At 45.6% G+C, this 71,444-nt stretch overlaps 3 protein-coding genes across 4 annotated transcripts in view; 1 reads left to right on the plus strand and 2 right to left on the minus strand.

Moving 5' to 3' along the window:
- LOC122180486 (Alstrom syndrome protein 1-like) overlaps positions 1 to 5,993 on the minus strand; it is a 10,387-nt gene extending 4,394 nt beyond the window's left edge. Inside the window, exons 1-5 of one of the 2 annotated variants that reach the window (XM_042872155.1) lie at positions 5,855 to 5,993; positions 4,714 to 4,971; positions 3,416 to 3,660; positions 2,638 to 2,821; positions 2,378 to 2,441 (exon numbers count right to left, since the gene is read on the minus strand). In XM_042872155.1, the coding sequence (XP_042728089.1) occupies positions 2,378 to 2,441; positions 2,638 to 2,821; positions 3,416 to 3,660; positions 4,714 to 4,971; positions 5,855 to 5,879 (776 nt within the window). In that variant the 5' untranslated portion in view covers positions 5,880 to 5,993. The remainder of the gene's footprint in view (positions 1 to 2,377; positions 2,442 to 2,637; positions 2,822 to 3,415; positions 3,661 to 4,713; positions 4,972 to 5,854) is intronic. The other variant, XM_042872156.1, reaches the window with a different exon arrangement.
- A 3,353-nt stretch (positions 5,994 to 9,346) lies between these two features.
- LOC122179892 (Alstrom syndrome protein 1-like) lies at positions 9,347 to 47,598 on the minus strand. The gene is made up of 13 exons (XM_042871123.1): positions 47,511 to 47,598; positions 43,871 to 44,005; positions 42,744 to 42,939; positions 34,993 to 35,110; positions 31,639 to 33,784; positions 28,527 to 28,686; positions 25,371 to 26,915; positions 24,354 to 24,484; positions 17,442 to 18,540; positions 15,380 to 15,487; positions 13,910 to 14,080; positions 9,411 to 10,564; positions 9,347 to 9,352 (listed from the first exon to the last, which is right to left on the minus strand). The coding sequence occupies exons 1-13, from the start codon at positions 47,562 to 47,564 to the stop codon at positions 9,347 to 9,349; spliced, it is 7,023 nt and encodes a 2,340-aa protein (XP_042727057.1). The 5' UTR covers positions 47,565 to 47,598.
- Positions 47,599 to 70,677: 23,079 nt separating this feature from the next.
- The window catches only part of EGR4 (early growth response 4), a 2,581-nt gene continuing 1,814 nt past the window's right edge, over positions 70,678 to 71,444 (plus strand). The window contains exon 1 of the mRNA XM_042871712.1: positions 70,678 to 71,232. Within this exon, the coding sequence (XP_042727646.1) occupies positions 71,094 to 71,232 (139 nt within the window). The 5' untranslated portion in view covers positions 70,678 to 71,093. The remainder of the gene's footprint in view (positions 71,233 to 71,444) is intronic.

Genomic DNA, 71,444 nt, shown 5'->3' on the forward strand with positions numbered 1-71,444 from the left:
ACAAGTAGCACCCTCCTAAAAACACTGTTTGTAACACTGGAATGGCCATACAGCTGATCTGATCGGGTAGTTTTAATATCAGTGCAGAATAGCCTCATTGCTGTGAGACTGAGTAGCACACTTATCCATTGACAGCAACATCTCTGTGACAAGTGTAACTTGAATTAAGTTGTTCAGGCATCTTATCTGCCTTGTCTAAGTCAATGCTTTATCTTCTCCCCTGCTGAAGTACTCCCACAGCAGAGACAAACAGCAAGGGATGCTCTGGAATCAAAATAAGGGTGGCTGGTGCTCATTGCAGTGCTACAGTAGGCTGTTTTTACATGCTGCCACCTAAAGGAGGGACCTGAGAGCTATAATGGAACAGCAGTGCTGACATTGCCTCCCTCTCATCTTCCTTTAAGATCATAGGGCTCAATTCATGACAGTGGTTGCCAAGGACCAGAAAGCTTCAAAAGAAGATTACGGCCTATTGGAGGTGGATCTGAACCACGTTCAAAAAATTCCAGTCTCATTATACCTAAAGATAGATGCTAGAACAGTCCCCTTACAAAATAATGACTTGATAATCAGCAAATAGGAGAAGGAAAAAGACAGACCTTGCTACAATACTGCTGAGGTAACCTCTGAAAGCCTGCTTCATTCTTACGTCAATATGGTAACAACTTGCCATAATTACTGCTCACTTTGAATATTTTAAACACATCCGTGCCTTCCACTCTTATCTGAAAGTGCCTTCACACATTTCATTTTGAAGACTGCAAATGAAATGAGCCCACCATCCAGGAGAGAGCAGGGGGATCTCTGACAGCCCTGTAGGTCCCAACAGCAGAAAAACAGGTAATTTTTCAGACTGGCACGAGCAGTGATGGAGGCAAACGTGTCAGCTGGCACTGAGCTGCTTTTTAGGCAGTATGACTTGAGTGCCACTTCCATGTTTCAAAGGACAGAATAGAAGCCAGCAGGAAAACAAACTAACAGGAAGGTGTCAGACAAAACCACTAAATACATGGAATTGAGAAAGCAGGGAATCAAATTCAAATACTGACCAGAAAACATGAAGTGAATCACATTTGGATGCTTACTTTCCACCTCTGACATCTGTCTGTAGGGCAGCAGAGGGTGACAGGTCTATGTAAGTGCTACTGAAGGGGGGATTTGGAGTTTCACTTTACTACTACATCACCCCTCTCTAAAGCTTTCACCATCCCAAGACTCTCCTGAGTGAAAGATCAAGGTTTACCACTCACTGATTCATCCCCCCATAAAGATATTTAAAGCAAGAAGCAGACAAGTTGGCATTATGGGTCAATTCATTGAAAATTGTTTTCTTTAGCTCTAGCTAATTTACCATGAGAAATTCCATTTATTCCCTTGCAGAGAAAAAGCAAAAGCTTCTGTACTCATTACAGGTAGGGATTTCAGAAGAATGGAATAAATTGTTTCTCAGATCCAACTGAGAGCTGGAGTATGACAGCAGTAAGAACAAAAAAAATGCCACCAAGTGTGACTTGCCTGAATCAGTCTCCATAGAAATCCTGCTGATTTAGGTGTTACAAAACCAGGGTTTCTGAAAATAGCTGAGTTCAGATGTATCAACCACAAGGTCCAAGTGACCTGAACCCAAACCCTTCCATTTCAACTAAAGCATGGAGCTGTGTTCCTGAAGGAGCTGGCATACTTACCATTTTTTGTCACCTCTCTATCAATGCCCTAAAAATACTGTTCAATGTCAAAGGCCATTCAAGTAAAACACCTTTTTTTCTTCCACCATATACAAAACAGGGTCTGTTTTATATATTGTGCATTCCAATGGATGGTTTGTTGAATCACTGTGTCATTTAGGTTGGAAAGGACCTCTGGAGGTCATTCAGTCCAATCTCCTGCTCAAAGCAGGACCAACTTCCAGGCTAGATTGAGTTGCTCAGGCCTCATCCTGTCACAACCTCTATTTCCAAGGATTGAGATTTTCCCATCTCTGTGAATCCCTGGTCCAGCATTACACCACCCTCTTTGAGAGAAACATATTCACTCATCTCTCCCCTTAATGGAACACATTACTACTGTTGCTTATCCCACCACCACGTTTAAAACTACACACTCCAGCACCCTACATTTCATCTCCTTTTGGGATCGAGCACTTGGAAAGTTGTAGTGGTTGGACCCCAGATACTGCTACAGAATACTCAGGTTAAAAAATATATATATTTCAAAGTAGTTTTACTTCTAGGATTTTATAAATAGGTGTTTTCTGACTCTGATAAAGTGCCTTTTTCTTGAACTGTAAAAGCTGAGTCACCCCCAAGCCATCCCCCCACCCTCTTTTCTTCCTCAGATGCAATTCATCCCTCTTTCCTCCTCATTTACTCAACCTTACCGTTTAGATCTTTGAACCATCTCACTCTTTGGAATTGCTCTTCTCTTTTCTTTAATCAGATAACCTAAATGGATAAGAAAACAGTGTGGAAGTCTGCTTACCACAAAGAAAACTGTTGTATCAACCTTATTCCTATATGGACTTCCTGGCTTTTTATACATAACATAAACGTAACGCTGTTATTAAAAGCACACACATCCCTTAGAACAGGGAAATAAATTAATCCCTATAGGACACCAGGAGAAGAAACACAGAGGTACCTCTGTCAGCCAGCACATGACTTGCATTCCTGTAGCCCTTCCTTTTCTCTGGAGGATTAAAAAGCTCTTCTGGTTCAGACTGCAGCACGCTCTGCATTCTCCTCTCCTCCATTAAAAGCTTCAGGTGCTTCACGCGCTCACCGGAGCGGGAGATGAAATCAGGGCGATGCACTGCAAGAGCCTCCTAGGATGGGAGGAGGAAACAAAATCTGAAGTGGCCACACAGCCTCCCTATAATCAGAATAATCAAAACAGCAGAACAGGAATAGATGCAACTGAATTTAAAGGAACCTCCCAAGTGCACCTGAACAGAAACTATCAATCTAATTTCACTTGTTGCAGATAATTGTTACAGAAATCTTTATGCACGCTAAATACCTGTGGAAAAATACAGATATATAGTGGTGACACTTGATTTGATCTGCAGTGTACACTATGTATGTACATGCATGAATATACATGCATACACTGCTTGCAATGCATGAGTTAAAGCCTATTTTTACTACACACTATGTACATCATACTATTATTTCTGCATGGCAGCAAGAATGACTTGACATCACCTCTCCTACATTCCCTCCACACTGCTCAATTCAAACAGATCATTATACTGTGCAAAGCCAGGCTGCCACAAGCAAACGAGGCTGATGAGCTCTTTTTGCTTGGGTTCTAGTAAATACAAAGCAGTCAGGAAAAAGAAGGAAGAAGAGGAATAAAAAGTGCTTCCACAAGATTCAACATTAGTGCTGAAGTCACAGGGACCCCAGCATGCCTTTACCTGCAGCGTAAGCTTCACCAGTGGCTGGATGGGCCTGGTCTCAGCATCTCTTTCTGGAGCTGCAAGCTGAGTCACTTTGCTGCACTGCTGCTCTTGAAAGTTCTTCTCTCTCAGAGGCTCTCTCCAGGGCTTCGTGGTGGTGAAGGGTTCAAACCAAGATGAACCAGGACCAGGGATGGAATTGGAACAGTTTTCTTTCCTAGATTCAAACCTCAAATCCTCTGCTTGGACAAACCATGAAATCCCTGTTGAAGAAACCACAGAAGACAATGAAGATAAGCAAACAATACACATGCCCCTTTTCCATCCCCATCTGTAGCCTTTCATGCCCAAGACCTCAGCTAACACAATCCATGCCTAACACTGCAGTAAACACTCACTTCAGTTACTGCATTGATTTCAGTGTGACTTGGTGTCAGACGACTTTGGTGGTTTCAAAGAATTCCTTTGCCAAGCATCAGTAAATCAGCAAGCCTTTATGAAATAACCCTTCAGGAAATGTACAAAATGGCTTCCTACATTCATGCTCCTCTCTTTTTAGAAGGAATGCTTTACTTATCAGCAACTACACGTTTTTAAAGAGCCTATGTGCTGTCCTAAACCTTATGGCTTTTAATAGTTATTTTTCAAGAGCAAATAGTGTACATCTTGCAAATGTTGAATATGTATACAAGACTCAATTACTCACAGTTAACATATATAATGGGATTAGAATACATCAGCTAGTACCCTGAGCAAATATTCTAAATTAAACTGGTATGATAGAGAATCATTTGTCCCTACAACAATGATGATGACTAAGGAACATATTTTGAAATATTTCATCATGGCACTGTGAAGATTGACAGGAAATATTAAAAAACAGGAAACTACTCAACCAGCCCCAGAAAACTCACATTTCTAGTTGGAAGAGGGACACAAGTCCAGTTGAAGCATTACATACAAATTACAGCATCCAGTTACTCAGATCTTAACAGAACCTTCTATAATTTGAAAATCAAAATTAAGCATCTCTGTAATTCCTAACTTATTCATCTTTCCTTGCCTCCTTCATTGCTTTTTTGTCACCTTTATTGGTAAGGTCACTTCCAACAGCTTGGTTGAAAATGGCATCATAATAAACTCTCAGGAAGTTCACTTGGCATAGCAAGCTTCTCTGTTTAATATCCACTCATTAAAAGCAGAATAAAAACTGACAGTGACTAATTTGTGCTCCAGCTAATCCTCCTCACACATCTTGAGGATTGCTGTTACGACGTAGAGCTTTTCCACTCTGCATTTGGTCATTTTGGACTGACCTTGTTGTGGTAAATGCAGTCTGCTCCTTTTTGTCCTTTTCTCCATGAAAAAACTGCCTGGCTGTCCCTTCTGCTTACCCTTGCTTCCTGCTGCCTGGTGATCTGTGACCATACCATCTGACTCTCCAAAAATACCATCGACACGATGCCAGGGATCCCGCGGCCGTTGATTTGACTGGATGGATCTTGGGGTAGGGAAAGTCACACCAACATCTCGAGTGTTTTTCTTCGTTGCACCATTCACAATCTCCAAGTCTCCTGTAGTTCAAAGTGAAGCAGTAATACCTTACTCTAAAGCAGCTACAAGTACTTCAGCAGCAACACCACAGCGCAGAGGGCGGCCTTCAATTCCTACTTTGAAGCTCAAGGGTCGCCTTCTTTACCTCCTTTCAAAAGGCAAAATCTTTTATATTTCCACTTTAAGTTTAGTGCAAGTCTACAGTTACTTAAGATTGTTACTATATGTAATAACCCAGGTATAATTGAAGAGGTGTGAACTTAGTCCCTCAGGCAAAACACTGAGTGTGTATACATACACACACACACACATAGGGGTGTGGGAGCCAAACCAACTGTACTCCTTGCTGGGGACCTGAGCACAGGTCTGAAAAACCAACTTCCAACCTGTTGCTGAAAGACACAGTGGCAGGAATAAATACAGCTTTACATTCAGGCCAAGAGAACTGCAGTTTTATCTAGACCTGATCAGGATGAGCTTAAATTTGAAATAGGATATAACATCCAAAATATTACTGAGAGGAATATGAAATCCTGCAGTTGCAAGCCTTCTGAAATAGCATATGCCCACAAAATACATTCTGTGAGCAACAGATGCCTTGCAGAGAAAACAACGTATTAAAAAAAAAAAATAGAATTAGTCCACCTTTACAATTTAAATGGATAAGTTTAGGTTAACAAAGCATAACAGTGAGAGAGAGAGAGCTGGCTACTAGTAAAGCAGGCCAAAGGGCTCATTTTAATTAGAACATAACATCTTTCTCTAAGTGTTTGAAGTGAATTTAAAGAATGCTGCACGCTCATCCCCACCACAGGAAACTTAAACCAGATGTTGGCAAAGGGTTTCCAAAGAGACAAAAAGAAGCCAGCACACAAACTATGAGTTTGGAACCCAACAACTCACCTGCTTGGATACCTTTGTTTAACATCCGTGCACATCGCTTGTTGCTGAGAGCTGAGCTTGGTCCCCAGGAACCACTGCTTGTCAAAGCTTGATCCAATGCCTTCTAGAGGGGGAGAAAGAACAAACATGGAAGAGAGCAAACTCCTGAAAACAGAATTGAAATGAACAGAATGTGGGGTTTAAACAGCAAGGAAGTTGTCATCGCTCTTTATTTACTGTACCTTGAGACTAGTATTATTGGGGTTGGAGCTTCATGATCCTTGAGGTCCCTTCCAACCCTGGCCATTCTGTGATTATTAACAAGGTTTAACACAGGCTGATCAGTGTCACTTATTGCTGTGCCACATAACAGCCAGCCTTCGTCTCATCCTCGTGCACCAATATACTTCCAGAACCCTGTTCTAGTACAAAGAGTGGCACAGTGCCTGTAGGCAAGAGCTTGCTCGTGATCGCACTCTGTACAGTGCTGGGCATCCTCCAGTTCTCTCACCCAAAGCTCAAGGATAAGTGTGGCAAATCAAGACAACCCCTTTGCTACAGCAAGATCTGTTGGCTGTACTTTCAGGACAGATCACAAAGTGCAAAGTATTTCTGCTGTGGGAAGAGGGAGAAGAACCATCTGAACTGAATCCTATATTCCCACCCTCTCATACCAAAAGCCTTTAAAGGTTGTGGGACTGCTGCAGGGACAAGATGTCTTAGAAAAGTAACATGCTGCTTTGCAAATTCACTGTGAACTCCAGTTCTGCAACACTGGAGTGACAGAGCCAAATCCTTTCAAAGCACGAGAAGTTCTCTCACCCTTATAATCCTCAGCACACCAGTTCTCCAGGCAGAGAAAACTGAGCCCAAGGAAAGCAAGAGGCATGGGGTTCACAGTAAGAGCACGGCTTAAGCACAATGCTAGTTTCAAGTCTTCAGCATTCATACAAACAGGAGATTCAGAAGGAAGTTTTTCACCCAGAGGGTGGTGAAGCACTGGAACAGGTTGCCCAAGGAGGCTGTGGATGCCCCATCCCTGCAGGCATTCCAGGCCAGGCTGGATGTGGCTCTGGGCAGCCTGGTCTGCTGGTTGGTGACCCTGCACACAGCAGGGGGTTGGAACTGGATGAGCACTGTGCTCCTTTGCAACCCAGGCCATTCTATGAGTCTATATGATTCCAGCCACAAAGACAGTAAGCAGCAGGACTTTGTTACAATAAATTAGCTTCCATTTTACGATGTAATGTTACAGACATGTCAGATGGATTGCACTCTGCATTGCATCTGCTCTACGAGCTTCTTCGTTTATATAAAGCACAGAGAACGCTAATGCTTTATTAACAGCAATTAACTGATAGAGTTTCCCCAGGCTTCAAGCCCAGCGGCGCGGCACAGACCAATCTCTGCAACTTGGCTGAATTTCATTTTTAATTATGAAACAGATCTTCCTTTTTCTTTTTTTTGCTTGCTCCTAGCAATTAGTATCCTATTAGCAACTCATAGCGCCAGCCACAATGGAAATGAACAGAGGCTTTTTAATTACCTTTTTATTGATCCTCTGCTATCATCCCTTCAATGCAACACAGTTTCAACGTTTAAAGGAGGCAATTTTTACTCTCCCACATGCTGACAAGGGCTGTTTTTTAGTTTCATAAAACTATTAGAGCTCTGATAGAGCACACCAGACAGACACAGGAGATACACATCTCCTTTCAGAGAACGGATTTCAATGTGCTCTCAAAAGGGGAAGACACTGTGAAGTTAAAAATGAGATAACCCATTTACATGCACATGCATATCAGCCTGCAGAAATAAATGTAAGCAGCAATTTGGTACTGAATACTGACGTGCATGTTGCTATTTGGACTAGAAAACTCAGTGCAGTGCTTTCAAAGCCCTTCAGCAGTTATATAGCACAACCTTTAGCTTTGTACCTGCTACCAGATGGCAGCTCGAAGACTGTTTTAGAAATAAACAGAAACTGGAAGAGAGAAAAACCTTCTGGGATGGGTTCAGCATCTATAAATAAATATAAAAAAAAAAAGCTGCAGTTGAGTTTGCCAGAAGCAGAGCTGACAATAGGCGCCCAAAAAAACAGAGCACTTGTCTGAAAGATTTGTACAGTAGTGTCTCTGGGAATAGGGCTCCTGCTATAAATAAGTTATCTGAACCACAGATACATGAAACCAAAAATCATCTTGATTTCTGCAGCGTATCATTGAATCTACCTACACTTGGATTTTAAAACAAAGTTTGCGTTTGGCCATTGATTTTGTCTCATCTTTACTTGAGGTGGGTCACATCTCTTCACACACCACATCATCAGATCATAGAGACACAGAATGGCCTGGGTTGAAAAGGAGCACAATGAACATCTGGTTTCAACTCCCTGCTATGTGCAGGGTCACCAACCAGCAGCCCAGGCTGCCCAGAGCCACATCCAGCCTGGCCTTGAATGCCTGCAGGCATGATAAAAGATACTGCTTTCAGAATCAATGCAACCTTAAGCTCACTGTTCCCAGTCCTTTAATTCTCATTTAGGAATGACTGGAACCTGTTATCTCACGGGTGATTTTAGCAGCCAAAGATTAGAGGCTGCTTTTAAGGTCCAACCAGGCACTGAATGATTAGTCTTAACACACGCAATGGAATAAAATCATATTTGAAACAATTCTTAGCCTTGAAAAATCCCATTTTCCCTCAGATGTCTATTCAATACCTCAACACAAGAGTTTTAGCTGTTGGTATACAGGAAAACTATATTTTTCCAGGAAATACATTACTAACAGAGGCATTATCACTTTCTTCTGTCAAAATGTGAAGCAAGCTATTTCCTAGTCTCAGTATCAACATCCATTACAGAACACCAACACTTATTAATGCAATCATCAAATCCATAACAAGGGAGCGTATAAAGAGGAGGGGAAAGGGCTGTTTATGAGGTGGCTGGTGATAGGACAAGGGGGAATGGCTTCAAACTGAGACAGGGGAGGTTTAGGTTGGATATTAGGAGGAAGTTTTTCACACAGAGGATGGTAATGCACTGGAACAGGTTGCCCAAGGAGGCTGTGGATGCCCCATCCCTGCAGGCATTCAAGGCCAGGCTGGATGTGGCTCTGGGCAGCCTGGTCTGCTGGTTGGTGACCCTGCACACAGCAGGGGGTTGGAACTGGATGAGCATTGTGCTCATTTTCAACCCAGGCCATTCTATGAAGGTCCCCTTTCAGGAGAATTCATTTCCTCTAAGGGGCCACAGAAAAACTCAACCAAAGTCGTCTTTCCTCAGCTCTGAAACAGTTTTATGGCTGAGTTTTTGTCTAAAATGCTCAGGGCAAAGGCTTTCTTTTGATATGCTTAAACTGCCAAATGTTTTAGTGAGAAATATTGGTGATAGGTGGACAGATGGACTGGATGACCTTAGAGGTCTTTTCTCTCCCTGGTGATTCCATAATTCTACCATACAAGCAACATTTTACAGGAAATTTTAAGTGATTCTCCAAACAACAAACCTTATTCCTGTGCAGTTTAAGAGCAGTTGTGAAGATGAGTCAAAATTGTCTTTTAGTGTACATACCTGGGTCTGTTTCCTGTGTCTCTCAGAAGTAACCTCTGCATGTTCTACACCCCTCGCTCTGCTGCCTTCCTCCTCCCACTTTTCAGAGCGGCTTTTCTGGTGGTGGATGGTACGATAAAGCTGGGAGAGTCTTGGTGACAGCTGCACTCTTCTGTGCCCAAAAGCCCTGACCAGTCTGGCAGTGTCAATGGTGGAAACAGAACTGCTCACCTCAGTCTGAGTTGTAGTTTCTATGTCCGTTTGTGTTACTGCATCTGACTCTGAGATGGTGGAACTGATTGTGGTGCAGAGTTCTTTACTAAGCCTTCTCTCTGAGCAAGTGTCACTAGAAGTGTCCAAATACTGGTGTTCTGAAATTTCATTAGTGTGGCAGGTAACTTTCTCTCCTGACCTATTTTTTTTAAGCTCAACAAAGCTTCTTGCACGACAGCTGATACGTGGCCTCCCTTTAACACGTGCTGCATGGGGCTCCAAGTTACTTTCAGGCACGCTCTTCTCCAGCACTCTTGTTTTCTCCTGCTCTTTTACCTCTCTTGGTTTTTCAGAAGCATTCCTTTCTGATTTTGCTGGTGGCAGTGTGTACCTGATGGGGTTCTGAAGGACCCTGGCTAATCGATCGAGGCGTTCAACAAGGCTCAGCTCACCTTTACGCCGAAAATCCTGCTGCTGGTACCTCTTCTGGCGCTCCAAAAACTGAACCCAGAGCTCATCTAAGCTACCAGCAGAATGGGTTCTCTGTCTCACGGGCAGGTCTTTAACTACATTCTCACAAAGGTGACTCGTTTGACTACGAGCTGCCATTTGTTCTGCTTCTCTCCCACCCCGCTGAAGCAACTCCTCTCTTGGGGTTTCATTACTCAAAGATGTATCGATGTTTAGATCCTCGTTCTTGCTGTGATCTGCTTCTGCAACGAGTGGGAAGAATTCACGGTCGCCATCTTTCTTCCGGTGGGCAGACAAAACACGTCTCTGTCGATGTGCCTTCCTCCAATTCTGAAGGACAGTGCTGGAGGAAATTCCAGTGTGTCCCACATCAGAAGAGTCCTCCGAGAGCTCGCTGTGGGATAAGAGGGGCACTGGATGGTGGAGGTAGAACTGTGCAGACTTGAAGACTGACTGAGCGGTGTTCACTGACTTTAAATGATGACTTCCTTCTAGAAGAGAAGAAAACCCCTTAATTTTGGTCCTTTGCAGGGCAGCAAAGGGCAATTCTTAAACAGGGTCATTCTCATCCTAACACTCCCATTCTCAACTAACTTTTCTATCATTTGCAGTAAGGAATCCAAGAGAATGCTGAACTTACTTACCCAGATCAAAATTTGGTCAAAGCCATCATTTATATTCATGGAAACTCAAGACAATCAACCACAACTCAGCGTGCCTTTCAGATAAATGCCCAGGATGTACAAGTGTTGCCAAAGGCTCTGCTTAAGCATTATTTCTTAAGTAATTCAGAGCAACACAACGTATAAAACAACCAACACCACCTCCTCTACAGCTCTGGAAGCTTCTCTGATAGGATACCAGCATTTAGCTCTGCTTTGCTCTCAAGCTCAGTTAACACATTATAGCTAGCAGTAGTGAATTCCCTCCCCAGAAGATGCTGCTACCTGAAATTACAGAGGACTACATGCAGAAATCCAATTATAAACCCATTTTAAAAGATATACATTAAGCATGCATGCAGTACATACTAGCAGAGAAGTACTCCAAGCCAATTTTAAAGCCATTTGCTATAAACTGTAAAAGCCATGACATTTTAATAACAGGAAAAATGTTTCATGTTATGTCCTTAGCACAACAGACTAAGTTGTATAATGATCCAAAAAGAAAGTAGGAACAATAGCTGCTAGTGCCAGAACAGCTTCTCAAGCCCCTCTGCTTCCTGCAATGTTATTTCATGCCATATGAGCCACGCACAGCTTAAAAATGCATTATAAAGTACTAACAGCTTTAATTCAAAAAGTTAATAGAAAACAGAATAGTCCATTTACTAATGGTAATGCCAGTGATTAGGTAATGGTGAGCTGTCAGCAAATGCATATCAAGCTCCATCACTGGCATAAGTTACCCCCAGTTTACCTTTTCCTTCACTACCATTTCTAACTCTCCCTCCTGCTGCTCTCAAATGTTTGGTTGCTGGTTCCAGCAATCTTCTCTTGTTTTACTCCTCCTGCAATTGTAGCAAAAACACTGAACAGGAACCCAAGTCTTCTTCTATTTTAAGCAAGCTTTGCCACTGAGTCAGCAAGATTCCCAAAGCTGAGCTTCTCCCTGTTCCCCTGAGAAACACACCTGCCTGTCTTACCAAGAATCACAGCCTTTCGTTTTACAAAACCTCAGTTCTATGTGGACAACAGCATGGCCAGACCCAATCTCATGTTCTGGGGTTAAACTGCATTTAAACAGCACAGCATGTGGATGCCCCATCCCTGCAGGCATTCAAGGCCAGGCTGGATGTGGCTCTGGGCAGCCTGGGCTGCTGGTTGCTGACCGTGCACACAGCAGGGGTTGGAACTGGATGAGCATTGTGCTCCTTTGCAACCCAGGCCATTCTGTGATTCCATGTAGCCAACTGATCACAAGAGATCATTTCCTTCCAGTGTAGTTTTCAATACCCATGTGGCTTCAGTAGTTGGTTTTTCCTCCTGTGCTATCTGTGGAGGACAGAGCTAGTGAAGGCTGTTAGGAATGCTTGTTTTAGGTACCAATGCTGAGCTGGTTTCCTTGCTTGCTTTGCTTACATTTGCATTGTTTTAACTTATTGCTTGGAGAGGAGAAGGCTCTGGGGAGACTTCATTGTGGTCCTGCAATATTTGAAAGGAGCGTATAAACAGGAGGAGGTGGGTGGCGATAGGGCAAGGGGGAATGGTTGTAAACTGAGACAGGGGAGGTTTAGGTTGGATATTAGGAGGAAGTTTTTCACTCAGAGGGTGGTGAGGCACTGGAACAGGTTGCCCAAGGAGGCTGTGGATGCCCCATCCCTGCAGGCATTCAAGGCCAGGCTGGATGTGGCTCTGGGCAGCCTGGGCTGCTGGTTGGTGACCCTGCACACAGCAGGGGTTGGAACTGGATGAGCACTGTGCTCCTTTGCAACCCAGGCCATGCTGTGATTCTATGATCCTCTTGACTAATGAGGTTAGACTTGGGAATACTATGCAGATTTTTTGCTATTTCTGTAGTTTTAACAACAAAACAGAAGGAATGCAAACATCCAAAAAATAAAACCAAGTTCATACAGATAAACTTTTTTAAAAAACAAATACATAACTTGCATAAATTTAAGCTCTAGACAAGCACTGTGGGTAGAGGTAATCTTTTATTAGACCTGCTAAAAATATAGTTGAAAGAGTCTGAAGATGTTAAAAATGCAGGTTTTCCTTCAGAAAGCCTTCTGAAGCTTCCAGCTGTACTGTTTTAACAAAAGACCATTTCTACTTACAGCTCTTTTATTTACTTGTGTTTTGAGAATATCACTGCTACAGAAAAATCAAGTTAATTTTATATTAATAGCTGTGTTCCCCTCTCATTTCTATCCAGGCTGTTCAGACATTTATTGCTATTCCAACACAGTATTTTGTTTCCTGCTGCAGAAACTCATTTGGAAAGCTCCCTTCTATCCACACACTGTCCCTCCATTTCTACCACCATGACCCAAATGAATCATTTTCTCTTTTTGGGCTCCCCAGAAATAATGTGTGGGACTGCCTATAAGATTAAGAACTCTGTCATTCAGAATCCATTATGCCATCCATCATTAACAGCCATAATTACACTGCCTTCTAGCAACCTGCTCACTCTGTTTAATTCAGCAAGTGCTGCTGCAAGCACTGGACTGTGCACAATAAGCACCTTCCCTTATAACTCACAGCTTTATCTAGAAGAGATGGCAATGAATATGCCATTTTCTTTTTACAGTTCTTTCTGTTCAGGAAGGATACAATTCACAAACTCAACCAAAAAAAAAAAAAAACCCTCATCCCAACTCATTCATGGCAAAATTCAAAAACCACTGGATGAGATTCAGTAGAGAAGCGTTCATCAGGATTAATTTTAATTATTATCATGAGACACCACACAAAATTGTCATTTAGCTCAGTGTAATTTCATTTTGTCAGCGTTCCAGCAGTGCAAGCTTGCCTTAAAGTAGGCTGCTAGAGTATCAAAACTGACCTTCATCCCTCAGGAGCACCATTCAACAAGGTTAATGGAGGAAAAGAAGAAAGAGACAGTCAAATCCAATTAAAACTGAGTAAAACACAATTGTTACAGAGAAACACTGCGATCTTGTGATGTCACAAAGTATCTGTGAGAAGGAACAAACCTCCTATCCAATATACAGATACACTCCATGGGCTCTTATTTACCAAGGAATTTCTGTTGTGCATCCTTTCCACACTTAGCACTTTAAAGAGTGCCAGCATAAGACCAAAAAAATCACATAGCTTATATGTTCTTATTTATTTTATATGTGTGAGAAGGCATGTTAGAAAAGCTACCTGGAGCACCTTCCTGTGCTGTCATTTGCTCTTCAGCCCAGGCAAGCTTGGGCTTGGCTCTCTTACAGCAGACTCCCTCTTTATGTTTGATAGCTGTAGTGTCTGGAGGCTTATCATCCTGTACACCAAGCACATCTGCTGGAAGCCCCGAGGGAAGAGCATCATTTGATCCTGCAGAAAAAAAAGAGAGCAATAATTACAAGTAAAAAGAGGAAACAGGAAAAATAGAGACAAATCTTACAGCAAAGTTGTCTGAAAGAAATCCCGTTACACAAGTATGAGTGCAACATCTTCAGAAATCAGCCATCGTGATACCTAGAGAGCAGTTCTAATAAAGCAGTGGGTGCTGCAACGTTGTTTTCCATGAATTTTGGCGACAGGGCTCTTCTGTGAAACACAGGTAAGTTTTACCTACCCCACTAATGGGAAGGAAAGAACACAGGAAAATTTTAGCATCAGACAAGTTGCTAGGAAGGCAGATGAAGGACTTCAGACTCCTGCTCAAACTCAAATTCCACACATCTTCACTGACTGATGTAAATGTGCATTTTCTGAGCTTTGAATAGCAAAGGACTACAAGACCAGAGTCTTGCATAACCTCTAAACAAGAATTCAAGACAACAGCAGCAGAGTTCTCTTAGTACTGCTGTCTCCTAACGTTGGAAACCTAAGATGGCCCCTAACTGATTTATCATTCTTGTCAACACCACCTGCTTACAAACAGCAGACTTCACTCAATTTCCTTCAGCTGCTACTCAGAGCTGAGAATCCAAGCTGCAGCAGGGAGCTTCAAAACAACTCCATATTTATTTTAATTCCTCTGTACACTTTCTAGAACCTTGCACCATCTCATACGCGTGTTGGATTTTTATAGCTAGCATCTCACATTCTGCAAAACAACAGACTCACATCACGTTTGTTTCTCTCCTTTTAACCATATTACAACAGCAACACTACAGAGGGGTAATGAGCAGAGACATAATCACAAGCATAACCTGTGGCTACAACAGCTAATCTGTGCACCTACCATCGCTGCTGCACCAACCTCTTTCCCTGAAGGGCATCAGATAGGAGCTGGACAGCTTTGTAATATTAATTTTGGCTACAAATGGTTTTGTATATCAAAAAGGTCTGCCTGAAAACAATGCAAGTCCTGTAAGCCTTAAGCAATGTGGTTGTTACATATACAGGACTAAGAAACAAGAGGTAAAGCAGAAATTGATTAATCCCAGCTGATCCTTTTTGTCACAAGTGCTTTTTACAGGGAGATGTGTGGATGGGGGAAAGAGACGAGTGCTTATTTTAAATCACAATTACAAATTACTTTGTTTATAGAAGCAGTTTCTACAGTGAAATCTCCTAACGTGGAGGACAGAAATTCAGTCCTGAGAAAGCTGTTGCTGGAAATAAACCCCAGCCATCGCATTTAGGAAACCTAAGGTAAGTAAGTGCTTGAGTAAAAGCTCTCACCGCTCTTTTCTGATCCAAGTGAAGAAATTTTGGCTCCTGTTTTTTGATAAGGAACATAATACATCTCGGTACTTCCAGAAGGTTTATATGGCAGCAGTAATGGCTGACCTGCTGGGGTGGAAAGCAAAGCAATTAACAGAAGTCAGGATTCCATTCTTGAATGCGACTGATGATAAAAGCTACAAAAAGGAACGGAATCGTTCACAGCAGTAAATCTGGAGAAACAGCTCATTCTTCAGGAAAGCAAACTGATAAAAGACTGACTGCCAATTAGACTGGCAAAGTAGCTTACTTGCAACTCATATGCCCACACAGCCTCCACTGACCCATGCTTAATGAAATAATTTTAAGTGAATATGGGTATCTGGCTCTCAAGACAAGAAATACGGCGTGTCATCAGAACATCAGCAAATGTTTGGACTATAATATTAGCTGACTTCTGACAGAGAAGAAAATGAGTGATGAAATAGCTGACACATTTGTGTATTCTGTTGTAATTAAGTAATTAGTTCTCAACTCGTTATTTTAAACACCTTGAGTACAGAGACAGAAAGAAAGCCTGGATTACAGAAAAAAATACATCTACATGTATCAGTACTACAAAACAGCAACATGGAAAGAACACTGGAACATCCATATTCAACTCTGTGAAAGGGTAGATAACAGCAGGACAAGGGGAAATGGTTTGAAGTTGAAGGAGGGAAGATTTAGGTTGGAAGTGAGGGGGAAGCTCTTGACAGAGAGAGTGGTGAGGTGCTGGAACAGCTGCCCAGAGAGGCTGTGATGCCCCGTCCATCCCTGGAGGTGTTCAAGGCCAGGTTGTTTGGGGCCCTGGGCAGCCTGGGCTGCTATGAAATGTGGAGGTTGAAGCCCTGCATGTGGTGGGGGGTTGGAGCTTGATGATCCTTGAGGTCCCTTGAACCCAAGCCATTCAATGATAATATGATTCACATTCCTCCAGCAACAGACTTTAAAATCCCTGCACATTCTCTTTTGTTCTATGCATCTTATTCCAGAATAGCAATGCTCACCCTTCCCTCTTTGCTTCCATACTACTTTGATTAGAGAATCTATCAGTAATCAGACACAGCCCTTGGTAAGCTGTAAGCACTGACCCATATCAGTCATCTAAAACTGTAAAACCATACAACTTTCCTGACCCATGCCCACCTCCAACAGATTCAGTTTCAAATTAAGTTGAACTGAACCACAACCGTATGGATACAGCTCCCTACAAGCAAGAATGCAAACTTCAAGGGTTCGTTTCATATGAACTTCAAATATCAACATTAGAATCATCTCCAGACTGTGACTTCCACAAAAAGTTTGGGTTTTTTGTTCTGTTTGTATGGTTGGTTTTTAGTACCCATCAATACTTCGCAGTTGAACAGATGCAAAACAACACAGGAATACATGACACTGATTTGCTCACCACCCTGCCTTGGGAAAGAGGAAGTCCTGTTAAGAGATGAAGTTGTATTTTGGGGAAATTCTTTTGCTTTCTGGATTGAAGACTGATGGGCAGAACTTTCAGGGTCTTGTGAATTAACATAGATCTCTGCCGAGAAGGTTGTTTTTCCAGGGCTTTCTGTGATCTGAGTGGTAGCATCAGAAGTGCTTTTCCTGCTTTTTGCAGGATCTGTGCAGTTGCAGATATTCTTCAGACTACAACCACCTGAATTCACAGCCTGCAGTTTCTCACTGCCATGCAAAGGCAGCTCCTGCCCTGCAGTGCTTGGAACAGAGGAAAACGCCAGGCAGGGCTCTGCTGAAGGCACTGGGAAAGATGAGCATCTCTGATCTTCTGGAATAAGCTTAGCAGTGGGTAATTTAGGAACAGCTTCTAATAAAGTTTTTGGAGATTTTAAAGGCACTGGTTGAGAATTCACTTCAAGTTTGTCCCCCAGTCTCATCTCATTTTCAGTATTCAAGTCCCTGTGTGGCTCTGAGTTATTACATTTTGGGGAAAGAGTGATGTGGACGCAAGACAGTACTTTCTTAACTGGTGATGAAGGAGACATGGTGGATAAAATCTCATCTGGAGATGAATGCTGAGACGCACCAATTTGCTCTCCACCAACTTCTTCCTGAATGAGAGGCACTGCATCAGAAGGACTTTTCTCTTCTTCCAACAGCTTCCCACGGTCCTTTGGCAAATCAGTCTGTGTGGCTGGATCAGAACCTTCAAAGCTCTCACATAATTGGACATGGCTGGTAGGGCTGCTTTTCTCCTGTTGGTAAGAGCTTATAGAATGGGGCTCATGAAGGCCCTTCATCCCTTGACTGAATTTTCTATCGCAGTCAAGCCCCAGAAGTCTGGCGCCATGCCTGCCCAATTCAGTCACATCTTGAGACAGAGCGTCAAGATTTTTTGCACTGGGAGTCTGTCTCTCATCAGCATAGACGGCTACAGACTCCCGATCTGACAAACAGTCTGTTTCTTGATAAGCTCCATCTCTGTTACCGTCAGGAGAGACATCACGAATCGTGTCTTTGTCAGCAGGAAATGCAATTTCATCAGATGGTGAGCCAGCCAGAGCCGGACTTGAAGGAGGACAGATCTCAGATCTCTCCCAGTGCTTTTTGCCATGGCTCTGTTCCTCAGCAGTGGCTGAATCCGTCTCCAAAGGCATTATCTCATCAAGATCATCTCCACTAAAAAAGCCATCGAGTACCACGGAAGTCAACGGTGATGGAAAACGCCTTCGGGATGAAAAGGTGATGGATGTAATTTGCTTTGACATCTCTTCAGAGCACTTTGGAAAAGACAGCTTCTTCTGTGCTGGTGAAGGGACTTTTTCTGTCTGTGCATCAGAAGCAGCCGTAAAGCTCCTCACACGTGTGTCCTGCTGCTTCTGCAGTGGCAGATGAAGGCCAACACAGCCAGAATGGCTACTTGCAACCTGCCTGCAGGTAGGAGGTTCTGCAGTACTTAAGGAGTTAAGCTGGGTATTCTTCAGTAAACAACAGTCTGAAAGTTCAGCTCTATACAATGGCACAAAGTGTTGTAAGCTTGGCTTTAAAATCTCCTTAGTCCCCAAGGCTTGTGTGTGGCTGTCAGAATGAAATCTCTTGTCACTTGAAGCTCTGGAATGCTCTTTGTCTGCTTCCTGATTACAGCTATACAGAGAAGCAGCTTCTGAAATGTAACTCCGTGTACCCTGAAAAACACAGAAGATCTCATACAGGTTACATGGACAACTTCCTGCCCTCACCAAAGTCAGAATCTCAGAATTCAAAGAAAGAATAGAGCTACCAGTCATCAAAAGTCTGTACTACAAATAAGCACACACTTTTCTCTTGAATTTATTTCTTAATGCAACTAAGAAAATTGTTTTATTTTGCTTTGGAGTGCTAGCAAATTGGAAAACAGTTATTTTTGTTTACCAGTGAGCGATGCTGAGAAGTATCTACAGCCTCATTAGCCTGACAGAGACAGAACCTTTCAGTTTTACAACCTATAAAGCTGAGTTCTAGCTGTCACCTGTGTTGTTTTTTTATTGTGTCAAAGCATTCTACTTCTGGGCCTGCTTCATACACAGCTGACTTAGCATAAGCCCAGTTCACAAAATACCAGGAATAATGAATGCATATTTGTTCACTACGTTCAAATGGATTTAGAGACACACACGTATTTCCATAATCATCTTTCTTAATTAAAATAACGTATCAATTAGCTGCATGTTCACGGAAACATTTAGGTTAGAAGAGCCTGGAGGCCTCCAGTCCAATCTCCTGCTTTAAATAAAACTACCTTCAGCACTGGAACAGCATGCTGAGGGATTTATCATTCAGATTTCACAAATCTCTAAGGGGAGAGGTTTTATACACAACTCTACCTGCAGTCTTTACATTCCTGATGGAAGGCAACCTTCCATAGCTCCATGGAACACGTATGGAATGCAGTAACCCACATGCTTGCTTCCAGCCACAAGTAGTCAAACCTTAACCAAACACATGATGCTTAATGCTGGCAACCTCCAAGAAATCAGTTTGCAGACACATGCTAACAAACTCGGGTTTGGAGTAGAGCCCGACTCCATGCAATCAAAGCACTGTGCTGTGACATTTGAAGGTGACAGGAATAGTCCTGGATGTGACATTTTGCTATGCCCTACCACAATACAAAACAGTAATTTGTATAAAGGTTTTCTCTCAAATGGTTCAACTCCAGCATTCATGAACTGGAACTGAAGTGAAAGGAATTCTGTTACATGGGAACAAGAGGGAAGAAAAGAAAGGTGCTGTTTAGAAAGCACGAGAATGTTTAATTAGAAAAGCTTTAATTCTGCCTAATTGCTATTTCTCTTTTCCTGTAAAACAAGCATGCTAATTTCCCTTTCAGACAAGAACTGCAATAAGTCTTTTTATTTTTTCCATCACCACTCACAGCTGACAATTAAAATATGATTTAAAATAATCAGATCCTTCATTTGCTCTTCAAGGAAAGCGATGACTTGTAAAACCTCTCCCAGTTTCAGGTGCAAATTGTTTTCATGCTCCCATCAGAACAGACACATTTGCCACAAATATATATTGCCTGCTCATGGTCACGCAAGAAGCTGAAGCTAATAATTTACTTTTGTTCTAACTTCTTCCCTTGTTTTCTTGCCCAATTTCACTAAGCATCTGCAGCACAATCTCCAGTCCTCATTGCTTTGTATTCTCCTCCACCTCAAAGCTCATTGCCACCAACAGAACAGCCCCAACAGCAATAATTTATTGCAGCTAGTAAACCAAATCAAAGCAACGTAGGCTATAGTTTCACAGGAGAATCAGATTTAAAAAACAAACAAACAAACAACCATACCCTCCTTTTGGTATGCTTCTCACATGGTACTATTGCCTCCCAGCTACCTGTTGATGAGGCACACAGTTGTGTTGTGCTGCTGGCACTGCAGCTAATGGGAGAATTCCCAGCGTGTGCTTCTTGGTTATAGCCTCTGCTCTCAAAGGAAATGCTGCTGCTTTCTGGCATCTCAAAATGAAATCTGATTTCTCTGCATCTTCTTCAGATAAAGCATTACATATCCCAAACAGAGAGAGAAGGTATGAAGGGCTCAGCAGGTGGCTGTAAGGCCTTGAGAAACAACACAGAGACGTGTCCAAAGACATTGATGAAGTCTGAACATAATCTCAACATCATTACAAAGAGTGGTTACTAACAAAGAACGTTCATCACCTGCAGAGACCAGTAAGGTGGACAAACAAAACACGGCCCTCTCTCTGTGGCTGGTTCACATCTCTCACTGCCTGACTTCCTGCACCTTCTTCTCCCCATGGATCAAACAGGATGTAAGAATGGACACAGAATCCTAGAGTGGCCTGGGTTGAAAAGGAGCACAATGCTCATCCAGTTCCAACCCCCTGCTGTGTGCAGGGTCACCAACCAGCAGCCCAGGCTGCCCAGAGCCACATCCAGCCTGGCCTTGAATGCCTCCAGGCATGTGGGGCATCCACAGCCTCCTTGGGCAACCTGGAACAGTGCATCACCACCTTCTGGGTGAAAAACTTCCTCCTAATATCCAACTTAAACCTCCCCTGTCTCAGTTTGAAGCCATTCCCCCTTGTCCTGTCACCATCCACCCTCGTAAACAGAACAGGACAAAAGCAGCTCCAAAACGCTGGCAAAAGCAGAAGTTCACTTTCACAGCTAATAAATTACTGTCAACAGTGATCAAAAACCACATCAGACTTTGTCCTGAAGCAAACTAATGCAACTACTCACCTGACTTGCTATCTCTGCTCAGGTACAGGGAGGGCATGCCCAATGAGGGGCAGCAACAAGACAACAGGAACAGCCATTTTTGGAAGCAGCTGTAGCAGTTCCAGAGGGACCATTTCACTGCACACTGAGACTCCCCTCACCTAAAGAAATCTGACCTAAACCACATAACCTGAAAGAAATCTGACAGCCTATAGTTTAGGGGGAATTTCTTAAGTGTGGACACCATTTTATCAACTTATTGCTATCTGCACTTCCTTAATTTTACTGTCATTCAAAATTATAGGATTTTCACTGAGGTGCAGCCAGCCAATCTGAGCTAAGTGTACTGCCAGTGAGATGGTCCAGATGGGCTTATTTTAATTAAATATATACGTATATTTTTCCCCCCTATTGATTGGAACATCTGCTGAAACTGCAGAGTGTATTTCATTAATAAATTGCAACACAGATCATAGCATCCTAGAATGGCCTGGGTTGCAAAGGACCACAATGCTCATCTCATTCCAACCCCCTGCTGTGTGCAGGGTCACCAACCAGCAGCCCAGGCTGCCCAGAGCCACATCCAGCCTGGCCTTGAATGCCTCCAGGGATGAGGCATCCATTATTCTTCCAGAGCAGTGCATTTCTGTGGCTTTATCTATACTAAGCAAGTATTTTAGCTTATTTGAGCCCATGTATTTCTTGCAGCTGACAATGAGTAACCATAGAAGCACGCAAGGACAAAGATCAGCTGTGTGTCAGGGCAGGAGAGCTCCCTGGACAATCTCTTCCCTAAAACACATACCAGTTCAACTGCCTGAACGCAGCAACTCCTACTACCAAAAGTGACAGAAGTTGTGATAAACTCATCTACCCAAGCCTTTCACATGTTTTATTGTGCTCCTTATGTGTCATCTTTCCAAAAAAGATTTGTTTGGCATATGATCCACAAGAGAACGCGGCGCAAATTTACAGCTACAACTCAGTGAACTTCCTGGAAAAAAAAAGGAGGAATGGAAAAATACAGTGGAAGAATACAGCACCCAAGGGGAGAACACTTAGGTAGATCAAGGTACAGCCATATCAATACAGGTGGAGTTAAAAGATCCTAAATTTAGAGGGAGAAAACAGTGTTAAGTGTGTTAAAGGTTCACCCCAAAGCCCTCGGTCCAAACTGAGGGCCCCAAACGTACACAAAAGGCACAGGAAGGTTACACAGGCAGGACAATAGTCCTGAACAGAATGCTGCTTGTGAGTTTTTGGGTTGTTTCATCTGCCTACAGAAATAGAAATTATTCATCTAACATCATAGGCAGCTCCCTGCCTCCCTCCATCACAATGCTGTAAAGCTAAGCTTATAGAAAGTGCCATCAGAATATCCTGTGTGCCACAAGGCCCATCTCCAGACAGCCTAAAATGCAACTCTTCTTAGGCCCCTTCACATAACATTTGCAGTGAGTGCATCCTCATGCTTTTGCTCCTATGCTACTCTCCCAAAGCAGCCCAATGCACTGCACTTCCCCTCTCCTGGAGCAGCCAGTTACAAATCAACACTAAAATGGAGTCAGTACAAAACTTAGGAAAAAAGCCTGGTGTCAGAAGTTCCATGTTTGCCATCCATCCCTCAGCATCCCTCCAAAGTTTTAGTGGTCAATATAAAGGCATAACAGCATGAGTATTTCTCACCTAGTGTACAATGGGCAAGCTATAAAATCCATAGGACTCCTCCCCAGCGCAGGGTTTGTCAGTTTTACAGAAGAGAAAGCAAAGCAAACAATTCAGATTTTGAGTTACAGCCGTGAGAACTGCTTGCTATCCAAAATGCATCTTCAAAAGCAAATGCTGTTCTCGTGCTCCTGTTTGGGGGCAGCATTCGGTGCATGTTTGGAGCCTGCCTGCATGCATATGTCCCAATCACCTCCCTGAAACACTCAGCTCAGCCAGGACTTGAGAAATCACAGTGCTTTCTTTCTAGAGCATCTGTTATCTAACACATCAGAAGTGACAAACAGCAGACACTCAATACCCCAAAAGTACGATGGAACAATGTTTGAAGAACTCTCCCAAGCTGTCCTGCTCTTTCCTTGCACTTTATTTTTACAAGCAAGCTTCACAAGTTTCTTGCTAGAAACAATAAAACATCCTGGTGGTATATTATGCGAATTGTCGCCTGTAAAAATGAGAAGCAGAGCCTAAACTTTCTGAAAGGAACACTCATCGTAAGCCTGTATCAGAAGCACTAAATAAAGATGATGATCTGACAAAGGAATTGTTCATGTGAATGCTAGGAACAGGTTGCCTTTCAGAACCTTTCAAGTTTAGGAGAAGGAAAGTATCCTTTTATATTCCTTGTTTTGTTCGAGTCAACGCATTGTCAGCTTCACTCTGAATTCAGCAGGTGTTCTGCAGAACAGCATCCACTGAATTTACAGCAGATTATTTGGTCAGCAATCAAACTGGCTGCATTTTTTCCAGCTAAATAGTTTTCTTTCCAACAATCTATTTTTTCAGTGATACTGTTTTGCTCGGAGGAAAAAATCCGCTCGGATCTAATCTAGCATGGCAAAAAAAGAGCTACCTTCATTCTGCAAATTCAGAACTACTTTGGATTTCAAATTAAAGCTATTGTAAAACATTCCCAAGATCAAAGCAGAAAGCGTTGTGGTCGACCTAAAGTAATTTCTTGGAGGCTTGGTTCGCAAAAAACAAGATTCATTTTGTCTTGCTCTGAATTTGGTTAAAACAATGCACAGCCAACGTGGAGGCAGACAAGCAGAACTGCCCCAACCTTCTTTTTAATTATCCAGCCTCTCTTCCACTAACTCAGGGTTCTCTACCCTGAATAACATGAATAGATCATCCACCCCCTACTCATTTCATACAGTGTTTCACAGTCAGGGTAGCAAAGCACTGCAACAGATTGCTCAGAGAGGTGCCCCATCCCTGGAGACATTCAAGGTCAGGCTGGATGGGGCTCTGAGCACCTGATGGAGCTGGAGACATCCCTGTTCCCTGCAGGGGAGTTGGACTAGATGGCTTTTAAAGGTCCCATCCAACTCTAACCAATTCTAACCTAAAACCCAGACAGGAACTCAATGACCCAGGCCCAAAGAAGAAACAAACTCACCCACTCTCAATAGTTTGCATCTCTCTCCCTGCCTATCCATCTCTAAAAACGTTGCAAGAACACAATTCACCACTGTAAGCTGAAAGACTTCACCACTTAAAACACTTTTCTCCAGAGCAGCTGGTTTGTTTCCCTCCTACCTTGGCTTGTCCAGATCTCTTGGCACTCAGCAGCAGTTCTGCCTTTATTTCCTCTATCCTTTGTCGGTCCTCTTCATTCAAGTCCAACGCAGCTTCCTCAGATCGGCTGGCCAGCTTTAGTTTCACCCATGCTACACACAAAAATATCAGAACAGAAGGCAGATTGCTTTTCTTTTTATAATTTAACATCAAAAGCATGCTATACACTTCTAGTAGCCATGACAAAGGATATGAAGACCAGTATCAAACAGCTGTTTGAATATACAAAGCACACAGACAGACTAACCAAGAATATGATTTGAAAATGGAGCTTTTGAGGATTTATTTGTAAAGATGGCTCAAGGAACTACTGCCTGCTTGTGAGATGCTTACAGTCCTTGGCTCAAATCAACACTCTCTTACACAATCCCTTCCCAGTCACTTAACCTAGCACATTTCTAATGGCTGCGTGGATAAAACCACAGTATCAACACTGGCAAGAGAAGGTATTCAAATTAGTCGAGTAAAATGCTGTCCCATTCTATTATCACAGAGTCATAGAATGGCCAGGGTTGAAAAGGAACACGATGATCATCCAGTTCCAACCCACTGCTATGTGCAGGGTCACCAACCAGCAGACCAGGCTGCCCTGGAATGCCTGCAGGGATGGGGCATCCACAGCCTCCTTGGGCAACCTGTTCCAGTGCCTCACCACCCTCTGTGTGAAAAACTTCCTCCTAATATCCAACCTAAACCTTCCCTGTCTCAATTTACAGCCATTCCCCCTTGTCTTTCATAGGAAGACTAAAAGACATTGATCATTAAGCTTTGCCCCACTAAAGCTTCTCATCAACAACATAATGCAATATAAAGACCTTTCAAGCCAGTGGAACAGACTCAAATAACCTCAGAGGTTCTCCTATGATCATATTCCTTCATTTCAAAGGCATTTGAAAGCAATCTCTTAAACATATACCTAAACTGAAGGGTTCCCATTCTGATATAACATTTGCTAAAACACAGCTGAGCTGTTGTTACCTCGTGCTTTCCTCTCCTCTTCATCATCACTCCTCAGAATTGGTGTTGCAGGCACTAGAGATGATCCATTTCTCAGAAGGCTTTTAACGCGGGCAGACAGAGAGTCTGCACTGCTACTGCCATCGCTCTCTTGCACGCCTCCTGCCCTGCTTCCAGCTGCACTTGTTTTTGACAACATGCTCTGGAAGCCTCCTGGGACATTGGTGGTGCTGCATGAAGTCTCTGAAGGATTCCCCAGCAGGTTTTTGACACGGGCAACCAGTGAGTCCCCACTGCTACTGCCATCACTCTCTTGCACGCCTTCTGCTTTGCTTCCAGCTGCACTTGTTTTTGACATCATGCTTTGGAAGCCTCCTGAGATATCAGCAGTGCTGCCTACAGGCATCAAAGGACTCCCCAGAAGGTTTTTCACACGGGCAGCTAAAGAATCTCCACTGCTACTGCCACTGCTTTGTTGTATGCCTCCTGCCGTGCTTACAGCAACATTAGCTTTAGATAACTCGTTCTGGAAGCTTCCTGGCACATTGATGACACTTCCTCGAGGCTCTGATGGAGAGGGATTCTCCAACTCTGAAGGTCTTTCAGTGCTGAGCTCACTATTTGCACTGCTTCGTGCAACAGCCACAACAGCAGGTTGGTTTCTGTCTGTAGTTACACTGCTACAGCCTTCTGGCTCAGACCTTCCTACAGATTTTCCTGTCCTAAACTCTTCGGTCATCTCCACCACACCTTCACAACTACACAAACTGGCATCAAAAGAACATTCCCATTTTAAATCATCTTTGCAAGAATCCAGAGGCTTTGGTATCGATCCCTCTTGGATACTGCTTTGCTTCATACTCTCAGCCCATGACACGACCTTCTGAAACTGAGGGACGCTGTCTTTCACTAAGTCAGAATCCTTGGTGCCATCCTCCTTTTCAATCTGCACTGGAGAAGACTCAGTTTCTCTAGAAGATGCATTGGAAAAGACAGGGTCAGGCCAGCTGCCAGCTATGCTCTCTGCCTCTGCCAGAAGTTTACGTATTTCTTGCAATGCACGAGATCCAATCACAGAATCACTTTCTTGACCCTCATTTTTCTCACTCCCTGCACTTGAAGTTTGTGATCCTCTCTCCTTTTCATCTTTAACTCCAGCCAAAGAACTGACAGTCCATCTCTGTGAGCTTCCATTCACATCTTTCCATTCCTTTTTAGCTAGCAGATCCTGAACACTTTTTGCAACAAGCACGGGGCTCTCTCTGTTAGAATGGCAATCAAGTGAAACAGTCTGCAGGTGCTGGCTTGGCTCAGCTAGTTTGGAGACAGCTAAACATTCTGTCTCCACTTGCATGGAATGAGGAGCAGTTACCTCTACTTTGTGGCACGACACAGTGCACTGACTCATGGGTTTTTCTCCAAAAGGTAATGAGAAGCGGGGAGAGAGTTCTCTGGGTGAGAAAGTATCAGAACCAGTTTCCGAATTCATTGGAAGAGAAATGCTGACAGTGGAAGTGCCAGAGTTGAAACTCGTCTGTGTAACATCAACCGCTGCCAGCAACTCGCCTACAAAGAAACAGAAGATTGTTTTAAGTTGGAAGCTCTGGGATACAGGCACATCAGTAAAGACTCCTTTTTCTTGTACTAAAGAGCTTGTAGAGGGAAGGAAGAATTACAGATATTGGGACAACACTTCCATGAGAACAGTCTACAGAAAGCAAGCCGTTGGACCACAATAAAATCAAAGAGACAACAGAACTGGAGTTCAGTAACTTGCTTTTAAATAAATGGTGACCATATATTATAAATGTTCTTAGCTAAGTGACATCACGATGTCCTTATGTCTAAATGAACACTTGGATTATGAAAGAATCCCTGCAAGATATAAAAGCAATGTGGGACAGCATTTCCACAATGCTACATAGTGCAGGTAAATTTGTTTATTACAGCTGGTTAAAAAGAAGCAGACAGGATGAACATTTAGCATTCGGATATGTAATACCTAATTGCTCTAGAAATGAACTTAAGTGCAGTGTTCTTAACAGTACAGTGAACAGCCAGCTGCCAACAGCTGCCTGCTCCTTTTAAGCACTACTTTGTTTCACATCCCAGTCACTGACATCTTCAAGTACATTAAGTCGCCCAGTCAACTCTGCCCCTGAACCTATTGTCAGGTTGTTTCAGTCACCAAATCTCTGCTTAAAGGTGGAAATAATAACAGAAAATAAGCAAGCCCAACAGCCTTAAGAAAGATGCATTTAATCACTGCTGATCAGAAAGATGGGTCTGCACAGGGTATTCGGAAAGTCTGTTTAAAGACAGGCTTTTGTTGTAAAGAGGCTGCAGATCTTTTATTCCCCAGTGAATTGAAGGGGCAAATGCCAAACAATATGCCAAGGACTGCATTTTAAGTACTTGCAATACACATTTTAATAACATACTGTGTGGGCATGCTACAGAAGAACATCTTAACCTTAGCTTTTCTTCATATAGAAACAAGTCAACACTTCAGGTTGTATCCATATACTTCTTTGATGTTGAGATGGACTGATCAGTTCTATGTCTATAACTTCCTGTCACACTGAGAGAGCCCAGGAAGTCTCAAGAACAAAAAGAAATCAAGACTCGTTGCTCTCACAGGAACAAAAGGTCTGGTCACACAATCTTTACTAAGCATTTGCTTTATAAGAATTCTTGAGAAAAAAAATAATAAATGTAAACTGCCACTGCTCTGGCTAGAAGATGTCACAAACACCGAATTTCTTAGCAAAAAAGCACGTTTCCAAAGGTTTTAATCCTTATTTTTCCAATGCCAAAAATCTCACACCTCTGCTGGCTGAAGATCAAATAATGTGAATGAAACTGAAGCATCATAGAATGGCCTGGGTTGAAAAGGACCACGATGATCATCCAGTTCCAACCCACTGCTATGTGCAGGGTCACCAACCAGCTGCCCAGAGCCACATCCAGCCTGGCCTTGAATGCCTGCAGGGATGGGGCATCCACAGCCTCCTTGGGCAACCTGTTCCAGTGCCTCAGCACCCTCTGTGTGAAAGGAGAAGGAATGCATATCAAATCATAGGAGAAGAAACAGACTTGACACTGCCAGGCCAAGAACAATCTCAGAGCTATGTGCTGACTAAGATTTGCCCATCACAAGGCCTTCCTTACCCATACCTTGTGGCTGCTGAACGGTCCTTGTCAGTGTGTCAGTGGAGCCCTTCAGTGTCCTGAGATCTGAAGGGGAAAATTCAACTTCCCTCATTGGTCCTCGGGGTACAAAAGGAGTCAGTATGGTCCCAGGCGACTGGTCGATGCCAAGGTTGCGAAGGTAGATCTGGCAAAAGGAAACACACTGCATTCTTAAGAACGTCAATCAATTCTGAAGCTGCACAAGTTTTTCCCATCCTCAGAATAGTTTGGTTGGAAGGGATCTTCAAAGACTGAGTTCAACTGCCTGACTGCTTCCAGAAAACCAAAAGCAGAAATCAGGCACCACTCACCTTTCCAGGAAGCTCATTCCAGTGTTTGACCACCCTCACCTTAAGAAATGCTTCTTAGTATCAAGTACAGACCTCGATAATCTTAGTGCTGCTTGTGCTATTCCCACATGTCCTGTCATTGGTACCCAGACTGACTGGCACCTTCCTTCACTTCCCCTCCCAGGTCCAGCACTGCAGCCTCTCATTTCCCAGTGTCTGTATCCAGCACTGCTCCTTCCCATGTGCATCACATACTGTTTGCCCTCATTGAATTTCACGTAAGAGCATGGAACAACCATCAACAAATCAGATCCCTCTGCAATGCCTCTTCCCCTCCAGGGAGTCAAGAGCACCTCTCAGTTTAGTACTGGCAGGCAACTTGCTGAGGATGCACTTCACTCCAGCATCCAGGATCACTGATAAAAGCACTGAATGGCATTGGCCCTAGAACTGAGACCTTGGGAACACCACTAGCCAGATGTGGCCTCATTCCCTGTAAGACTTTGACCTCTGCCATTCAGTCAGTTCATCACCAAGTATTGCACGAACCTCTTCATCTCACAGCTGGACAATCTGTTCAGAAGGACACTGTGAGGGTCAGCATCAAAGGCTTTACTTAGATCCAGACATTACATGCACTCTCTTCTTTCACCCACCAAGCAAGCAACCTTTTCATGGAAGAACAAATCACCAAGGCAGGACCTTCCCCTCACAAACCCATGCTGACTACACCTGATAATACCTTTGTTCTTTAAATGCCTTTCTATGCCCCCAGGACAATCTTCTCCATAACTTTTCCTGGCAGAGGTTACACTAAGAGGTCTGCAGTTTCCTGCCCCACACACAGTCCTTCAACTCAGAAATCAGAGCAGACCAAAAAATCCACCTTTACTACCAAAAACTGAGGCCAAGACAACATTAAATGCCTCCACCTCTTCCTCATTCTTACTCCTCAGGAGAACATCCTCAAGCAGATGTTTCTCTTAGACCTTCTCTTGCCATTACATACTTTCAAAAGTTTTTTTGCATTGTTGTCTGACACCACTTTGACCAGTGGGGAGTCAATCTGGGCTTTGGCTTTTCTCGTTTCCTCCCTGCAGATGCTGCAGCTCTGTGCCCTCCCTGTGAAGCCTGACCTTGCCCTCAAGTAATTTCTTCTCCTGCTGCAGCTCCAAGGAATTCCCTGTTCAGCCAGACCTGCTTTCTGCCCCATTGGCTTGACTTGCAGTGGAGTGGAACTGCAGGCTCCTGGGCTTTTCAAAGGTGGCTCTTGAAAGGCAGCCAGCACTCATGTACCTCTAATCTCAATACAGCAGACTATAGATCTCCACCAACTATTTCCTATGATTATTTTTTTTTTAAACTAAACACACATATATAAGCTTATAATGGGTGACCTAATCTCTTTTACTTTGTCAGTGGTTTATGAGAACAGAATTCCTCACAATTAGGGCTGGAGAACATGCCTCATTATATTCATTAAAAATGGAGGTAACAGATAATCATTATATTTCATCAGTACTACTTCAAATATCCTTATCACAATATTTGTAGTTATTTCAATGCATGTTTTCTGAGACAACTCAGAGAAGAGTGCTTCTACAACACAGTTCCTAAGACCTAATGATTACAGGAGTCATCTTCTGAGAGGAGCAGCCACTTACTCAGAAGATAATTACATGTTTATCATTAATATAAATCTGCATTTGATTTTCTCCAACATTCAACAGCTATTAGAAGTTCACATGGCTGCCACAATCTGCCCTCCGTTCTCACCAAATATCCTCAAAAGGGGAAAGGGAAAAGGAAATCTGCATCAGGCACATAAGATAGAACGGAGAAAAGGCATGCAGAAGCTTTGAATACCTTTCAAGAGCAGCATGAAAGAATCAGGAATTTATGTCTTAGGTACTGGAACAAAGTGAACAAGCAAGAGTATTTATAGGAAAAAGGCAATTTAATTTGCCAACGAGCTCCGTGTTGGTTTTGCTATTATTGCAGATCTGTGGGCGTGTGAAGTTCAGCTCCCTCTTGTGCAGCCTAACATTTCCTTAGTCAGCATTTGAGTCTCAGCTTCGTGTTTGGATAATTATATCCTGATCATATGAAAGAAGCTGGAAGATTAGAAAAGGCTGATCAATGCTCTGCTAAAAGAGCTGTAAGCATCTTACTTACAAGTCTTTGTATCAAGCAGATTTCACCTGCCACTAATGCTGTGCCCTGTTCTTTTCTTGGTTCTTTTATTTGCCACCACCGTTAGCCACCCATCTGTATGTTCTTGCATCCTGTTACTATACCATCATTTATACCTTGAGGAAAAAGTACATACATACACACACGTATCCTCTTTCCTATGCCTGACCCTTTCTTTTCCTATATTCAATGCTACCTAAAAGTTATTTTGTTCAACTGAACTACAATCATGGGTGAGGTTCATCAGTAATGCAAACCAGTACAGAACCCATTTAATTTAGTGATGTAGACCATAAAAGAACAGTGGGAAAAAAACTGAGATGACTCTGACACTAAAAAAAATTAGAATTTGAAAAAGGATCCTTGAAGATTTATTAGGCATACATAAAAGATATCAACTGGTATTTTTGAAAGACTGACTATTGCTTTACAGGCTCCCTACGACTGAGCATCAGAAACTAGATATACAAGTAAAAGCCTCAACTCAGCCAACCCATCCTGCAGCACCAGGATTACCTACTGTCCCATTTACTCTAAGGCAGCTGAGTGTATTCAGATCTCTTCTTACTCAAAGATAAATAGGACTTACAAGTTCTTCTCAGATATTAACTTACGGGGATCCTTTCTTCAATATTAAGCTCTCCTTTCTCTGGAGTCTCCAGAACAGCGGTCGCTCCGACAGAGATGAAGTTGTCATCTTCTGCACTGGTGAAGAAGTGCTTGGAAACCACTGAAGAACACCTTGGGGAGCCCGAGGCCCCATGGCTGCTTTCCCCAGAACGAGCAGGAAGATTCAGACTATCTGGGGAAATATCACCACAGTTGTCCACGCCGACGTGACCAATATCTAAGTTACGAGGCAGTTTTGGATTTTCAAGACCATCCCATTTTTCCTGGTCACCAGTTGGAGAGTTTCCATCCTCTTTGATGAGGTGAGCAACTCTTTCACTGGAAATGCAAGCATCCGGATATGAAGTTTGCTCCACACTGCTACCTTTATCAACAGACCCAGAAGCAATCTCAGCTGTAAGCTGGTGTATCAAGGAGCCTCCTAATTTATTTTCAGGCACTCCTGAAACGTTACTTTTTCCTTCTAGAGGCTGCATTGCTTCTGTATTAACTGGTTGAACACCATCAGTCTGGGAGTTGTTTCTACTTGCAACATTTACTGAGTTGTCAGACTGAGACCTAGGAAGAGGGTGGACAGGCTCTGAGATTTTATCATGAAAATGAATATTTTCCAGGGAATGCGTCCCTCCAGAAGGAGCAGTAATATAATCTTCAGGGTTTCTGCTGCTATTTTGCATTGACAAAATATTGTTTGCAGAACTGGCAATTGCACTGTAGGCTTTCTTCCTATGTGAAATTACACCCTGGTCACTTAAAGCCAGCACATCAGGCATATTCTCTGGCTGGCTCAGATTCCAAGTGCCCACCTTCTCCATGAAATTAAGGGATGGGAGTGACTGAATTCTTCCAGTGTGAGGATATCTCAGTTTTAAGGAGTCCAAGTGCTTGTTGTTTTCTTTTTGGGCACACTGGAGAGAACGTTGCTTCTCAACAGATGTAGGTGTACTGGTAGATGACTTCCCAGAATTGTCTTCATTTAGGCATAAAGGAGAGGCTTCAACATCTGATTTGATCACACGAGCACCCACTTCTGCCCTGACATTTCTGTTTAACAGTATCCCTGGAGTAGACTGATAGCTTGGATGGGAGAAGTGTCTAAAGAACGAGCCATCATCTACAATGCAATTAAGCGAAGGGGAAATGTCTGTAACTTTATGTCCCCTTTCTATGGAAACATCTGAAATAGTTAATTCAGCCTTGTGAACTCCAGGCTCCACTTCCACGTGGGCATTCTCACTGCAGGAAGGAGGAGATTCCATGCTGGTCACGACTGGTTGTTTGGGGGCTCTATCACTGGTGCTTGGCACAATGGGGCTCAACTCCTCCTCTCTCAAACCTTGCTTCTCCTCACGATCCAGGAAAGCTCCCTGGACTTCATTAGGAACAGCTACAAACTTCATGCTTCCAAAGTCACTCAAATCCACTCGGCGCCCCCTGGACTCTCCAGCAATTTCTGAAGTCTTTGCAGAAAACACATCCTGTGTACCTGAACTTTTACCACTGTCTTTCTTCAAATCATCAGATAACGTCTGAGAAGAACCAAGCTCAGGAACTTTCTCTTTTTCCAGCCTCTCTGGATGTCTCAGGCACCCTTCTGACTCACTCTCAGCCATTTTTACCTTTTCCATTTGCATCTCTCTTTCACCTTCTCCTGAATTCTTTGTCAAAGCTGTTTTACAAGAGGAGTTTTCAGAAGATGAGAACTCATCACGCCTCAGTAACTCTTTTTCTTTCTCTGAAAGCTCAAAAACTGGAGCCAGCACATTGTTGTCACAAGTGAAACAGTCATCTTCTGTAGAAGTACCACAGGTCTGCTTTACAAGTGAAGCTTCCATTTGGTTCACTGCTTTGTCACCCATCTGGGAGATCGATGCCCTCTCATTAATATCATTTTTGCAGTCTTCACTCGCCTCCTTGTTCATAAGTGGTTCAGAAGAACGAGAGGTTTGCTGAGACAAATAGCTGGCATCACTAGGTTCTGCCTGCTGGAATGAAAGGGGATGCTGGGACAAGGAGCAGCAGCCGCTGGGAGCATCAGAGGGCGTTTCAACATCTGTCAGCCAGGCAGCTTCTGGGATGTGCAAAGGATCTGAATGCTGCTCGGAAGCACCAGAAACATCAGGAACTCCTCTACAAGAAAGGGGCACAGTAAGAACATTTCTGGTGATGTTTTTCCATTTCAACAGCTTTAGTGTAAGAGGCTAAAAGAGGACTTAATCCAATTAGGGTTTAGTAACATGCAGATAAATGCAACCTCTACAAAGGGGAGAGTCCAAATAATATCAGAGAGCTCTACTGACTGCAAAATAAAAATCAGAAAACGAAATTAGTTTTGACTTAGTACATCATTCTTTCTAGTCAGTTTAAGACTGGAGGATTTTGCTTGTTTGTATGTCACAAATTACAATGCATATTAGTTAAATAACTGCAAAACAGACAAAGTCCAAAGAAAATAGAAAAGTTGCTCACATACTTCCAAAAGCATACAAAAACATATATATTGTATGTGATATGTACTAAGGAACACTGTTAGGCAACCAGTTCATTGGGCAACACTGTTGGTAGGTGAACAGTTGGACTAGGTGGTCTCAGAGGTCTTTTCCAGCCTTAATGATTCTGTGACATTGTGATACGTATGTTTATACATAGACTTTTTCCCTCTTCAATAAGAGGGTGAAGATTTCTTGCCTTCTTCACATGAGAGTCATTTGCCTCACGTTCATATGAAGGCTTTGAGAAAGACTTCATGGAAATTGCTAGTGCAGTAATTTGTACTTTTCATTAAACAAATGAAGTTTTTAAATCACACATTAATACACACAAAGCACATATAGAATAAATCACCTCGATCCAACCCCTTTGGCACAGGCAGAGACACCTCCCATTAGATGAGCTTGCTCAAAGTCCCAGCCAGCCTGGCCTTACGTACTTCCAGGCAGAAGGTATAAAGTACATGCGTGCCTGTAAATGCACTCATTATTATTTGAAATACAAGTTGGATCAGATTTTTATCCCCAGAATTCAATACATTTTATTTCAGAATCTAAAGAGATGTCAGGGAGGGCAGAGTTCCTCATTTGCTCATTTTTTTCAGGTACACTGGAATGAAGAGTTCACGAGGTCTGTTCAGGTTTCCTCTTGTTCAAACTCTTCTGTAGGCAAAATAAAGCAAAGAATTCTAACAAAGGCTTCTGTCTACTAAAAGGAAAATAAAAAAGAAACCACTTTGTCCTATTTCTGTGACTGTAAAATGGTAATTATGAAAGGAAGGACAAGTTATGGCCAGCCAGGAAAAAAAATGCTGTATTCTGCCATGGCACCAGGTAACTTGATCCTACCTTAAATGAATGAAATCCCTTTCTGATTGCTGGAAAAGCGTCTCATCCAAAATCCTTTGGCCTGGTGTTGAATACATCAGCAATGGAAGACAGGGAGAGAATTGACTGTCCTGCATACCTGTTAAAAATAACACCACCACAGTAATAAAAGTTTATAAGGCAATCCCTCTTTAAACTGACATGGCAACTAACACAGCTTTCAAACCCAGATGGATGCCAACCACACAAATGGTCGTAACCCCACCAATCACTCTACTGAAGCATTATTTCCTTATGTGCTGAATTCAGGTGTCTTACCTACACAGCTCAGGTTCCTTCTCACCAATCTCAAAGCACTGCTTGACAGTGACATCCCTAACTTACCCTCTTATCCTCAGATTTATCTTTGTGCCCACCTGTGTCCTTTTCCAGTCATCAGTCAGCACCTCCCCTAGTGATTTCCATGCATACTTGGAGGACATCTGCAGGGCTTCCACCCAGATCACCATTCATTGCAACAATAAAACACTGTTGTCTTCTCCAGTCACCATAAGTTTTGATTACAGCAAAGGCTGTACAGTTTCCCTTAGAGTTTAAAGATGCAAGTAATAGCAAAATTTAGTCACCACCACGATATTATTACCACTGTTTACTACTGTAGGAGGAAGTTTGAGTTTCTATTGTTGAGTTTCTATTGATTTTCTTTGAGCTACCTGGCACATCTAACCTTTCTAATTCCATGCTTACAAAAACAAAGGGAAATGCTTTATACCACAAAAGGAAAACCAACTACAAACTTGCATCTGATAGACAGAAATGACTACACAGTTACTTACAATACTGCTGTAAGCAAACACATGCTTTTAAGCTAAAAAGCAACTTGTCATCAAGATCCTCAATTTCAGCATCAGAGTTCTCACTGATTTCAATTAGGTTCTTCAGTTTTCAAGCATTACAAACAAACTATACTCTGCATCACTGACAGAAGCATAATCACATCAGATATAAGCCATTACACACAAAGAATCAACTTCAACCATACGTCAGCTTTACCCTGAGGCTTTCCACACAGTGTATTACATCACCTGATGAGTGTTATCCAACCACAAGATGACCTTTCTGATTCACTTGTAATTTAATACTTCCAATTAACGTCTTTAATTACTTTAGAATATTACATAGCAAGAGCACAACTAACAGAGCAGAAATAATTCTGCATCGCCCAGCAATGCCCTACTTCCCATCCCATCAGCAGACAGAATAATAATAGATGCTACCCAGTTTCAAAGACTCCCTTCTACCTCAGCAGCTGGCTGCACCACATGGCAGGCCTAATGTCTCCTAAAGGAAGCCAACCTTAAACCTTAGCATCTATAGTACAGATGGCACAAGCATGCTGCAGCAGCTCAAGCAGGGAGTCTGTTTTCCCAGCATTCAGTGCCTCTCCAAAGCTCAACTCTCCCCACTGCTTCGTTAGGTAAATGCACTGCATTACTCACCACTCCACTGCACTTTCGTCTTAAATATTTGCAATACCAAACAGATAGGAAGAGTAAGATAGGCTGTCTGCTTTTTTCAGAAGTTTTGAGGAACACAGTGGTAACATTTATTAAAAAGCAGCACTGCTTCTGAGCAACTTGACAAAAGAAAGCGTTCAGAAGAGGCTCTGATGTAGACTGGTAAGCATCAGTGCAAAACAGGGTGAAAAAATTACAGCGTGCATGGAAATGGTACAAAAAGTAGTTAGAAAGAAAGAACAAAAAAAGGAGAAGAAAACACTGACAGCAGCAGCGTAGGAGAAGCAGGATCCAAGGGCAAAAGGGAGCAAGGTCAGGGATGTCTCATTTACAGCAGCGTCAGGCTGCTATCAGGAGCGTGGCCACATTTGCAGCACTGATCTGTACTTGTGATTTCATGGTTTGAATCATGATTTAAAAACCAAGGAACAGGAGACTGATTTAATCCACTGTCATTTGTAACATTTCAGGCTTAGAGAAAACAGAGGCTTGCTTTCAGTGGTTGATACTGGCTTAGAATCAAATACATTCGGCACAGTAGATTTCTCATTCCCAAACACTAACTGGGAACAGACAAAGTTTACAGTGTTATTTAATCAAACATTTGTTCTGTTCACTATATATTTATTCAAGTCATTATTTTTCATTTTTATTATACCTGAAAATACTGAAACAACAGGCAAACTGTAGCATTTATTTTAAGAAACGTTAAGCAAGTTGGAAGCCAAACTCCCTTAGCTGTATTACATGCACTTCTTTCCTCCCAAATCTGGTTTTGCATTTAAAATGCTATTACTGAACAAAGGAAATAGTAATTGCAGTTATTGAATTAGACTTGTCATCGCACATCACGATAGACCTCACATTCTCAGAACTGGCAACTTACTTTTACTCACACAACAGAAGCAGCTTTTCTCCATTTTCAGCTTAACTTCTTCACTTTGAATGAAAAAGTGTTTTCAAGCTAAACTGAGAATCAGCAGTGATTAAAGAGAAAGCCTTCTGCACCATGCAGCCTGGGGGTGCTGCCTTGGTAAATGAAGAGACAAAAAGACTACGAGGGAGGGAACTGAAAAATAATTGGGAAAACAAAATGTCAACTGCTGTCAAAAACAGATCCTGCCAAACAATTTTTAATGCATCTACACGTTCTGATAAAATAGATGCGTATGTACACACACAAAGTCACAACATTTGGCTGATAAATCCATGCTTTGAGGATATACTTGATCAAATGTAAGTATTGCTCAGTATTTGCGCTAAGAAATGCAACCTAGAACTCAAAGTGATGAAAAATGATACAGCATTCTCCACACAGTGACATACAGGAATTTCTCACAACACAGGTGTGCATCACAGAATCATAGAGTGGCTTGGGTTGGAAGGGACCTCAAGGATCATGAAGCTCCAACCCCCTGCCACACACAGGGCCACCAACCTCCACATTTCATACCAGCCCAGGCTGCCCAGGGCCCCAAACAACCTGGCCTTCAACACCTCCAGGGATGGACGGGGCATCTCTGGGCAGCTGTTCCAGCACCTCACCACTCTCTCTGTCAAGAACTTCCCCCTCACATCCAACCTAAATTCTCCCCTCCCTCAACTTCAAACCATTTCCCCTTGTCCTGCTGTTATCTGCCTTTTCACAGAGTTGACTCCCCTCCTGTCTGTAGGCTCCCTTTAGGTACTGCAGGCTGCAATGAGGTCACCCTACAGCCTTCTCTTCTCCATGCTGAACTAGCCCAGCTCCCTCAGCCTGTCTTCATAGGGGAGATGCTCCAGCCCTCTGCTCATCTTTGTGGCTCCTCTGGACCCTCTCCAACAGCTCCCTATTTTTCTTGTACTGGGGGCTCCAGACCTGGATGCAGTGCTGCAGATGGGCCTCACAAGAGCAGAGTAGAGAGGGACAATCACCTCCCTGTCCCTGCTGGCCACCCCTTTTCTGATGGAGCCCAGGATCCCATTTGCTTTCCAAGCTGCAAGAGCACACTGCTGGCTCACATTCAGTTTTTCATCCCTCAGGACACCCCAGGTCCTTCTCTGCAGGGCTAAATGTCTTCATATTGTTGTTGTTTTTTTTTTTATTGTGCATCTTGTCCCCTCAGCAGCCATTCTTGGCCCTGTCCTGTTTGCAACCACTCAACTGGCCTCCAGACACCCCTGTGTTCTTACAAAGCAGGCACATGGATGAAGCAGATGTCTGCCAAGCAATGAGCAGCTTGCATCGCTGATGCTGGGCACTCTGGTTCACCTGGCAGCACAGCATGGCAAATCACAGAAATCTTCCTATAACTGAGGCCCAGTTGTCATCACAGGTGCCTGCTAGACCTGTTCAGTGTGTTGAAGGAGGGCAACCTAATCACAATCTTGTATGTAAGTACAGAAGACCAGAACTTTGGTAATTAGGAGCATTTCAGACAACGTATAACAGCAGCTCAACATAAAACCCTGAAGCTATGCAATCTCAGATGACAAATAAGATACTCCTGAATGCATCAACATGTCCCTACATTGCTGGCTCTCTACGGGACGTGCAAGGCAGTTTAGATAGAACATTCATAGATTCAACATTTATATTCAACAGCACAAGTTTTGCTTCAATTCTCTCTTCCTTCCCTCTTCAGCTTCCTTCAGAACTCCTGAACAGGAGCCCCAAAGTTCTCCAACAGCACCTAAAGCATCAGAACTGCGCTACAGCAAGAGAAAGCCCCAGTCACTCCACATCAGCCCAAGGATGTGCTCCCTCACTTTTTTTCTTTCTCCCTCCCTTGAACAGACAGCAGCACTTCAAGCCAAACAAAACGTAATGTTAGTTAGAAATGGAGATGGTCTCATTTCAGTCCCAACAGCAAACTGATCTGATTGCACTGATTCACACAGCTACAGGACGCAGCAGGAACAAACGACGCAAATCCAGGCTCTTCCTTTTCAGAAGCAGCCTTCAGCTGACTAAATATAGCCAAAACTGCACCCCCCAGCCTGGCCTCCACTTCAGTCTTGCTTCCCTGATTCAAAGAGGGCTCTGGCTTTGCCCCGTAGCAGGGATGTGCCTTAGGTTGTCAGACCATCCCTTCCCCAGAGCTTTCCCATCACAGGAGCAGTGGTGAGCAGTGACTTGAAGCAGCAGCTGACTGACAAGGCCAAGCAAGAAGAGGGAAGAAAAAGGGAACAGAGAAAAGGAGGAAAAGGGAGTAATTGAGATTCACTGCAGTCACATCCTTGGTGGAAATCCTCTCCTCCAGCCTGTCCCCTGCACAACCACCCTCATCAACACAACAGCTGACATTTAACAGGGCTACAAGAGTGACATTTCATGCCGTGCAACTCCACCCACGTCAAATGTTTTACCTTGCATGGTTTTTTATTTTAACCTTCTCCGACCTTACAGCACACAAAGTCTAATGCTTTGAGTAACTTTCTTTCTTCTAGAGGGAAAAAGATCACTGCCATCATATTTTGGATGCTTACGATGATGGAGGGGCTCATTACATTCAGCCATAACCCAGGTTTTGCAGGCAGAGAAGCAGGTGCTTGATGCTTAAAGCAGCAAGTGACGTCAGTACAACACTCTTTGAGGATCTTGTGTCAAAACAGTAATTCTTCCTGCTGTCGCTCTGAAGGTCAAAAGCTTCCTCACAGTTGAATTCACTGAACAAGCAAAGCTGGGCACGCTATTTTATCTTACAGCCTGCTGACAATCCTGAATGCCAGAGTCAAATTGCCATTTGTGGAAGATAAAAAAAAAAAAGGAAGGCAAAACAAAAACAGAACCTTCTTGGCTTTGTCAATCTGTTCCACGATGCAGCAGGAACTATTTCAACACAACTGTCATTCTTATTTTTTCTTGCTACCACCAAAAGGGGATTCAAAACACTTCCTGAAAAAGGAACAGATTAGCATTACAGCACAGTGATATTCACCACTGAACCCATGAGGCCTGTAGGAGCCATGAATACCTAGCAGGTTATTCCCCCAAGGCAACTCCAAACTCATCCCCTTAAGCAGCTTCAGAACAAAGAGCAGCATGAGAACAAGCAGGTAGAGGAACAGCAAACTGCAAGCTGAACTTGCAGTTAACTGAAAGAAACAGAGGCTTATTTTAAAATACCACAAGCAATCATGCTATTTGCCTGTAATTATTTTGTTTGTTCCTGAAAAGAATGGCCCAGTGGCGCAGTGAAACCAGCCTTAGAGACAGCTCTATTCAGCAATTTCAGTTACATCCTGGAAAAGTGAGTCACAAATACACCATAATGGGTGTGGTAACACTTGATCTTGCAGTGAACCTCTAAGGAAAATCAATACAAAAAGAAACACTTGAGATTTTGTAACAGCATCGTTCAGAAGTGAGTTTTCAAGAAGTAAATGCAAGTAGGTGCATAAAAGGAGCCTTGATGGGGCGTCAGGAAAGAAAAGAACTAACATTTATAGCACAACTTTAGGCCTACATGCAATAGCTGTATTGCACCCAATGGACAAGGAGCGTGGCTGAGGGACGGGTGGGCAAATCTTAATATGGTAACTTGGATGCAAGGAAACAGAAATGCGATCACAGAATCCTAAAATGGCCTGGGTTGAAAAGGAGCACAATGCTCATCCAGTTCCAACCCCCTGCTGTGTGCAGGGTCACCAACCAGCAGACCAGGCTGCCCAGAGCCACATCCAGCCTGGCCTTGAATGCCTGCAGGGATGGGGCATCCACAGCCTCCTTGGGCAACCTGTTCCAGTGCCTCACCACCCTCTGAGTGAAAAACTTCCTCCTCATATCCAACCTAAACCTCCCCTGTCTCAGTTTACAACCATTCCCCCTTGCCCTATCGCCACCCACCTCCTCCTGTTTATACGCTCCTTTCAAATATTGCAGGACCACAATGAAGTCTCCCCAGAGCCTTCTCCTCTCCAAGCAATAAGTTAAAACAATGCAAATGTAAGCAAAGCAAGCAAGGAAACCAGCTCAGCATTGGTACCTAAAACAAGCATTCCTAACAGCCTTCACTAGCTCTGTCCTCCACAGATAGCACAGGAGGAAAAACCAACTACTGAAGCCACATGGGTATTGAAAACTACACTGGAAGGAAATGATCTCTTGAGATCAGTTGGCTACATGGAATCACAGAATGGCCTGGGTTGCAAAGGAGCACAATGCTCATCCAGTTCCAACCCCTGCTGTGTGCAGGGTCAGCAACCAGCAGCCCAGGCTGCCCAGAGCCACATCCAGCCTGGCCCTGAATGCCTGCAGGGATGGGGCATCCACATGCTGTGCTGTGTTTAAATGCAGTTTAACCCCAAAACATGGTTTATCCTCTTGGCTGCCAGGAATGCTGCTGTCATCACCACCCCCAGGTCCCTTTCTGCTGAGCTGCTCTCCAGTCACTTCTCTCCCTTAATAAATCAATTGCCAGAGCTTAAGGTTGAAGATTAAAAAAAAAAAAAAAAAAAAAAAAAAAGCTAAATATTAATAAATAAAGGCAATAAAGAAAAATAGATCCAATCAAAATTGGCTCCACTTCCACAATTAATTAGTATCTCTTGCTGGGGACAGATGCACTTGCTATGATTAATTGCAATGAAGGGAGGAAAAAAAAAATCGTCTCATTTCCACCATTTTGAGGATAATTCCAAATTACTATAATAAATCAGTAGGGCTGTGGCATTCTTGGTGTCCTAAGATGCAGAGAATAATGCTGTGATACTAACAGAAGTCTCATAAGATTTGCTAGTACATGAGGATTATACATCATAGAAATAGATTTAAATGGAACGTTCTGTCTCCACATGGATGAAAATGAAACATAATCCAGAATGGATGAGAACTTTCAGATCAATCTTCAACTACATCACAGTGATTGGATGTGAAAGGAAGCTACAGAAAGGCTTATCTTTCCCAGTTAGAATTAGAAAGTGTTTCTGACAGTAATATAAATTGTACCCAAACACTAGAGTTAGTAATTAGGACCACTAATAGAATATCAAGTACCATTATAGTAGTGTGTGGTTACTGAACTACCACTTATCTGAACACATCTTGCAGAAAGGAGCATTGAGTAGCCTGAATTCGTGAGAAAGGGGTACAAACAATCTCATTCTGAAGATGTGATTTGACAACAATGTTAAACAGAATGTATTTTGTCAACAGCAGTTCTCAAAATAAGATGACAAATCCGGGCTGAAGACTGCTTTTAAAGAAGAGTAAAATCCTAATCATCTAGCAGATTTAAAATGAAAGTAAAGAAGGAAGTGCCATGTTGAACATACCCAGCAGCAAGCCATGAACTGTATCTTCAGGATGCTGCCTTCTCGATGTTTCTGCTGAAGGCAACATTCCTTCCTCCAGGGTAGGGAACTCAGTCAGGTCATTCCTATCAGAAGCCAGGCCAAGCTTTGTCTCTGAGGCAGCAGTTAAACGGCTGGCATCCACCTCTGCTGGAAGCTGATACCATGAGTCAATTTCCTAAGAACAGGCAGGGAGATAAAGCGTGCACGAGGATCAAAGGAAAATTTTATCAGATGCACTTCCAAGGAAATAAAACTTACACTGCAGAATAGCAAAACTGTTGCTTCTAAGTTATACTTTCTATGCAAATACTCAGTTTTTACATGTAAAAGAAGTACAATGCAGTCATGAACTGCTGAAGTCTGTTGTCAGTTCTTACCACCTACTGATCACCAGCCTTCCATCTCCTGTCACAAACTGAGCTCTCTCTCCAAATCTGACAAAAGCAGAAAATTTTTCCAAACCAAAATCATAGAATGGCTGCGGTTGGAAGGGACCTCAAGGATCACAGATCTCCAACCCCCTGCCACAGGCAGGCCACCAACCTCCACATTTCATACCAGCCCAGGCTGCCCAGGGCCCCAAACAACCTGGCCTTCAACACCTCCAGGGACGGACGGGGCATCCACAGCCTCTCTGGGCAGCTGTTCCAGCACCTCACCACTCTCTCTGTCAAGAACTTCCCCCTCACATCCAACCTCAATCCTTCCCTCCCTCACTTCCCCTCATCCTGCTGTTATCCACCCTTTCACAGAGTTGACTGTCTGTAGGCTCCCTTTAGGTACTGCAGGCTGCAATGAGGTCACCCCGCAGCCTTCTCTCTCCAGGCTGAAGAAGCCCAGCTCCCTCAGCCTGTCTTTGTAGGGAGGTGCTGCAGCCTCTCTGTTCATCTTTGTGAAATTTCTCATTCAGAAAGAACAACCCTGATGAAGACAAATGCTTCAGGAGGATGCTGGGTGATACAGTACCCAGTAAAGGCAGCTTGCAGTGTGCAGCTGGCAACTACTAAGCAAAGCACTTCCCAACTGCACAAAATAAAGCAGTCTGTGTTACTTTAAATCCCATAAGTAAACTTCAGCCACAACTCATAGAAGCACAACCCAAATACCTGATGAGCAGCCGTTCTCTGACGTATTGCTTCTCCCAGGGAGATCCCGCTGGCAGCTGAGGCCTGGGTCTCACTGCTGCTTTGGCTTAAGGATTCCTCCCTCCAAGTGCGGCGTGGCGGAGTTGTTGCAATAGGCTGAAAGGAAAATTCACATTTCTAAAGCAAAATGTAATTTCTGGGTATGTATACATATATTTCATAGCCTATTACCTAAAAAGAAAATACACAAGACATCTCCAGTACCATAAGATAGCCATCTACCACCACATTTAACCAGTGACTGAAATTCCACAGGGTCCAGACACTCAGCTAAGAAGGGCAGGTTCATTTGCTGCTTTAAAACACAAAAATTGAGCCCAGGGGGCTGCTTGTGAATGCAGCCAGCCCAGCACTGCTGACCACAGCCAGAATCCCACATGCTGCCTGCAGGCAGCTATGGGTCATCTGGGAGCCCTACACAACTGCACCTACAGCTTCTGTACAGGGCAGCGAAGCAAATCACTTGGAACAGCAAGAATATTTGTGCTCCCATTTTCTTTCCACACAAGGTGTTGAAGCACTGAGGAACCCAGAACACAGGGAGCAGCTGTCCAACACTGTCTCAAAGTGTTTCTCTGCACACACAGAAGTTAGCTTGGGCTCTGTGACAAAGCTAAAGGCAATAATTGCAGCCTGCACCCATACCTTCAGTCACTACTGCATTGCACTCCCTTAGTTTTTCTTCTTCACATAATCAAGTAATTAAAAGAAGTGGCACTGAAGTGCACACGACAGCAGCTCTGAATTCAAAACATTCCAGCAGCTATTCCATAATTTAATTGAGGCTTATTACTGAAAATTTGATTTCAAAGGACAATTTTATTAATTCAGATGGAAATTAATAGCATCAGGTAGGGGACCCAACTGTGCCAAAAAGAAATAGGTACAGATTTTATTTAGCTATGCTGAGCATAATTAATTAGCTGAGTGTTTTAGAGGACAGAAGAATGGATGAGTAATGACAGCAAGATGCACACAATGAACAAAAGACTTAAACAACAGAACTGTGCATCTTATTCTTTACTCTCCTCTTTAAAATAACCTATGGTGAGCAAACCCTGTCCACCTCGATCACTTAGTGCAGTCTCTGAAGCACTGAGAGCTGAACAGCAGGCCTCCAACCAAAGCTGACCCCGAGATGAATCTCACAGCCAAGCATTATAGATCATCAGCATCAGACCATTAGCAAAATGTGTATCTTGGACAAAATGGCTCATCAGCAAGAGATGCAGCTTAGCTAAAGCATTATGAGAAATGCTTTAGATATTAGGAGGAAGTTGGAAGGCTGGATGTGGCTCTGGGCAGCCTGGTCTGCTGGTTGGCAACCCTGCACATAGCAGGGGGTTGGAACTGGATGAGCATCGTGGTCCTTTTCAACCCAGGCCATTCTACGATTCTATGAATGTAACACTTCACAGCTGTAGCTTCTCATTCTTGGGTAGTGCAGCTTCATGCACATGAGTAGCACTGCTCTTCAAAGGAACCTCACGTGACATGAACACCATAATGGAAATCATCTCTCCTTTCTAAAGGAACAGTTCTTGTTTGACATTCATCATTGATGAAGAAAGAAATATGAAAGTTTCTCAGTTTTGCACCATCAAATGCTTGAACACCGAAACTCAAGCCTCCCTGCTTTATTCTGACCAACAGATCACTCAAAATAAGGCAAGGCTTCAAGAATCCTCACAATTAAAAACAAACTGTCTTCATTGACCACAAAGTTGTACAAGCAGTAAGTCGTAGCACTACGTTGGCTACAGAGTTCCATCTCATTTTTATAGCTCAACACCTTTCAGAAGTTCCATGATGTCTTTCAACAACCATAAAATGGCCCTTCAGAAGGAAGGTAGAGCCTCTGTTCCTCCTTAGCAAGCAAAAATTTGGTATGTAAGTCAACTACATGTTTCTTTAGTTCTGAACACAGTTAACAGCCTGCTACTACCAAGCTGCATTGCTTTATTGCCTACAGAGAAGAAGCAAGCAGGGCACGGTAGCACACACCGCTCAGTCCTTTCAGTAGAAGCTTGCTGATATATGGCACTCATAAAACTACAGCCCTGGGTGTGACAACTTTGACAAAGATGGGCTTACAGAGCTAGCCTCTCTCTGCTGATTGAAATTATAGCAAACGCCTCTTGCAACAAAAACACAATAAAGGTGTAAGAGCAGCCACAGCAGGACAAGCAGAAGATGCAGCTGGCATCTGCACTGCATCCCCCCCACTCACAGCAGGCAGTGTGCTGGCAGCATGCTTGGCTCAGGTCCATCTGGTATTCCCAGCTCTGAGCTCTGGTTGTCAGAGCAGCAGCTAAATCACAGGGCTAAACAAACGTGGAGAAGGAAGCGATGGCTACCGTGAGACAACAAAACACAGAACCCCAAACGGGGCAAAATGATCTGATCTATGATGAGCACCAAGAAGACAAAATGAGACGCAGGAGGCAAGCTCACTGATCTGTAACTTTCTCACAAGTTACATGTGATGTTAATGAGGAAAGTTATGTCTGCGAATCAGTGCGCAGATAAACTTCGTTTCTACTTAAATATACATAAGGGCACACAATCACACAAGATCTTCTGTTTCCTAATGTCACACTGTGAACATTTTTCATCAAAAAGCTTCCAAACTGCCCCACTTGAACCCCTCTGCTTACATGTGTTGAGGCTGGACTTGCCTTTACCATGTCACACTTACTCAACTGACTGCTTCCATTCATTTAATTCCTATTGATTGCCCAAGTAAGACTGAATCCTGTAGCAACCCATCATTCTTCCTGGGGAACGTCTGCAGACAGTGTGACAGCAACCACTGTGAGACCTCAGAGATCCTTCAGAGCTCCAAGGTGAAGCTTTGCAGTGAGCTTTTTGGTTTCAGAGAATTGTTTTGAGTTGGAAGGGACCCCGAAGGCCACCTAATCCAACTGCTCTGCAACAAACAGCAGCACCCACAGTTCCATCTGATGCTCACAGCCCTGTCCAGCCTGACCTTGGTGCCTCCTAGGATGGGGCACCCACTGCCTCTCTGGGCAACCTGTGCCAGCGATTCACCACCTTTAGCATCATTTTTCCTCAAACCCAGTCTACATCTCTCCTCTTTGAGTTGGAAATCATTTCCCCACCTATCAAGGAGGCTGTGGATGTCCCATCCCTGCAGGCATTCAAGGCCATGCTGGATGTGGCTCTGGGCAGCCTGGTCTGCTGGCTGGTGACCCTGTACATAGCAGGGGGGTTGGAACTATGTGACCATTGTGGTCTTCTTCAACCCAGGCTATTCTACAACTCTATGATTCACAATCTCCTCATCTCCAGTGCTGCAAATCACAGAGAGCCCTTCAGGGTCACAGGGGGCTCTGAGAGGCTGCTCCATCCGCACTGCACAAAGCCAGGAAGGCACAAAGCAAGCAGGCCAATGTCACACACACACAAACACACATACACTGAAGGGATGGAGGGGGAGGGACCAGGCCAGCTGCAGCCCCTCTCTGCCCAGAGAAGAACAGCGGCCTGTGGGGGCACACGTCCCCCACCCACACCTTCCCTGCCGGATAACCCTTTCAAAACTCGCCTAACTGAGCCTCTCAGCGCTGTTCATACTCACAGGAACCCGCTGCTCCTCCTCATCCTCATCCTCCACCTCCTCTCCCGGCTCCATGGCCGCCGCGCTGCCCAGCTACCACAGCGCCCTCCGCGCGCGCCCACTCTGCGCATGCGCCGCCGCCCCGTCGCTAAGGACTCGCCGCGGCCCCGCGCATGCGCCAACGGTCACCGTTGGAGGCGGGAGCGGGCGGGGCGCCGCCGAGCGGTGGCTGGGGGAGAGCGCGGGAAAAAGTAGGCGGGCGGTGTGGTGCGCGGGTGGGGGATGGGGGTTGGGGTTCTACACGTGTGGCTGTGGTGGCTGCACGGCACGGCTCCGATAGAGCGAGCTGGAGTCAGTAGGAGTGTTACAGTCGTTAAGGTTGGAAAAGACCAGTGTGATCACAGAATTACAGAATGGCCAGGGTCGGAAGGGACCTCAAGGATCATGAAGCTCCAACCCCCTGCCACACACAGGGCCACCAACCTCCACATTTCATACCAGCCCAGGCTGCCCAGGGCCCCAAACAACCTGGCCTTCAACACCTCCAGGGATGGATGGGGCATCACAGCCTCTCTGAGCAGCTGTTCCAGCACCTCACCACTCTCTCTGTCAAGAACTTCCCCCTCACATCCAACCTCAATCTCCCCTTCCTCAACTTCAAACCATTTCCCATTGTCCTGCTGTTATCAACCCTTTCACAGTGTTGACTCCCCTCCTGTCTGTAGGCTCCCTTTAGGTACTGCAGGCTGCAATGAGGTCACCCTACAGCCTTCTTTTCTCCAGAGTGAACAAGCCCAGCTCCCTCAGCCTGTCTTCATAGGGGAGGTGCTCCAGCCCTCTGCTCATCTTTGTGGCTCTCCTCTGGACCCTTTCCAACAGCTCCCTGTCTTTCTTGTACTGAGGACTCCAGACCAGGACACAGTACTGCAGATAGGACCTCCCAAGAGCAGAGTAGAGAGGGACAATCACCTCCCTGTGATCACATAGTCCAACCCCAGCCCACCTCACCATGCCCACTGGCCATGTCAAGATGGGGCTCTGCGAGGCGCTCGATTCACTGAGTTCATAGAATCATAGAATGGTTTGAATTGGAAGAGATCCTTAAAGGCCATCTGGTCCCATTCCCTGCAGTGAACAGGAGCACCCATAGCTCTGTTGATGCTCACAGCCCCATCCAGCCTGACCTGAATGTCTCCAGTTATGGGGCACTCACCATCTCTCTGGACAACCTGTGCCACTGCTTCACTGCCCTTATTGTAAAAACCTTCTCCTTTTATCCACTCTAGATGTCCCCTCTTCCCCCATCCTATCACAACACAACCTGCTAAAGAGTCTGTTCCCTTCAAGCTCCTGCAACGCTTTCAAGTCAAGATGAGTTCCTACGAGCATCAGTGGACTCACAGTTGGACTAGATGATCTTAGTGGCCTTTTCCAATCTTAATGACTCTGTGATTCCATGAGAAGGCCTCCGAGTCAAGATGGGTCCTTACCAGGCTTCCAGGTTAAGATGGGTCCCTACAAGGCCCCCGTTAGGTCTGGATGCCACTGAGCTCCTCTGATGGTTCTCATTTTGAGATGCCATGAGGGAATGTGAGCCCCACATTTTACGCCAACGCTCCCATTCGGTACAACTGCTCCCATCTGCAGTGATGTTCTGTGTTTTGGCTGCTCATCGGCAAGGATGAGGGAGGAATTCCCCCTTCATTCCCATTCATCCAGCTGTGTTTTCCTTGCTTATCTTTCCTCTAAAGGATCAGGAGCAGGTGAAGCCAGAGCAGCAGATGCAGATCATCGATCTGACATGGCACAGTCCTTCCCCTGTGGCTTGAGAGCTACGGAGGAGTGAGAAGTCTCAAGGGTCATTGATTGAAGCTTTGCAATCCATGCTGCACAGACAGAGCATGATTTAATCATCCATAAGCTTATTGAGCTCCTTCTCAAAAGCAATTACGCTTTTCTGGTGTTGTTATAAGCAATATGTCCAGCTGTCCATACACATATAGATCTCGACTGTCCACCTCTCTACGTATCGGACCATAAATAACTGCACCAGTTTTCATTCTCTGCTAAGCAGAAGGAAGCTGAAACAGGCTGAAAAAATAAAGGAGCTTCCACAACATTCTGCCTCCCGAGTTATTTATTCTCCTCACAGCAGTTATCTGCCACGTATCCAACGTAACATCTCCCAAAGGGCAGTGTATGTTCATTTCTGTCTCTGTTGATGCTGCAGTCAGTTGGGTGTTGTTTTTTCAGCGCTGGATAAATCAGAAGAGCAAAATACATCAAGGAAAATATCCCTGAAAATAATTAAAATGCTGACAAGGAAATGCGGCTTTAAATCCAAACCCATCTGCTATTACAGAGGCGATGGATTTTGCTGGTTTCGGGGCCATCCTTGCTTACATCCCCAAAAGCCATCACCTAACAAGGTGAGGCTGAAGAAAGTGCTTTATATGAGCATGCCTGGAGTGAGGAAGAGGCAGCAATAAGCGGATGCCTCCGCAAGAATCAGCCTCCATCCTTGCTTTTGCTGGGAAGTACAAGGAATAGCCTGTTTGATTTCAGTGCCATTTTCCCCTAATTACAGTGGTACAAGGGAGAACAGAGTTTAGCCCATACGTTGTAGTGCTAATAACAGTTCCAAATGTCATCTGTGAGAAAGCTTGCCATTTGCTTTTCTCAGCTGCGAATGACTGAAGGGCTTCTCTTGTCATACAATACAGAAATTCTGTCATACCCTTTATTTTTAGAAGAGCAATTCACAGGCAGAGAGGGGTGGAGGAAGGGTTTTCTGAATGTTTATCGCTTGCACATCATACAGGAAGCTGCTCAAATTCTTTATTAATTTTTCTAACAATATCCAGAGCCTTACTCAGTCTGAGATGTAATATGCTCAAATCCTTTCCAATTAAATGTCACTTGAAATGAAGATCAGGCAGGAATTAAAAGCAGCCCATTGCTGTGGAAGATTATCAGAGAGAAACAGGCCCAACCAGCGCAGCCTGCTTTGCCCAAAACTCCATGAATTCCAAGGGCTTTTAAAGGTGAAATACGATGTATTAAAATATAACTCTTAAATAATGCACTCATTGCAAAGCAGAGTATAAAATAGAGGTGTCCCTCATTACTGCAATGAAAGAAATAGTGAGAAATGAGGTCTTGACTCGTGCTGATGACGTTAATGGCAGAGCTTTTGGCATTGGATTCTGCCTCGTGCAGAAGCACCTGAGAAACCAAGGCTCCAGATGAGACCTCAGTGAAAGTGTTTAATTAAAACAGATAGAGAAGGCTCTGGGGAGACCTCATTGTGGCCTTCCAGTACTTGAAGGGAGCACATAAACAGGAGGGGGAATGGCTTTTTACGAGGGTGGATGGTGACAGGACAAGGGGGAATGGTTTTAAACTGAGACAGGGGAGGTTTAGGTTGGATATTAGGAGGAAGTTTTTCACACACAGGGTGGTGAAGCACTGGAACAGGTTGCCCAAGGAGGCTGTGGATGCCCCATCCCTGCAGGCATTCCAGGCCAGGCTGGATGTGGCTCTGGGCAGCCTGGTCTGCTGGTTGGTGACCCTGCACATAGCAGGGGGTTGGAACTAGATCATCATTGTGCTCCTTTTCAACCCAGGCCTTTCTGTGATTCTATGATTTTGTGAAGTAGACTCCAGTTTGAGGGACCTGAACGTGTAGAAAGCTTGAAATTTCTATCAGTGTTGCATAATATGTTGAATTTCTATCCCATTTAGAGGGGAAAACTGCATCAGAAGGCTCCGAACCAGGGCCAAAATCAACCCCAAAGAGACTGTGAGGAAATCAGGACTCTAAAACGTTCAGCAGGAGGGCTCATCACCAAAAAAGCTTTATCCTCTGAATGAGGAAGCTTAGGACCCAATACCAAGCATGAAAGGATAAGCTGGGATAAGAAAAGGAGCTCCAGCACCTTCCTCCCAAAGAGTGGGTGATGCTAAGCCCTGCTTTGAAGCAAAAGCAGAATACTTTTATCAGCCTTTCTCCAGTGACCCCAAGCAGGATGGTGTGCTGCTTGTTGTAATCCCAGCTGACAACAGACAGTGCCACTCCTGCGAGTGTCACAGTCACAGTGTGAGGACTTGTGTCTTGACTCACATGTTATGCAATCCTCCCCACCAGGAAGCTAGAAAGAACCTATTAAATCTGCCCACACAGCGTCTCTAATGCCTGAGCTGAAAGCGTTGGGAAATTATGATGGATGCATGGAGCCCTTCTCCTGGTTTCAGACAAATGGGGGGGGGAAAAGCTCCTTCAGAAAAATGTACAACTAATTATGGATTTTCCAGCTGAGATAATGTTTGGAGGTCTAACTTGTTCTTTAATTAAATCAGAGGTTTACACCGGAACGCTTACATTGCTGGTAGCAGTCTGTAGGGAGTAGCCTTGGATTTGGTAAATCAGCTGCCTGAATAAACCACTTGTCAAACTAAAATGTTACGTTCCTTGAATTATGTGCTAAGTTTAAACAAAAAAAAAGGGGTAGAAAAATAAAAAATAAGTGAATTTGGTGGGAACAAAGAATGGCAAACTGACAGTGCTGGAAGCTGGAAGCTGGAATCTTTCTTTTACGCACAGGATTAGGATAGCACCTGCGGTATGCATTCTGTCTGTGCCACCCATCAGTCCTTCAGCTCTGGTGGCAGAGCTCCCCAGAATCATTTGTGCCTCATCTCTCACTCACAGCTTTCGGTGGGCATTCAGCTATTGACATGGGCTCTCTGCTGTCGGGTCGTTTGAATCATTCCTGCGCTTCTCTAGGTTCTCCTCTTGCTGCTTGTCCACATCTACTGCCACCTGAGATGGGGCAGACAACACAGCATGTCTATCCGGAGCTGGTAAATCTGACACCAGACCTATGGGAGACCTGTGCCCTTATGGAAATGGACACGTGATACCGCTGGGCATCTCAAGTAGCACCCGATGCCTATGTCTGGGCCACAGAATTGATCCTCAGATTTTAATTGACCGTAAAGGGAAAGTAAAAACCTAATTTGGTTGCAGATGTTTGCGTGTTGACATGCTCCTGGTATCAGGAGCCCCAGCCTTGTACCTGCAGCACTCTCAACGGGAGCCACTCAGTGCTCTGCAGGCACAGTCTCTGATGGCTTTCTGAAGCAGCCTGCTCTCTTTCAGCATTAGCTGTAAAGCTACAGACAGATTTTCCACCACACCTGGATGAGCAGCGTTGGTGAATTCTTTTCTGTGCTCAGCTCTCATCCCCATCTCTCTTTCTCTCTTCCCTCTCTTCTATCTGTGCCTCTTCTGCCCTTCCTTCCCAGCGCAAGGCTGCCCAGGCTTCACTCAACCCTGAGACCAGGATGCAGGCTGGTTGTGATGGACAGGCAGCATGGCAGTCACCTCAAGTTATGTTCCTTGTACACACTTCTAATCTGAACTCTGGAGTGTCAGCTCCCTTTATAATCTGTGGGGAAAAATCATGCTCTTTTAGGGCATGAGTCAGCTGATCTGTTTTAAACATCTATTTTAGGATGAGATGAAGCATGCCTGCAAAGTTTCTGTTCTCTGTTGACTTTAAAGGGAACCTGGGGTGTTTTGCTCAAATAGAAATACCTGTACTATAAAAGTCTATCTTTGGTCTGATGAATCCCGACATTAAAGAGCAAGGGTGACTTCATCCATTAGACACTCATTCTTTTGAATTAATTCACCCAATCTTGAGTTCTGCTACCTGGCTCATACACCATTAGATTCTTGCACTGTTAGCTCCTCGAGGTTCCCTTTCTTCTTTGATCCGCTTCTCTGTCAGAAAAGGATCTTGCCTAATACCTCCAAGAGTTTATGCACAGAACGTAGTATGACTCTGCCCAGTGTCTGTGCTTTCTGCCCTCCATCTGCCTCTTTCTCTCTTCCGTGGTCACTGATGCAGGAGTTCCTTATCATCCCCACACTTGCATTGAGAATCTCACATTGTCTACTGATCTCTTTTGCTCTCACTTTCATCCCTTGCCTTTCTGTTTCCTTCCACTCTTAATTTTTCACTGCTTATCTTCTTTCTCACTGAGTACAATCATGCCTTAAGGCCTGTCATAGAATAATATAATCATAGAATGGCCTGGGTTGAAAAGGACCACGATGATCATCTGGTTTCAACCCCCCTGCTATGTGCAGGGTCACCAACCAGCAGACCAGGCTGCCCAGAGTCACATCCAGCCTTGAATGCCTGCAGGGATGGGGCATCCACAGCCTCCTTGGGCAACCTGTTCCAGTGCTATCAGAGCTGCAACCTGTTCCATGTTCTATCATCTTTATCATCACCCCCCCCTCTGAAACCCATTTGCCACCCCCATTCCTGCCCCACCTTCCTTTCTCTCTCCACCTCTACACTCAGTGAATGCACAATTGCTGCCACAGCATCATAGAAATTGTTAGGGCTGGAAGGGTTGTTTGGAATTCATTTATCAGATCCAATTCGGTCAGGTTGCTTAGGGCTTTGTGCAGTAAATGATTCCGAGGATAGAGATACCAAATCTGTCTTGGATTCTCCCAGCACAAATCCTTTTCAATATCTGGATGCTCAGGCTCAAGAGCCCCAGCTCCCCCCATAGGGAAGGTTCTTCAGCCCTCTGATCATCTTCATGGCTCTCCTCTGGACCATCTCTAACCCCTGTGCTTATTCAAAGCCAGCTGCAAAACCCAACATTTTGCTCTATTGCTCTATTTGCTGCACCCTCTGGCTCCCTCCTCTCCACTGCCTCCAACTCAAGAGCTTGCTCTTCATTTCCAAGACCCTTTTTACTTACTGCCATGCATCCCTCACCTTACATCAGTCTTAGAAAGGCAGTTCTTTCTGCCAACGTCGCCAGCCTCTGCTTCATCTGTGCTGCTGCCCAACCTCCATGCTGGTGTGCAGATAAGCACCTTCAAGCCCTTTGCCATGCCACTGCCTGCATTTTGCTGCTATTCCTGCAGAAAGCTGCCCAACAGCCTCCTGGGGTGCTGAGCTGACTTCCCGTCATGCTGGCTGACATTGTATCATTGTTTTCTTGCTTTCCTCCATCTGTCTGTTTCCATCTGTTATCTCTTGCCTTATCCTCAGTCCGTAGCCTTTGAGAGGCAGACTGCCTTTTTTTATTGCTGTGCTCGTGCAGCCCATGGTACAGCACTTGTCTGTGCGCAGGGCTGAAAGGCATTTTAATGATACGTATTCAATAAAATAAGAGCAGCTCACTCACAGCGATGGCCACCCAGCCTTCATCTCTCAAAAGTAGGAAAAAAGGCCTCAGCTTTGTATAAGACTTGACCTCTATCCCCCAAATCCTCTTCTGGGGTAATGGGAAAACCTCCTTTTTAACTTTCTGATCGTCCTCAAATTACCTGCAATTATCAAACTCTGAAGTAAGACTAATAACATAGAACTCTAGTTTGGATTCAGCCTTGGCTAAGAAAAGGCTGTAAGCAGACTGAGCAATTTCAATTTAAGCAAATTAACGATTTAAATTTAGCTTGGCAACGAAAGTCCCACGAATCATAAACCGTCACCCCGTGTTAAATGCACAATCATCTCCTTCTCATAGTCGGGTATCATACAAAATCCTTGTCATTTGGTTTCTGACCACTCTAAAATCATTGCTTTGCTATTAGTCATGCCACGAATGTCTGGAAACTTACCATGCTTAACATTCTGTTTCCTACTTCATGGAAGGGTTTGGGTTTTTTTTTTAATTATTATTTTGCTATTAAATACAGTGCAGTACTATTCTTAGATAGAAACCTTTAACGTTAACTGAGTTTTTATACTTAGTAAAGGTAAGGGACCAACTTGAGAAGCTGTCTTGTTTAAATACTCATTCCTCAATTTAACGTTGAGAAGCAGAAGCAGGAGATGATTCGGATCTTAATGACATTAATGAAGTTGATTATTTTAGGAATGCATGCTGCCACACAGGTTATCTATTTTAGAATGTAACAGCATCATAAATTAGACGTAGCAATTAAAAGAAAATGTAGCAAATGGGAGATAATGAACATTCTGGACAGATGGGGTGGTTGGGCAGGGGAAGTGGTAGGAAAGCAACAGTCACAGGTGTGCATTCTGAAGGATCCTGTTGTCCCACTTGTTCTTTCCCAGTACAATCAAGAAGGAAGCAAGATTTTCCTTGATCAGAAATGAGGATTACGTTACCATTTCCATTCTCATTTCCCATGCTTCTTTTTTAGCTGGGTATCTACACCTGAAACCTTGCCAATTCTAGACACCAAATCACTCCAAGGAAATGTGGTTTTAAAACACATCTATTTCATACTGATCATTTCAAAAGCCCAGCCAGAAACAGAAACTGGTTGTACAAAGCACTGTCCAAGCACAGAAGGAAATATTTACTGCATGTTGTGTTGAGGGACATGGTTTAGTGGGAGCTATTGGTAATAGGTGAACGGTTGGACTGGATGATCTTTTAGGTCTTTTCCAACCTTGGTGATTCTATGATTCTATGATTTACACATGAATCATAGAATCACACCTCATGAAAGGTGTAAGAAATAATAACCCAAACTGCACTGTGATGGAGGCAGAAATCTTGTTGGGGTCTTGGCTCTTGAAAAATCCCTGACCTCAGGGAGGAACTGCCTCTGCTGTTGCCATCATGAGAGCAGCCATGAGCTTTCCTTGCTCAACCTTCCAATTCTTCTTCTGTCATGAGCTGAGCCACCCGTTCATTGCAGAGCACAGGCATTGAGCTCCGCATTGTGCAAAAGCCTTCCTTGAAGGTGTGCGCTTGGCTTTGACACTCTAGTGGTCGGTGACCCTGCCCATGGCAGAGGAGTTGAAACTAGGTGATCTTTGAGTTCCTTTTCAACCCTGGCCATTCTATGATTCTATGACACGTGGAGTTCATGTGACAATGCCGTTAACTTGGCAGCACAGCCAACCTTGGTGCAGAAGATGTCCACCAGGTCTCAGCCATCATCAGTTCTGAATCACCAGCACCTGCTGCAGCTTGCTGATGGGCTCTGGTTGGGTTACAGCATGCTCTCATCAGCTGGTGCTGACAGCTCACTGCTCATCTGCACCATCAGGAGCACCTTTGGGACTGCAGGCCTGTGGCTAAGGGCAAGAAAAGAAATAGGAGATGAAACAAAATGAAAGGTGATCGATAAAAAGTGTAATTCCACTGATAATCCCATCTGTCGGACTAACACCTCACCTGTAATGTTTTCTTTAATAATAATAATAACTTGTGCTTACATAGCATCTCCTACATGCAGCTTTCTAAGGTTTCAAAGCCCAGCCATGAGAGGCAGGTGGGAATTCGTGTTGAGTATCGCTATCATCGCTTCTCCATTCTGCAGGCAGAGGAGCTGGCAGAGCTGGCTATGCGCTCTCAGCGCCGCAGGCAAAATTGTATCTGCTCTGCACAAACTGATTTCCTTGCACTGCTTCTCCGTCTGCAGCACGGCAGGCATGGAGCACAGCCAGGAAGGCTTGGGCCACTTCTTGCCAGGATCTTGACCTGCTTGTCCCCTCCCTGTGAGGACTGTCCGCTCTGCTTCTAATCCACTGTCAGCTGCACGGCGCTGTGGCTGCAGGTGGGATGTTCAGAGCTGGCTTTGCGTTGCTCAAAGCTGTTCCAGATGACCACCTACTTTGTTTATGTCTAAAGACAGTGCTGGAGATTGGGAAGAAGCGTTGGTAATATGTTTGTACATATCCCAGTGTTATAGATAACCGATAGATGACTATGGAACAGGTTGCCCAGAGAGGTGCTACATACCTGGTCCCTGGAGACATCCAAGGTCAAGTAGGATGGGGCCCTGAGCACCTGATGGAGCTGTGGGTGCCCCTGTTCATTGCAGGGAGTTGGACCAGGTGCCCTTTAAACGTCCCTTCTAACTATGATTCTACAGACTCATGGTAGTGCTTCAATATCTTAATCATCCTGGTTGGCCCTATGTTGGATTCTTCTTAAGGCAGACAAAGCCAGGTTCAAAGCCAACTCCTTTAAATTCTCATTTTCAGTCCCTGGGCTTCCTGTGATGTCATAGAAATCACAATAAGTAGAATCACAGTATCTTGGAGTATCCCAAGTTGGAAGGCACTCATAAGGAGCATCAAGTCCAACTCCTGGCTCCACACAGGACAATTCAAAGTGGTGCTATCTGAACCAGTCTTTCATTTATTCATTTATTCATTCATAGTTATGATGTTATTTGGGTTATCCTAGACGTGGTCCAACGAATAAATTGCTCTCCTTCAGCTACAAGCATGAGAAACACCACTTTATCTATACTGGAAGAAAACAAGCAGATGAGCTGGACCTTGATCCACATATGTACATGGCGGTGCTCTCTTGTACAGCAGGCATCCAAGCTCCCATGTAGGCAATGGAGATCAGGCCTGTGGATGGATTCACAGTGCATTCTCAATGGAGCCTATGGACTGATTCACACTCCCTGGAATGCTTATATTTGCTCTGCCGTGCACCATCTGAGCAGATTGAAGTGTCCGAGTTGTGAACCCAGACAGAAGGCAGCGAGGTAATCCACATCAACACATGCTGGCTCACCCCAGCTCCAGCAGTGCCAGCTGTCCCATCCTTGGACTGGAGGATTACCCTCTTGCAGAGCCAAGATGGACTCCAACAAAGTCCATTGGTGGAGTCACCATCCCTGGAGATGTCCCAGAACCATGGAGATGTGGCACTGAGGAACGTGGTCAGTGGGCATGGGAAGGATGGGTTGGGCTTGGGGATCTTAGAGGTCTTTTCCAACCTTAATGGTTCTGCGTTGCAGAGAGTCATCAGCACTTCATTACTATCCTGAAATCCCAACACAGAAGATTAAACTCATAGCCCATCCCCACCTATTGACCCATATGTTCTTGGTGAATCGCTTGAGCTGTGCTCCTTCAATCTTCTCATATTCTCCCCTGCTCCTTTCAATACGGAAACAGCTCTAAAACTGTGATTGACTAAAAATGCACTTTACTCCCTCTCATGCCTCTTCAGATGTTGCCAAGCTGGCTTTTCACACGCTTGCATTGTCGGAGCCTGTTATAGAGAAGCATGATGCTGACTTCTGTCTGGCAGGTCACTCTCAGTGTGGGAGTTTGTGAACCCACACTTGAGAAGTGTAAGATGTCCGTCCTAATTCCTTGAGACATCTGTGAGCCCGGCTTCCTTGGAAACAAGGCTTAGGTGACTGCATCCTGCCTATGTGTGCATTTCTCTTTCTGTTTATCTTCCTGATTTAAGAGGGATAAAGTAATAACTGGCTGATAGCCATTGGGAAGCTGCAAGCAAATGTTGTGAATTGCCCAGCCGCAGGAGGCTTTTTATAGAGTCTGTTAATTAGAGCCTTCTGAAACACCGGGGGACCCAATTATGAGCTACAGCTCTGTAGGACATCAGGCTTCACTGGTTCTGCTGATCACTGCCCACCTCATTCACTTACATGGCTCATCACTCTTTGTGGGCAAAGCTCACTGTGCGTGGAGGCCTCGTGTTCCCAGTGTTACACTCCAAATAAAGCTGAGTTAACCCAAGTTACCTGCCTGGCAAGCTTAAGCAATAGTTTGTGCCACTGTAGTGCTCTTTCTTTGCAGCCACCACACAGGTGTCTACGCCGAGTGGTAGACATTGGTCCAACCTCTCTCATTCAGAGGAACCTCTGCACTTTTGGGAAAGACTGTACTCCAGTTCGTGATCTACAAGTAGAATATGAAGCCAAACAGGCAGCCACCCAGCTCAAAAGGATCCCAAAAGGATCCCATCCCAAGCCAGAGCAGAAATTCAGCCCAACCAACAGCCTGCACTGGGAAATAAGAAGTTGGAGATTTGGGGCTGAAATTAAATGGTCTTTAAGGTCCCTTTCAACCCAAGATCTCTGATTCTATGATTCAGGACCGCTGTCCTGTCACCGCCTGCCTGTAATGCATCTGTCCTCGTCTTCCAGAGTCTTCTTTGCCTGCGACATCCCCTTTCCACTCCCGTCCCCTTCTCGGTTTCTCTCCCCCTGCACAACAACCCTTTTTCTATTTGGTTTTCAATTGCCTTTGCCATGCCCGTGATATTCCAATACTTGATCTCTCACGGTGATTAACGGATAACGGTTTTGCCAATTGATGAATCATCCTGGCTGCTTCAGCACACAGCCACACAAAGCACACGTCGTTATTCTTGGGCACCATGTTGTACGAAGGAAATGCGTCCCCTCAGATTGCTTTCCCCGTTGCCGTTTTTGGCTACAGGATCAACCCGAATTTGCATGCAAAAAAAATTTGGTAGCCAATGTGCTGTGGGCGTGTTGCAGTTTTCAGTAATTTTATCAGCACGATTGCTGTATCTTTCCATCTGTGAAGCAGATGGAAATTCACTATACCAAGATTTTAGAAGCTCGGAATTGGTCTCCTTCGGAAATCCATACAACCCAAGTTCGGAGCCTGCTGTTGTGAGACAAAGCCTGCCTCACCTGAACCAGAAGACCCAGGAAACCCACCTCCTCCGAAGGAGAAGACAACTATTTGGGGATTCATTCACAGCTGAAGCAGAGTTGGATCGTAAGGGCTGGAATATCCACGGTTTTGGCCTTTAGGCAAGGCAACGGCCAGGAGAAAGCAGTGCAGACAAGTAGGAGGCGCACTGGTGTTTCAGTATTTTGCCACTTTGAGCTTTGCAGGCATTGATGCTGAACCTTTAACTAAAATGAAGTTTGCTTTGAGGAACAAAGCGGAAGGACCCGTTGCTGTAGATAACATATATGGTCCGTTGCCAGCTCCTCTGGCTCCTGCTTTGTTCATCGAGGCTTTTCCCATTTCCAACGCCCAATTTCAGGTGCTCAGAACTTCTGCCAAAGAGTGATCGTTTGGGCAAGACATTTCTGGGCTAAATGCCTCTCTCCAGCTGTAAAGTTTCAGATGAAACGGTTCTGTGGTTTTCAGGAATGAGGGGAAGAAAAGACTACGTTGTTTAGTTAGATTGAAAAGTATTTTGGAATCTTATGAGACGTGGGATGATGAGGGAGATACCTATCCTGGGAAAATCCACCTCAACGTGCCCAGGGAGGTGGATGCCTTTAACAAACCTGGCTTTTTTTCTTGTGTTCAGTCAGATTTATGGCAGCTTTACAGACAGGATCTGCGACTGTTTTGCCCTGGTTGAGTCTATCTCAGCCCTCCACAGCTCCTGAGTGTGAACAGCACGCGCTCTACTGCCTGCTCCAATTCCTGCGTTAGGAATACAGCAGCTCGGGAGAACTTGGCCAGTGCCAAGGATGATATGGGCAAGAACTGACACGAAGGCAGGACTCTGCCCACCTCTTCCCAAGGCATCACGGTGGGGTGAGGTCTGTTTCTCTCGTGTAGGAGGAACAAAGAGGTAGGGAGAGATAGATGAGGCAGAAAGGAGGCAGGGCTTGCTATAGAATCACAGAACCACAGAATGGCCTGGGTTGAAAAGGACCACAGTGATCATCTAGTTTCAACCCCCTGCTATGTGCAGGGTCACCAACCAGCAGCCCAGGCTGCCCAGAGCCACATCCAGCCTATAACTGTCCTCTGGCACAGATCATTCTGGGACCAGGATCTCGTGGCATGTACCACGTTCCTGTAGCTTTGACATCAGCTGGTGTCATCCTGATGAATTCTGGCGTTTCCTACCCAGGGCAATCTATCCTGCAACACTGTGCTGTGCAAGCTGGAGGCAGATGCTGTTTGTGTTGCTGTGGGAAAGCTCCCCCAGAAGAATGGCAGAAAAATTGGAAGCGTTGATTAGAAGCATTTAGCATACGCATTACATAGCTTTCGTTCCAAATTACCCTGATCTAACAAGTGCTGGGGGTGATAACGAAGAGCTATACAGACATTCTGGCAAAGAGCGCCGTAGGGTTTTAACCAGGTCTCAGGGCTGAGAGCCTTCGGTCTTCTCTGGAAGAATAATTCAACCCCAGCCAAGTGTTATGAGTCAGATCTTCTGTCGGTGTCAACCGCTTGGCTCCAGCGCTGGGCTTGGCTCTGCGATTCAATGGAAATCAAAATGCAACGCCTGTTTTCCATGAAGCTAAACACGACAAAGGGGAAATGAAACCTGATAGTCGGAAACAAACATTCCACGCTCGGTTCAAGCGAGAGCCTGGCATTTGCAAAATGGCACGGCATTCGGTTGAGCTCATGGGAGAGATATCAGTTGGGATTCATCACCGCGCTCAGTGACTGCAGAGCGGCGCACAGAGAGGGGTTGTGTCACTGGAGAGAGCAAGGAGGGAGGGCAGAGCTGTGATGTTTGATACGGCCCACGTTTGAGGCGTTGATCTGGTCACCACGGAGTGCCGTGGAAGTGCCAACAAAACGCGGTCTCGTTTCATCTGCTTGGAAAACAAAGCACGTTTCCTCCTCTGAAGCATCCGCGCTTCCAGTGTGTTGGGGGCATCTGACCTTTTGCTATCACTGATTGAATCTGAATTCTGAAAGGAGAAGGAAAAACAGAAGGAAATGTCACGTGGAAGTGGAAGCAGAGCGTATCAGCGTGGTCCGTGACAAAGCTGGCTCTGTTTCCAACAGATGAGTGAGTAGCTGTGATCATATTTGGGCCCTGAGGACTGCTGGGTTATAAATCAGAGAATCACAGAATGTCCCGAGTTGGAAGGAACCCATGGGGATTGTTGAGTCCAACTCCTGGCTCCACAAAACACAAGCCAAAAATCAGACTGTATGGCTGAGAGCATCATCCAGACACTTCTTCTGCCTGGGACAAACTGGAAAATGAGTGTCCTCTGTGACTGCATCCTCATCCTAGAGGCTTTCCCTGACCATGCTGGAAGGGAATGCTTGCTTTTTGGAGTAATGCATTAATTTGGGGATGTTTCCTAAGCAGAGATTTAACAGGAATGTCTCTGCTCAGGGACATGGCTTTTTATTTCTGTTTGCCTATTGCTCCACAGTTCCTCGCAGCAGACTCAGCTCCTTCTTCTGCTTATTTTTAGCCGTAAACTGGAGCAGCAAAGGGGAAGCCAGCATGAGTTGAGCATACATCTGTCACCACCCGCTGTCACAGCACCCAGACCTGGGTCTGTCCCCTGCCACACTCACTGCGTTGTCTCCAGCAGTCGCATCCTGCTTTCCTTGAAACATCCGAGCAGGAAGCCCACACCACCAGCCTGCTGCAGCCTTATCCCTGCCATCACTGCGTCAGCGCTGGGTTCTCTTCTCGGGGCTCCTATGGAGACTTGCAGTGTCCTAGCAGGTGTCTGCTCCATGTCCATCAGTTGTCCACTCCTGTTCATTGTCATCAGTGAGCCGTAGCAAGATGAGCCCTGCCCTGTCACACTGGAGTAAGGCAGGATTCCCACTGTTCCATCCGTAGCTGTGGGCACCAAGCAATGAAACTCGCTACGACTGCCCGCTGGTTGGGTTTGTTTTATTCTTCCCCACTGGTGGCAAAGAGATTTGGGTCCCCTTCACCTGGAAGCAGCCAGATTTGGTCCTCTGTGGAACACATCACAGAGGAGACAAAACAAAAGCACAGACCCCCTCAGAGGGCCCTTCAATGGGCCACGTGAGATGCTTTGCCTTTACGACTCTTTCAGGCTGCATGGGTAAGTGTTTCTTGCATCGTGAGCCATTTGTATGTTCATAGGAAAGTTTAAAGCCCTGGCCCTCATTTTTCAGCTCAACATTTGTATATGGCTCCTTAATGGCACTGTTTAGAGCTCTGTTCCAGCTTCATTTGATTCCAGAATCATAGAATTGCTGAATCATTAAGATTGGAAAAGACCTCCAAGAGCATCTATCCCACCATCCAGCCGTGCTGAATTTCCCACTCCAGACTCATGCAGAAGCAGCATTGACCCAACCGGATGTGTGAGTGCAAACCCAGACACCATGCAGCCAGGTAATCCACATCAACACATGCTGGCTCACCCCAGCTCCAGCAGTGCCAGCTGTCCCCCTGAAGGACTGTTCTCGAACTGGAGGATTATCCTCTTGCAGGGCTGAGATGGACTCCAGCAGGGACCGAGTCCATTGGTGGAGTCACCATCCCTGGAGGTGTTCCAGAACCATGGAGATGTGATGCCTGGGGACATGGTGAGTAGGCATGGGAGGGTTGGTTTGGGCTTGGACTTGGGGATCATAACTTAATGACTATGATTCTAAGTCCAAGGCAGGGGTGGTTACGAGGTGCCCAAGAGGATGTCCTTCCCCCTGCACCTCAGCAGTGGAATGCCTTCCTGCTGCAGCAGTGCAGGCTCCATCACTTCAAGTCAATCTACATGGAGTCCTTTGGCAGTGGCTGCTGATGGATGCCTGGAGGAGGGTATATTCATCTGCACCTGTGTTCCCCTGCTGTCTCCTTCCAGGTGCTGGCAATCTGTAGCAATTGCCTTCAAAATGCAGCTTCAGGCATACTGAGCAGTAGGCAAAACCAGCTTTCTCCCATGGCATTTTTCCAGTGAGGGTTTTGGGGTAAAAAATGCTTTCTAACCTATATATCTGAGAGTGACACTTGTTCCATTCATGCCTGAGTTGAGCAGCCTCCTTCCTACAAGTGAGAATCATAGAATCACGAAATCATTAGGGTTAGAAAAGATCTCTAAGATCCCCAAATCCAGCCCCAACCCACCCCACCGTGCCCACTGCCCCAGTGCCACGTCTCCATGGCTCTGCAACACCTCCAGGGACGGTGACTCCACCACTCCTAGGGCAGTGCCTGACTGCTGTTTCCAAGAAGAAATGTTTCCTACTAACCAACCTGACCTCCCCTGGTGCAATTTCAAGCTGTCACCTCTCCTCCTGTCACCATTACCCCGGAGCAAAGGCTGACCCCCACCTCTCTCCAGCCTCCTTTCAGGGGTTGTACGAAGAAGGCAACTTCTGCAGCTGCCGTAGCTAGGCAGGGGCATTGGACAACAGATACAACTTGGATTCATTTGCATACCACGCTATATTTATTAGTTCTCTTAATTCTATGCCGAGAGGCCAGAGCAGTTAATTTGCAGAGTCCCATGAATTTCCAACCTTTGATGTGAACATCATCAGGGGTTTTAGTAACGTTATGAAAGCGAATGGTGAAATCACAGAATCACAGCTGTATTTGGGATAAGCACCGAGATCACGATGCTGTAACCACAAGCAACACAGCAGAACCTGATAGATGGGTTTGCCTTCTTCAGCAGCTGACGGCGACAGCATTGAAATTTAGTTGGAAGGAAGGATGGATGGCACAGAAAGGCAGCTTGGGAGGCTGATGGTTTTATTTCGTGGAGAAGAGAGTTAATATATCTTTGTGCTGCTCTGATTAATGGTTCTGGAGAGCGTCTTGGAAGCATTCCTGAGGAAGAGCAGTGAGCTGGTCAAGGAAACGAATAACCCTCACTAATGAGAGCACTGGAATAAATTCAGGTACCTCCTGCAAGTTAGAAAAGCAGCACTGTCTACACGAAGCATGGCTTTGGCCACTGTTTGTGCACCAGGCTCTCTGCGTGTCCTTGGCCACGCTGCTTAGTTTGTGCCAGTGGCTGCAGAAAATAGTGCTGCTGGTATGGAGCCTATCAAGGATGTCCTCTGCCCATTCCCAGATCCTGTGGGCACTGGGAGATCATAGAATCATTCAGGTTAGAAAAGACCTCCAAGATCCCCAAGCCCAACCCCGATCCGTCCCACCATGCCCACTGACCTCATCCCTCAGTGCCACATCTCCACTGTTTTTGGACACCTCCAGGGACGGTGACTCTCCCACCCCCCTGGGCAGCCTGTGGAGAAGAACCTTTTCCTGATATCTGATTTGAAACGATGGTGGCTGGATCTCAAAACCTGCTAGATGCTATGGAGAAAGGGATGGGTGGAGGTGAGCCAGCGCAGGAGGCACAGAAATGTGCTCCATGTGAACCAGACAGCACTGCAGCCAGCGGAGCCGTTCTTATGTGTCCCTCCTTAGAGGGATTTTATTCTAATGGTTTCTTAATGAATGCCTTTATCTGATGGCAAGGCAGCTCTGTTGCAGGATGGTGGTAGCCTTTATGTCGTGCTTGGGGCATCTCCGCTGGCTCATCCTGGCTGGGTTGGGAGCCAGGCAGCTCCCAAGTATGGAGCTCAACGCTGCTGTTTCGTTTCAGGCTTTGAGGTCAGAGCTCTCTGGAGGTTTCAGAAGTCAAAAATGAAGCAGTTCAATGGTTTAAGTAACGTTTTATTAAACGATACACTGCGTTTCTAGAGGTGATGAAAAACCAGCGTGAGAATGAGTGGAGAAAGGCTTATTTGGGGCTCAGTGAATCATTTCATTCAGGCTGGAAGGAATGCTTGCTTCAAGTGCCTGCAGCTTCCCATCAGCATGCTGCTAAGACAGAATCTTAAAGGAAAATGTGAATTTGGAAAGAAATTGAGAAAATCAGCCCCTCCTGCTTTACTTCCAGGAATTGTGCCCACAAATGCCCAGCCAAGTCACTGCTCTCCTGACAGTTCCATCTTCTCCCCATGCTTGTCCTGAGCCCAAGCACTTGCAAAACCACACGCTAAAAATACTGTGGCTGGGACACAGGATGAAGGAGAGCAGGAAATCTGCATCAACACATTGCCTTTAGGATCAGTTTGGACACGATCATTTGTTGGGGCAGGAGAAGAGCTGACTTCATCCAACCCTATTTTTAGGATGCTGCTCAATGGCAGGTGGGCTGCCCCGCTGTCCTTGCCTGCTCCCAAATTGGAGGGATTTCACCCCAAAGCTGATAGAACAGCAAGCATGCAGGAGATGCAAGCCAAAAAGGGTGAGGTCAGGAAGAGACAGCATCATAGCCGAGCACCCAAAGAATATGGTGATATTCAGCAACAGCAACATAAAACCCAGAGGCAGATAGCCATCCGCCCTGACCTCCCGCCGGGCTCAGCGCTGAAATTCCAGCCAGCAAACCTCACTTGTGCTGGGCAATGATAAAAACCCTTTTGGCAGACATTTCGCAGAGCCTCACGCACTGCTTAAACCTGCTGTAGCCATCAGAAGGAAGGTGATGGTGGGCAGAAGTCCCCAGAGGGATGCAGAGGCGGTGCAGGTGATCTCCTCGACCTCTCCATGTCATCCCCTCTGTCACCGAGCATCCTCAATGCGGAGCTGGGAACGGCTTTGCTGCGGAGCCGGCAGGGCTGGTCGTGTGCCAGTTGCCATGGAAATGCAGAGCGATGTGTTTGGGAAGTGATCCTGGAAGGGCATGTTGCTGGTTGGAGGAGATGTGGGGCGAGGAATGGAAATGTGGCAGTGGGGCAGCGGCCCGTCGGTGTGTCACCTCCTGTGGACGAGCCATGAGGAATCGCTGCTCCATCCATCACAACCCGGGGTGTCCAGCAAATCACGGCATCGCAGCATAGCTTGGCTTGGAAGGGACCTTAAGGATCATCCAGTTCCAATCCCACAGATCAAACTATAGGTTGGTTCCCTTGGGAGGACCTTAAAGCACACCTGGTTCCGATCCCCAAACCATAGGATCACAGAATCAGAGCATAGCATGGGTTGGAAGGGACCTCAAAGCCCACCCAGTTCCAACCCCTAAATAACAGAATCATAGAACCATAGAATGGTTGGCTTGGAAAGCGCCTTAAAACCCACCCAGTTCCAACCTCCACATCGTAGAATCATAGAATCACAGAATCATAGAATCATAGCATGGCTTGGATTGGAAGGGACCTTAAAGCTCACCCAGTTGCAACCCTTAAATCCTCAGAGCATGTCTGAATTAACGAAGAGATTTATTTACCAAAACCACTCCTCATCTTGCAGCACTGAGGGTTCAAAAAGAAACTGGACAGTGGAAAAAAAATACCAAGAGCTACTGAATATAGGGCACTGTTTTAATGCAGGAGAAGCATGAATATCTGGGGTGTGAAAGAAAGCACATGGGGGTTATCTTTTACCCTGAACATCATCTATGACTACACAGGACTAAGTCTGGCTGTGGCAGTGGCATTGCCATGAGCCTGTGCTCAGCCCATCCCTTTGGGAAGATGGATTCCAGCCTCAGCACAGTTCTTCTTTACTTGGAGGTGAGGTCCTGGCACAGGTTGCCCAGAGCTGGAGGTGCTTGGGGACAGGCTGAGCTGGTGGGGAGCAACCAGCCCACAGCAGGGATTGGGGCCGGGGGGGGACTTTAAAGTCCCATTCTGTGACTGTGATAAAATCCCCCTGGAAGCATAGGGAAGAGCCCAGATCATGCTCCTAAGGGTGAAAACTGAAGGAGAAATGGGACAAACTCAAGAGATAGAGCTTCATTTCCCTTGGGAAACATCAGGACCTGAAAACTGGGGCAAGATACGAGCTCCATTTGCTCTCCCCACAAAACAGGGAGAGAGCTGGCCCCGGTGCATGGATTTCCTCCCCGTCCCTCTGTGACGACACGATTCACCATAGGAAGGCTATCCCACGTCCTCCTGAGCCAAGTGCCCCTCTGTGCACCGAAGCCTGGTGCCAGCAGCCGGCCCCAGGGCCTGGCTGTGCTCCCAGTCACGTTTTCCATGACCTCATGCACCTCATTGGAGCCATCTCTGGTGGTGTCACCTCCCTGCTCAGAGCCGATGCCGCCCTCGCCAACGCGGCCACAGCTCCGCAGTGGGAGCTGCCAACAAAAGGAGTCCTTTACAGATTTCAGAACTGGTTTTCTAACGCCGATCGGTTTTTGTTTCTCTCATTCTAAGCAGAATTGGGTCAACAGGGCCGTACCCAAACCACTGCAGCCGCCCCTGTGTGATTAGCAGCAGCTAATGGGTTGATGGTTGGACGTCGTGCTCTTAGGGGTCTCGTCCAACCTCAACCATTCTGTGATTCTGCAGACAACACGTTTTCCTGCCTCAAACTGAAACGCCGCCACTACTTTAAGATACACAGGTGGAGCAATTTTTTTTCGCCTCCAGGAGAAAAGGAGGCCTTGCCTTCCTCACAAGAGTGTGGACTTTATCCTATGACCCCACATCCCCCTGCGCAGTGCTGACAAACCACATCCAGCTCAGCACACCCAAATAAAACAAGAGTGGAGATGTGGCTGGCGACCCTGCACGTAGCAGGGGGTTGAAACTGGATGATTGTTGTGGTCCATTTCAACCCAGGCCATTCTAGGATTCCATGGTTGGTTCTATGTGGCACTGAGGGACGTGCTGGGGTCGGCTGGGGGCTGTTTTGTTTCCATCCCCAACCTCGCAGCCTATTCTCTGACACTCCCTGAATCACCAGCCAGCCTTAATGCTCCTTTGCACTTCTCTGCCAGAGATCTCGGTGCATTTGACAGAGGGAAATGTGGGGAAGCGCTGCGAGACGCATCTGAGAGTGCTTTGCCCAAGGTGCAGCCATGAGTCACGGCCCAGCCACGAATAGCACTGCGCTCTTACTTGGTCCCATAGGTGCAGCTGTGGGTACCCGGCATCCCAGCAAAGCTGTAGCCATGCTTCTGCTGGGGAGCAGGGACACATCCCTTCCGGCCACAGCTTGCAGAGGGGTGTTGGACGCCCCATGGAGGCACTCGAGATCAGGTTGGACGGGGCTGTGAGCGCCTGATGGAGCTGTGGGTGTCCCTGCTCCCTGCAGGGAGTTGGACCGGATGACCCTTCCAACTCAAACCATCCCATGGCTCTATAATTCCCAGCCCCTTTGCAGCTTTCTCCTTCCTTCCCACCGCAGCCACATCCCAGATGCAATGCTCACAGCCAGCACTGACTTTCCCATTGGGCTGAACTGCGAATACTGCCCTACAACTACTTTCTAGTGGGCTCCAAATCACCTTGAGAAAGCCTTCCCCTCCTTGCCCAAACCAACCGTGCTCAATGCCAGCTCACCAAGGCATGGCCACTGCTGGGCTGGGCTTTAAATCCAGGTTGCTTTTGGAAATTTGGAAAACTGGAAACACGGAAAACTGAAAATATGGAAAGTTTGGGGAGCTGGAAATCTCCAAATGATGAAGCCGGGCAAGCAGGCTTTCTTCAGTGCAGATTTCAAGATGCTGAGAGCAGCATTGGAAAGAGCCTTCCAAATCACTGCTCCTATCACGTCTACCCTTAAAACATCCCCTTTGGGCGCATCGATGGGGTCAGCGTGCCTTTTCTCAGCCTGAATCCATGCATGTGGCACCGTGCTGGGTGGGAGCCACGTGCGGGGAGGGCTGGGGAGCAGGAGGAGCTGCCCGCAGCCTTTGGCTGCTCGCCCCATCGCAGGAGCAGCCGCACAGCCGGGATCTGAGCGCAAAATGCCAGCAGGAACGGCAAAGCGTTGCAAAAACCTCCTCGGGAAGAGGGGGAGAAACCTCAAAGCCGGCACCTTTCACGCTTCTAGAAGGAACAAGAGCAACAAAAGGCAATTCACGGGGAAGGAAGAGAAAAAAAATATATAGCAGAAGGCGAATAAGAGCTCGGGGAGATGTAAATCTGGAAGAACAGCAGCCCACGTTGGGAGCGGAGCCAGAAGCCCAACGCTCGGGGCCGCATCCGGAGGGCGCTGCGTCCCAAGAGCGGGGCTGGGGGCTCCCAAGGGACCCCAGGGGGGGTTGTGCACACGTGTGTGCGTGTGTGTGCGTGTGTGCGCGCTTGCACAGCACGGGGATTGCGCGCACACGCAGGGACGCGTGCAGAAATACACAGAGATAACATGGAAGTGCACGTGAATGCGCACAGATAGAGGTGTGCGCGCATCAGCTCGCGTCGCTGGGCGCGTGAACTGATGCACGCGGATGCACGGGCACACGGAGCGGGCACAGACACGCGCGCACACGCGGAGCGAAGGCACCGCGGCTCTGCAGCGCCCGCGCGGCTCGCAACGATTTGTTGAGATCTCGAGATTGATAGTTAAAAAAAAAAGAGAGAAAGAGAAGGAGAAAGGGAAAGTGGGGGGGGGGAGAGGGAAAAAAAAGAACCGAGAGAAAAGGCGGAGGGAGGGGTGGGGGGAGGGAAGGGGCAGCGCGTCACGGGAGAGATTTCCTTATTGGGACTCCCTAGCCTACATCCTGAGTCCATGTATGGGCATTTACGTCACGGCAGCCTCACTGGGGACTCCAGAAATGGCTGCGGCGGAAGGGTCGGAGCAGCCCCGCTGCAGCTATAAAGGGGGTGGCGGGGAGGGAGAGCCGGGTGTCCGCACGGGCTGCGCTGCTCTGCCGGCCCCCTCCCTCCCCCCCGGGCACGGAAACCCCGACCGAACCCCCAGCACCGCCCCGAGCCCCCCCGGCACCTTCCTCCTTACCCTCCGGATTGCCCTACGCATCCTGCAGCGTCTCTAGGATTGTTCCCAGCGCCTGGCTGCATCCCCTGCAGGGTCCCCGGCACCTTCACCGAGCTCCTCAAGCACCCCCTGCGTCCCCTGCGTCACCCCAAGCATCCCCTGCATCACTCTGAGCATCCCGAGCATCACGCAGGGCACCACGGAGCATCGCCTGGATAACCCCAAGCATCCTCCTGGAGCACCCTGAGCATCCTCTGCATAACCCTAAGCATCCTCCAGAGCATCCCAAGCACCATCCGAATAACCCCAAGCATCCCAAGCATCACCTCGGGTACTGCAGAGCATCCTCTGGATAACCTGAAGCATCCCTGGAGCTTTCCTTCCCGGCTCACCCGGAGCATCCCCCAGCCCACTCCGTCTGATCCATCCCTGCATCCCAGCGAAATGCTCAACGTGATGGATTTCTCCTGCTCGGACCCGTTGTATTCCAAGTACGAGGAGAGCTGCGAGATGAAAGCCGGGGACCTGCAGGGCTTGGGGCAGCCTGAGCAGCAACTTCTGGAAGAGGCCGAATTCCTCGGAGGTAAGGGCAGGGCTGGGGCACCCTGCTGGGACTGCATTCCTCTGCCTGGAACCCAGCATCCCCTCCTCTGCCCTGCAGCCCTTGGCTGTGGGTCAGGCAGTGCCCAGGATGGGGGTGGGGAGGTGAAGCCCAGGGCTCCCTGTGCGTCCCCGGGGGGAGGGGGAGGGAAACCACACAGTGACGCACCATCCGACTCCCACCGTTCCCTCGCG

The sequence above is a fragment of the Lagopus leucura genome, unplaced genomic scaffold (genome assembly GCF_019238085.1).
Source record: "Lagopus leucura isolate 7727_CA_CO unplaced genomic scaffold, USGS_WTPT01 Super-Scaffold_100004, whole genome shotgun sequence".
Classification (NCBI taxonomy): domain Eukaryota; kingdom Metazoa; phylum Chordata; class Aves; order Galliformes; family Phasianidae; genus Lagopus; species Lagopus leucura.

Bases quoted from the DNA above. Each gene is read 5' to 3' on its own strand.
- LOC122179892 (XM_042871123.1), bottom strand. From the start codon at position 47,564: ATGGAGCCGGGAGAGGAGGTGGAGGATGAGGATGAGGAGGAGCAGCGG. The intron at 42,940-43,870 runs GTATTTGGGTTG...GCCTGTTCTTAG, and splicing joins AGAGAACGGCTGCTCATCAG to GAAATTGACTCATGGTATCA. The intron at 26,916-28,526 runs GTATGGGTAAGG...GTTTCTTTGTAG, and splicing joins GACCGTTCAGCAGCCACAAG to GCGAGTTGCTGGCAGCGGTT.